Source organism: Sinocyclocheilus grahami, unplaced genomic scaffold (assembly GCF_001515645.1).
Source record: "Sinocyclocheilus grahami isolate Dianchi unplaced genomic scaffold, SAMN03320097.WGS_v1.1 scaffold419.1, whole genome shotgun sequence".
NCBI lineage: Eukaryota > Metazoa > Chordata > Actinopteri > Cypriniformes > Cyprinidae > Sinocyclocheilus > Sinocyclocheilus grahami.
Genome location: NW_015505598.1, coordinates 2,108,188 through 2,171,850, shown reverse-complemented (window position 1 = coordinate 2,171,850; position 63,663 = coordinate 2,108,188). Strand labels below are relative to the sequence as shown.

The 63,663-nt window shown below is 38.7% G+C and overlaps 7 protein-coding genes and 1 pseudogene across 7 annotated transcripts; 5 read left to right on the top strand and 3 right to left on the bottom strand.

Moving 5' to 3' along the window:
* Positions 1-14,077: 14,077 nt before the first annotated feature.
* Positions 14,078-14,803, bottom strand: LOC107551269 (claudin-3-like). The gene has a single exon (XM_016232806.1). The coding sequence runs from the start codon at positions 14,801-14,803 to the stop codon at positions 14,156-14,158; it is 648 nt and encodes a 215-aa protein (XP_016088292.1). The 3' UTR covers positions 14,078-14,155.
* A 3,529-nt stretch (positions 14,804-18,332) lies between these two features.
* Positions 18,333-19,223, bottom strand: LOC107551268 (claudin-4-like). The gene has a single exon (XM_016232805.1). It carries the CDS (start codon positions 19,185-19,187, stop codon positions 18,531-18,533), a length of 657 nt encoding a protein of 218 aa, XP_016088291.1. The 5' UTR covers positions 19,188-19,223; the 3' UTR covers positions 18,333-18,530.
* Positions 19,224-21,613: 2,390 nt separating this feature from the next.
* LOC107551267 (claudin-4-like) lies at positions 21,614-22,267 on the bottom strand. Its single transcript, XM_016232804.1, has one exon. The coding sequence runs from the start codon at positions 22,265-22,267 to the stop codon at positions 21,614-21,616; it is 654 nt and encodes a 217-aa protein (XP_016088290.1).
* Positions 22,268-29,849: 7,582 nt separating this feature from the next.
* On the top strand, positions 29,850-30,894 carry LOC107551266 (claudin-4-like). The gene has a single exon (XM_016232803.1). It carries the CDS (start codon positions 29,897-29,899, stop codon positions 30,515-30,517), a length of 621 nt encoding a protein of 206 aa, XP_016088289.1. The 5' UTR covers positions 29,850-29,896; the 3' UTR covers positions 30,518-30,894.
* A 1,468-nt stretch (positions 30,895-32,362) lies between these two features.
* On the top strand, positions 32,363-33,051 carry LOC107551265 (claudin-4-like). The gene has a single exon (XM_016232802.1). It carries the CDS (start codon positions 32,363-32,365, stop codon positions 32,993-32,995), a length of 633 nt encoding a protein of 210 aa, XP_016088288.1. The 3' UTR covers positions 32,996-33,051.
* Positions 33,052-35,621: 2,570 nt separating this feature from the next.
* On the top strand, positions 35,622-36,306 carry LOC107551264 (claudin-4-like; annotated as a pseudogene).
* Positions 36,307-37,828: 1,522 nt separating this feature from the next.
* On the top strand, positions 37,829-39,181 carry LOC107551262 (claudin-4-like). Its single transcript, XM_016232801.1, has one exon. It carries the CDS (start codon positions 37,873-37,875, stop codon positions 38,500-38,502), a length of 630 nt encoding a protein of 209 aa, XP_016088287.1. The 5' UTR covers positions 37,829-37,872; the 3' UTR covers positions 38,503-39,181.
* A 1,726-nt stretch (positions 39,182-40,907) lies between these two features.
* Positions 40,908-41,540, top strand: cldnj (claudin j). The gene has a single exon (XM_016232799.1). The coding sequence runs from the start codon at positions 40,908-40,910 to the stop codon at positions 41,538-41,540; it is 633 nt and encodes a 210-aa protein (XP_016088285.1).
* Positions 41,541-63,663: the final 22,123 nt, after the last annotated feature.

Below are 63,663 nucleotides of genomic sequence, written 5' to 3'. Positions count from 1 at the left end.
ACTTTGCCACATTCTTCATTAATAAAATTAAAACCATCAGTGCACAATTTGCCACACCACAATCTGTCAAGCACATCTTACCAGCAAACATACACTCGTTTTCATCCTTCTCTCCACTCTCTGAGGCAGAAGTCTCCAAATTCATCCTTTCTAATCATCCTACTATTTGTCCGCTTGATCCTATTCCATCTCAACTCCTTCAAGCCATTTCTCCTGCAGTTGTACCTGCACTCACTCACATCAACACATCCCTTCACACTGGTGTTTTTCCCTCAACATTTAGACAGGCTCGTATAACCCCATTACTGAAGAACCCCACCCATAACCCATCTCTTTTAGAGAACTACAGACCAGTTTCCCTTCTTCCTTTCATTGCAAAAACACTTGAACGAGTTGTGTTCAACCAAGTCTCTGCCTTTCTCACACAGAAAGACCTCCTGGACAGCAACCAGTCTGGTTTCAGAAGTGGACATTCAATGAAGACTGCCTTGCTCTCAGTTGGTGAAGCCCTAAGACTGGCAAGAGCGGATTCCAAATCTTCAATACTTATCTTGTTGGATCTGTCCACTGCTTTTTACACAGTTAACCACCAGATTCTCCTGTCAAACCTATTTGCAAAGGGCATCTCAGGAACTGCAATCCAGTGGTTTGAGTCTTACCTCTCAGAAAGGTCCTTAAAGGTATCTTGGAGAGGTGAGGTGTCCAAGTTGCAACATATAACTACTGGGGTGCCTCAGAGCTCAGTTCTTGGACCACTTCTCTTTTCTGTTTACATGGCATCACTAGGCTCTGTCATTCAGAAACATGGCTTTTCATATCACTGCTATGCTGATGACACTCAACTCTACCTCTCATTCCATCCTGATTATCCAGCGATAGCTACTTGCATCTCAGCTTGTTTAACAGACATATCTTGCTGGATGAAGGACCATCACCTTCAACTCAACCTTGCCAAGACAGAACTGCTTGTGGTTCCATCAAATCCATCGTTTCATCACAATTTCATCGTCCAGTTAGGCACATCAACCATAACTCCTTCAAAAACAACCAGAAACCTTGGAGTTATGATTGATGATGAGATAACTTTCTCAGACCACATTGCTAAAACTGTCCGGTCCTGCAGATTTGCTTTATTCAACATCAAGAAGATCAGGCCCATTCTTTCGGAACATGTTGCACAACTCCTTGTTCAAGCTCTTGTTCTGTCCAGACTGGACTACTGCAATTCTCTCTTGGCAGGTCTTCCAGCCAGTTTTATCAAACCTTTACAATTAATCCAAAACGCGGCAGCAAGATTAATGAGCCGAAAAGAATGCACGTCACACCTCTGTTTATCAATTTGCACTGGCTACCAATAGCTGCTCACATAAAATTCAAGGCATTAATGTTTGCCTACAAAACCATCACTGGCTCTGCACCCCTTTACCTAAATTCATTACTTCAGAGGTATGTGCCCTTTAGAAGCTTGCATTCTGCAAGTGAACCGGGCATTATTGTGCCATCCCAAAGAGGCACAAAATCACTTTCATGAACTTTTACATTAAATGTTTCCTCCTGGTGAAATTACTTGCCCAACTCAATCCGAACAGCTGAGTCCTTAGCCATCTTCAAGAATCAGCAAAAAACACATATCTTCCATCTTTATTTGACCCTCTAACTCTAGTACTCTGTATTCTAATTCTATTATATTCTAAAAAAAACTTGCCCCTTTTAGACGTGCACTCTATTCATTTACTAACTGCTTGTTTTCTTAAAAAAAAAAAAAAACTAACACTAGCTTCTCTATACTTTTTGTATTCTATCTATTTGTTTTCTTTTTATTTACTATACAATTAACAAAAAGCAAAAAAGGCCTCTAACACTAGCTTGCTCTATTCTTTTTCTATTCTATCTGTTTCTTTTTATCTATTACATAATAATAATAAAAAAAACTTGCTACCTGTACTGCGTTTAGACTAACTGAGACTTGTCATAGCACTTGCTTATCAATTTGAATTGCTTCCATTGTCCTCATTTGTAAGTCGCTTTGCATAAAAGCGTCTGCTAAATGACAATGTAAATGATGGTTGAGACTAAATATATTTACTATTTCAAAAATATATTTCATTGAGCTTCACTGCTTGCAACATATATTTTAAATATATTTTAAATATATTTTCGCCACAAAAAGTTATGATCAAACTCACCTGATACTGTCAGTGTAACTTTATCACTCATTTGTGACCAGCGTGATCCTTCTGTGTCTGATCTTTCACAGGAGTATTTACCTGCGTCAGACTCAGTAACAGACCAGAATGTGTGTTCCTGTAGTTCACTGAAAACACTGGTTGAACCTTCTTTATACCAGATGTAGCGCCAGCTAGTGACTCCTTCACCATATATGTCACATCTGAGAGTGACTTTCTCTCCTCTGAATACATGTTGAGCAGGTTTAATGATCACTCTGGGTTTTGGTCTTTCTGTACAATGACAACAATTCACAATGAAAATAATGTAATGAATTATTTAATAAATAAAAATAAAAAGTGTTTATTCTGTATGAACACTTAATTGTAAAACACACACCAAATCAAGTTAGAATGAAGTGTTCTTCGATTTAATCAGTATCTTGCTAAATCATTTTTATTGTGTTCTCAGCGAAAAGGGAGATACTTGCCGTGTATTATCACTACTACTGGCGCACTGTAATCTGTGTGATATTCTCTTCTTCGTGCTCTGCACCTGTACTCTCCTCCATCAGAGACTTTCACACTTTTGATTATTTTAGTTGCAGCTTCAGTAGATTCAGTTTTTGAGTCTTTTCTCCAGAGAAACTCCCATCCATTCTGTGTCTGAATCCCTTCACATCTCAGAGTAACTGAGTCTCCAGTGAACACTGAACTCTGAGGCTTCACAGTCAGAGCTGGTTTAGGAAAACCTGTCAATATAAAGTTAGTGGGAGCATGAGTTATTAATGTTTTTCAGCTGAAGATTGTGTCCTCTTACTAGTAAATCATTATTGCATCTTGAGTTTAAAGGAAAAGTAAGAAATAAATCTGTAAGAATCAATCAAAGGATAAACCTTATAAAACAAAAAATATATGGAAATATGCTGCAAAGTATAATGTGATATAATACATAATACATAATACATTTGACCATGCCGTTACATTAATGCATTGACCATGTATGGCTATATATTGACACAAATTAAAATATTTAGAAATTAAGACAAAAATAACATTATATGTAATATTCGTTAAGTTTTATATTTTTGTATTGTGTAAATATATTGCATATACATGTTCCCATATGTACACACATACATTCACGGAATGAATTACAGTGAATTTTGCTAGTTCCCAGCATGCCTTGCTTCTGACTGTTAAAGGAGAGTAAATATTAAAATGAAATGTTATTTCATGAGTTTCTGCTCAACATTAACATGGGGGGGGGGGGTCTGGTAGTGTTTAATGTATTATTATTATTATTATTTTATTTAAAAGGGTTTTTGGTATGTTTGAGGTTTTGGGGCTACTGTTGTGCTGAAGTGTAGAGCCTGTGATTAGGATGATGATTAAGAAGTAATGGCTGTGCACTTTTTAGCATGCATGTGTGGTTTTGCTATTGTTGACTAGTTATATATGAAATATATGCAGTGTGTATATATACACTGAACAAAATTATAAATGCAACACTTTTGTTTTTGCCCCCATTTTTCATGAGCTGAACTCAAAGATCTAAGACTTTTTCTATGTACACAAAAGGCCTATTTCTCTCAAATATTGTTCACAAATCTGTCTAAATCTGTGTTAGTGAGCACTTCTCCTTTGCCGAGATAATCCATCCACCTCACAGGTGTGGCATATCAAGATGCTGATTAGACAGCATGATTATTGCACAGGTGTGCCTTAGGCTGGCCACAATAAAAGGCCACTCTAAAATGTGCAGTTTCACATACACATACATTCAAAATGCCATCAATAAAATGTACCTGTGTTCGTTGTCCATAACATATGCCTGCCCATACCATAACCCCACCGCTACCATGGGCCACTCGATCCACAACGTTGACATCAGCAAACCGAGTCTTAGATCTTTGAGTTCAGCTCATGACAAATGGGGGCAAAAACAAAAGTGTTGCGTTTATAATTTCGTTCAGTGTATATATATATATATACATATACTGTATATACACATATATATATACAGCCACACAGCGGCACATTGATTCAGTGAGGTGGCAATATGTCTCCTGGGGTATCTGGTATGATATTTTCAATAGCAGGTCCTCCTGTTCCTGTACATTGCAGGGTGGTGGTAATAAAGGGCAAACCCGCTTTTTTGCTCCATTTCATGTGTCGTTGACGTGAAGTTAGCATGGGGACCCGGCTGGGCGCTGACACATTGCCCTGATCACCACTGTTTAGCTGATGATGATTTGCCACACTGTGGCCCTGCAGTTGCTGTGAACAATGTTCGACAGTCTCAGCTGGACGATGGTTTGATGTTAGGATATCTGTGCACCACTTTTGATACGTAGCCTACTCACTTCAGCGGCACGTGAACAAACCACAAGGCCTGCTGTTTACCATCTCTTATTACATGTACAACAAAAAATTCAAGGACACAAAGGTGCAAAAACCAACTTAGACAGGGTTCAAACCCACAACCTTTAGGTTAACAGTCCAGAGCTTGAACTACTGTGCCACACCACCTACATCTGTAGCAGCAGCCAAAGACACACATCTTACCAGAGTTTTGTGCAGATACAGCAGTTTACAATAAAATCCTAAATGGCAAAGAGGTCAACAAAGGAAAAAATTTCCAAAAAAAGTCTCATTTCTGACCACTATGTGGAACTGTTACCAAATACAAGACCATGCCTAAAAAGCTTATTTAAACAGAGATGTGTTGCAGAGAAACATCAGAACTATTTTCATAGGGTGTCATTCGGTATTAGTTGAACAATCAAACCTTGTTTAAAATTTAAACCTTGTTTGACAATCATATGAGCCAATTTCGTTTAAAAAAAGAAAGAAAAAGAGATACAACAACAGATGACAATATATTTTACAATGTCTGAATATCAAGACTTCAAAAACTGAAATCATCTTCATTTTGAGATCAGGATAAGAATCCTGTTTTTAGCCAAAGATTCAAAGTTATAAAAAGGGCAACACAAATTTGGTCCTCGGCAACCAAAAATCTGATCACTTTTTAACATTTAAGAAAACTGCTCTGGGAGCTGACATTGAGAAATCACTCATTAATAACACATTAAACGTGTGTTTGTGTGTTTATGAAGAGATGATCACACTCACCTGATACTGTCAGTGTAACTTTATCACTCATTTGTGACCAGCGTGATCCTTCTGTGTCTGATCTTTCACAGGAGTATTTACCTGCGTCAGACTCAGTAACAGACCAGAATGTGTGTTCCTGTAGTTCACTGAAAACACTGGTTGAACCTTCTTTATACCAGATGTAGCGCCAGCTAGTGACTCCTTCACCATATATGTCACATCTGAGAGTGACTTTCTCTCCTCTGAATACGTGTTGAGCAGGTTTAATGATCACTCTGGGTTTTGTTTTTTCTGTACAACGACAACAATTCACAATAAAAAATAATGTGAATAATAAAATAATAAAACGAGCTGTTTTACTGTATATACAGTTTATTGCAAAACACACATGCTATATCGGGCTAGACTGTATTGTTCTCTATAGCTGTTACAGTCACTTAGTTACTGTCTTATGAAACATTTTCACTAATTTCTCAGAGCAGTTCATTATGTGAAGAAAGATATTCGCCGTGTATCGTCACTGCTATTGGCTCACTGGAATTTCTTCGTCTAGTTACAACACAGAATAACTTAAGGTGTATTTATAATCATTTATAATCATAACACTCTTTTTACATCATTTGATTTAATAACCCAATTTGAAGCAAAAACAGAATGTTCTGACTAGCTTTGTGAAATTATACTACATGCCTGAACGAAGCAAACAGCGAAGCTCTGTATGGGACGCAGATTCTCTCTCTGACAGCAGGAGGCGCTGATACAGCATTTCCTTGGTTATCGCAGTAAACAAAGCAGAGCTGGGCTGAAACACTGCTTTAATGTGAATTATACGAGATGAAAAATGATAAGCATTGAAACGCAGTTTGTGCAAGTCCAGAACAGAGATCGGCTGCAATAAAACAATAAACGGCCGGTTGCCGATCGCGTAAGTTCCAGAGGAAGCTCCTTCGGCCGTCATATACACACATGACTGATCACTCGCACCAACAGGAGGACGATTGTGTTACTTTCTACAGTGCACTCAACCTGAAAGATTCCTACACTTTCAGTCATTGAGGATACATGAAAAACAGCGCATACCGCAGGAACGGTATAACGGAAAATATTAGCGGTTTTGAAACCGTGAAATTTTCAAATCGCGGTATACCTTGAAACCGGTAATCGGCCCATGCCTAGTTCTGACACATCCCACTTCCACTGATTACCTTTCGCTACTGTCTTGATAACTTTGGGTATGTAAAATCTTTGAAGTGTATCCCGTCAGTGCGGAATTATGACGAATGTCAATCTAGAGTGACGTAAATGCCGCATGAAATCCGACATGACCGTACACACTGCGGTCACATTGCAAAACATCTGACATGGATCGGATTTAGTACCACATATAGAAGGGGCACAAATCAGAATTGAAAAGATCAGATTCTGTGCTGTTCACACTGTCATGACAAAAACAGATCTGAGTCACATGTGAGCAAAAAAATCAGATTTGGGCCACATTTGCCTGCAGTGTGAACGTACATGTAAGTTTTGGACAGAAATTTTGCCATGATTCAGTATCAATGTAACGACATGAAGATTGGGGATACAAATGCAGTTTATTAGGATAATCCATACACAGGGTAGTCCAAAGGGTAGCAAACGGGTCAGAAAACTGAGACAAAACCAGGAAACAAGGCAAAATCCAAACAAGACACATGGACCAGGAGCCGCAGACTCAGAGAAGCAGTGTGACAACAACCAAGACTAAGCAACGAATGAGTGAAAAACCAGGCTTTAAATACAGTGAGACTAATGAGGTAACAAGACACAGGTGAATGCAATCAATGATCAAGAGTCCAGACAAAGGATTATGGGGAATGTAGTTTTGAGGGAATGACAACAGTGTGAGGTGCACTCTTAAAAATAAAGGTGCTTCACGATGCCATAGAAGAACCTTTTTGTCTAAATGGTTCCATAAAGAACCTTCAACATCAGAAGAACCCTTCTGTTTCACAAAAGGTTCTTCGTGGCGAAAGAAGGTTCTTCAGATTATAAAAAGGTAAGAAAGAGATGGTTCTTTAAAGAACCTTTGACTGAATGCTTCTTTGTGGAACCAAAAATGGTTCTTCTATGGCATCGCTTGAAGAACCTTTTGAAGCACCTTTATTTTTAAGAGTGTGGAGTGCCCTCTGGAAGAGCTCATGGGCAATCCAGCCGGTGACCATAACAATCAAACTGAACAGCATTAATTTTCCATTAAGTAATATTCCAGTATGAACAAGGAACATGAAACAACACTTTGATGGATATTTATTGTAATTATGGTATTATCTGTATTTATAACTCTATTGAAGTAAATAAGCAGAAACTAGTGATCAGCTGCTACTTTCACACTGGTTAATGCCACCGAGCTCAAACTGAACAAACCAAACCACAACTAAGAGCTGACCTCTATCTGATTCTCTTCTCTGACACAGATGGTGTTGAGTTTGGCTCTGATATTTTTCTACCTGTGAACACATTTTAATATTCATACAACAAGACAAGGGATATAAATCAAGGGATTTAACGGTTTTTATGCTTTTTCTTAATCAATCTTAATCGGTTTATCTTAATTAATCTGGCTGCTTAATGATTCAAATAACAATTATTTTAGTACTTTTGAAGAAACTAAATTTAATCTTCCTCAGAAGTCTGTTCGGTTCTTTAAAAAGGTCATAGGTGTCATTTACAGTTGTAAACAGTTGCACATATTATTAGCTCATACACACACACACACAGACACACACACACACACACACACACACATTTCCTCTGACACACAAAAGGGTTAATTATGAAAAAAATTTATATATATGGCAAACAGTTCTTTATCATCAGTGGACAGTCACACGGTAGAGTCATGTCGAATGTAACTTATTGATGGGTAACATTGACAATTTAAAATCATTTCTTTTAGACTCATTTCAAAGAACTTTTTTTATTGATTTAAATTGTATAAATACATTTAAGATAGATAATGTTGACTTGGTGTGACTTGAAACATTGGGTGCGCAAAGTATTTGTCTGAGATTATAATATACCTTAACGGGTAAAATATAATTTTTGTGAAGTGTGTCCCATCAGGTAATGAAAAGTTCTACACACACTTGTGGTCTTCATCCTTATTTGAACACTTGGGCCAAATACAAGAAATACGTCATATAAGTAGTCAAGTGATCAAGTGCAAAGACCACAAATGTAGGTATTTGGACAAGGGGTGAGTGTGAAATGAAGTACTACAGAAAAATAAAAGAGTGTGAAGAGAAGCTCACATCAGAGTTTTTCAGATCTTGTTTTATTCTTGCTTCATGCAGAATGACACTCAACACATAAGACCACTTTTGCTTTCATAAATATGTAACCTTATTACAGTGTCTATTCCATTGCTTTAGACAAAAAAAAGCATTATATTAGCCACTTATCATTGACCTCAGACCATAGTCTAAAAGATTTCCCAAAACTATTAACACTGTTCACTGTTTCACTGTTCACTGTTTCACTTGTGTTTCAACTCTAAACACACATTCAGTTCTTAACACCTTCACAATGTCACCACAACCGGCAGTTCTCACCATGTGAACAATAGTGTGCAACATTTGTACACACCTGTCAGAACCACAGTATGTGTAAAAATAAGCATGTGTGAATTTGTGCGGTGGGTTAAAAAAAAAACCTGCACGTTCAGAAATTTTTTCAAACTTGATAGTATTCTTTTTTTCTGGATATTAACTGTAAGCATGTCTGTAAATTACAGTAATATTATGCTGCAAATAATACCAAAATAGACATTTAGAGATTAAATATTATTCATTAAAGTAAATGGTGGCCTTTATTCTGCCTTTATTGACACTGCAAGACTTTTTTTTTAACAAAGCATCAGCTGCAGAAATAGTTTCTTTATTTAAAGGGGTCCTATTATGCTCTTTTACAAACTCTGGATTTTGTTTTGGGGGTGTACTAGAACAGGCTCTCATACTAGTTTGTTCGAAAAACATTATTTTTCCACATATTTTACATTATTACAACTCTCTCCCCAGCCTGGCATGAACGGCTCGAATAGTTCCTGTATCAAATGAAGGCCTGCCTTCTGAAATACGAAATGTGCTGTGATTGGTTAGCTGGGCCAGTGTGTACTGTGATTGGTTAGCTGGGCCAGTGTGTGCTGTGATTGGTTAGCTGGGCCAGTGTGTGCCGTGATTGGTTAGCTGGGCCAGTGTGTGCCGTGATTGGTTAGCTGGGCCAGTGTGTGTTGTGATTGGTTAGCTGGGCCAGTGTGTGCCGTGATTGGTTAGCTGGGCCAGTGTGTGCAGTGATTGGTTAGCTGGGCCAGTGTGTGCAGTGATTGGTTAGCTGGGCCAGTGTGTGCAGTGATTGGTTAGCTGGGCCAGTGTGTGCCGTGATTGGTTAGCTGGGCCAGTGTGTGCCGTGATTGGTTAGCTGGGCCAGTGTGTGCCGTGATTACCATAGCCGCCTGCGAGCTTCAGTGTAAATATTGCGTCAATTTAAATCAATTTAAGCGCGATTTAAACCCGGATGATTGTAATCACTCTAAGTTCGTCTGCCTTGGGAAAGCTAGCGTGTCTCCGACATAGTGATAACACTCGTTGCCTTCTCTAGTGCAGCTCAACCAGGTCTCGTCCCATTCGTCAGTATTTGTGATATCACAAATCCCGGAAAATATGAGTTGTAGTCCAAACGAGTCGTTCGTTGTAGTTTTTGAATAAAATATTTCCTTTTGAAGTGGGCTTTGAGCTTTGTAACTTTGCAGATCTTTTTTATGCTCAAACAGCAACATTACACATTACATCAAAGTTGAAAAAGTGAAAAAGCATAACAGGACCCCTTTAAAAAGGAAACAAACATACAAAAGCACAAAATACTGTTGCAGAATATTTCGTTACAAAGGTCTGGAGAGGGCAGAGGCGTTTGTTCCATATTACCAATAATACATTATTGGTAAAAAAGAGCAACAATCAAACTGGTTAAACAGGTTAACATCCATGTTTCTTGTTAAAGTTCTATGAAATCAAAATTGACACTTTCTATGTAGACATAAAAATAGACATAAAAACTGGTCAAATGTATGGCAGCACAGGCTGACAAATATTTACTATTAATGGAAATAATGGTTAAAGATTGTTAAAAAAGAAAAAAATTATGTCAATGACTAGAAGAAGTGGCTTCCAAACAAAAACAGTCAAATTAAGGAAAAATTGTCATAGAATCACACTGAAAACTTTGTAGAAGATGATCCAAGAGCAACTTTAATAGAAAAAAAAAACAATAATCCACACAAGGCAAAGGTAAGAAGCACCAGCATAAGAATACCCAGAAAACAGGATTCAGCAAAAACACAGAAGAACAGAGTGACAAATCAATACTTCAGCAACAAAGGTATGAGAACATGGTGTATTATATGGAGAGCTAAATGGGTAAATTACAAACAGCAGAAAGCAATGAAATGTGATAGTTGAGGCAAAGAGTGATGGGAATTGAAGTCCACAAGCAATAAACTATGATCCAGGAGGAGTGCCCTCTGGCGGCTGTCACTCCAGGAGATGGCTGTGACAAAAAATATGCGAATTTTTCTTGAATGTTTTAGAAAAAAAAACACTGTTACTTTACAGATATTTTCTAGATAATTATTGTGAAACGTTGTCTGTAAAATGTAAATCTATTGCAACTAAACATTAGCTAGCAACAGTACACATGAGCTAACTATCACAACATCAACAACTACACAGTTACTGCCTTTAAATAAAGCAACATGCAGCATAACATCAGTGTTTCTTGGTCTTCTGCTGGACTGAAGCACACACTCTACTCTTCAGCACAATGATAACCCACAAAACTCAGACAACAGAGACCATTTCAATCCCAACAGAACATTAAACACTAACACATCTCTCTAGATTTCAGCATCTTGACTTGTGTGGACTTTTGCCTTGTGGGTTATTAAAGACTACTACCTTGTGCGTGTATAACTCATACTTCACAACGTGTTGTGACAATGTGATCAATAACATCCAGTTTCCTCCCTTCAAACACAATGTTCCTGTGTTTTAAGAAAGCAAGGATCTTTCCTCCAATGACTCTGGTTGTCTAGCAGCCCTCGTTCCTTACCTTCTCCAGTATCGGCCATGTGACCTCAGTTTCAGAGGAATCACTGTTGTGAACAGAGTTGAGTTTCCCCGGGAACAGTCGAGATTGAACAAAGAGAACTCTGTGAAGCACTTCGAGATTTGGATCACTTACAGAGAGCACCGGTACACCAGCATTTCAGCTCAAGCCACTGGGCCTAATGAGTTATTTGTTAGGAAAGTGCGCACTGTAAAAGTTTAATGTGAAATTACAGTATATTCCAGGTTAATCATTGCATTACTTCCACAGTAATTTCACAGTGGGACTTCTCTTGTATCTAACTGCATCATACTGTGTTTCTACAGTGTATGTGTACTATGAAGGCACCCAGCATACAATGCAGAATGAATCGATCATGTTGTAGTTTTTTATATATATATTTATATATTCTTGTTGGTTTTATTTGTGCTATTGAACTTGTTTTTGGTTCACTTTTAGCAGTTTGTGTTGTTAGTTTATTGTGTAATGCTGGATCCATACAAACAGTTGTGAATACGAAATACACTATTGATTAATTTTCCTGCTTAAAGCTCAAATAAAACTTCATGTTCATGATAAGAATAGTGCGACTATCTTGAAGTCAGAAAGCTAGCTTATTTCATGTTTCCAGCTTATCATTTCGACAAATGTTTTCAATTGTCACACCTCTGACATAAATAGATCAGAAATTTGAATATGAATGAGTTAAGTCCAAGATTCCAAACAAGTAATAGTCACTAATCACCATTATGGTGACTTCAAAACAATTAACAAATATAACAACTAAATTTCTCACAGTGGCACAGTTAAAGACAACTATAATGTGAATTCACGGTAAAACAAGAGCAGTAAATGACTGTGATGTTAACATCATTCTGCTGTCCATTCACAGTTATTGGTAAGAAAATGACCCAGCATGCACTCTTCACAGTAAATGTCTGACTGCAGTAATTAATTGTAAAATAATACTCTTTAATCCTGTGAATTCCTGGCCATTTTTTTCCAGCGTACATATGAAAGGTGAAAACCGAAAAGGTTTAATAGCTTCTCTTGGAAATGCTATTTCCAATTTTGCGCAGCACATGCATACAGTCGACATGACGATTTGCAAAATGATGACCATATACTTTTACAGTGCTTTCAACCATGTCACATTGACAAACATATTAAAGATTTTGTGCATTCAGCCAAATGTATATATTGTATTGTATTGCCTTTGATAGTTTGTCTCCATGTATGCAAGTAGATCTAAAACAAATCTTGTGGTTTTTATAGTTCGTACAATAGAGTAATAAATAGATTCTGTCACCACTAGCATCTAGATTTTTATTTGATCAAAAGAAAAAAAAATCTATTAATGGTGTTAATATTATCAAGGTAGGTAATTTAGCCTGCATGCTGTCCTTAATTGAGCTGACACTGATCCTGTGTTTATAGAAACAGGTGACATACCCTGGTAAAGTGATATGCTGATGTATGTGTCACCCATATGAGGCCCTCTTCAATATTTTACGCTGACACTGTTAGAAGCTTCCAGAATTGGTTCTCCATCATGTAATTCAATTGTAACACATTTCACAACAGAATTAATAAAAGTGGTTTCTGACTAAGAATTTTCCTTTTTATTTATTTGTTGATTTATTTTTTCATAATGAAGCTAATGCTTCAGCTAAATAATTAACCTCTGAAAATTGCATTTGTGTAACTCTGCTATTTCTCTGTTGTTACGTGCCACCGTTTGCCACCTGCTCTTGTTAGGTGATCTGCTGATGATTACTGGTGTGTATTTGGCTTTGCTGCTAACTGCAGGTAACATGGCCCCATGGCTTGAGTTTCAAGTTTTCTCTAGTCATCATTACGTCCTCATAATATAAAGGAAGAGACACAGAGATGATTTCAAGCATCCATACTTGATGTGTTCATTTATTGTTGTACTAGCTACACAGACTACAATATGAACACTATAGGGCAAAATTACCCTTTACAGAAACCTGTACTCCTCAGCTGTTCTTTCCAGCTCAGTGCTCACAAATAAAGTACTCGAACTCCCACCATACTAACCCTCCTCCCACAATCCTGGACCACACTTAAATGATCCCTGGGTCAGCTTTTAGTTCAGTTTGTTTACTTATTTTAAAAGTTAGCTTACAAATTTGTGGCAGGAAGTGTTTATGAACCAAAGATACATGTACAAGAAAATGTACGTGTTTCTCAAATTCCATTTGTACAAACAGATGAGAAAAATCATATAAATAATAAAGAAATCCAAATCACAATTTAAATCAGACACGGTTTTGATGGTTTAAAAAAAGATGATATTTTAAATTCTACAACATATAGTGAACACATAGTCAACTTGTTTGTGTTAAAATACATTGAAATCAAACATAAAATCTTAGTGCAACTAGTCCAAAAAACTAAAGGAATTGACCAATAAATGTAAAATCAGCTTTATACACCTCAGTTAGCTAAAAATGATGCTTCGTTGAGATTTCAGCTGAACGTGACAGACCTAGTTTGCATTTTCATAGCAATTACAAAAAGTCATTTCTCACTGTCAGTGTCATTACATTTTGAACAGCCAACATCGCACTTACACAGAGACCAAAGGCATCAAACATGTTTCTCCACGATGGAGAATGTGTGGCATATTTTCACTTTTTTTCCAGAAAATGATGCCTGTGCATTGAGCACTGCAACACTGAGTTCAGAGTTGTCCTTTGTTTGTTTCACACATAGTCTCTTCTGTCATAGCCTCCCCCACCGTTCGAGCGAGACGCAGGATACGGCATCCTAGACGGGTTATGTTTTTTCTCCTGTGGAGGGCAGGAGCAACAAAGCAACGATCCCCCCAAAATCAGGAGCACAGCTGCTGCCCAGCCGGTGTAGAGCGCCGCTCCCATCTCCCGTCTCCGGGCGTCAGGCAGCAAAGGGTTGTAAAAGTCCCTGATGATGCTGTTTGCAGACCAGGACACGGGAATCAGCTGCATAAGCCCAGCTACAATGAACAGCACACCTCCTAGGATCATGACTTTAGCTTTGGACGACTCTTCTTCAATGCAGTTAGTGCACTTCGCTCCTCCGATGGACACCAGTACAGCCAAGACGGTCAGAAGGATGGATATGACAGTCAGGGCTCGAGCTGCTTGAAGATCCTGAGAGAGAGCCAGCATGGAGTCATAGACTTTACACTGCATCTGTCCGGTGCTCTGAACCACGCAGGACATCCACAGGCCGTCCCAGATAATCTGAGCCGTCACAATGTTGGAGCCGATGAAGGCTGTGACCCTCCACATGGGGAGAGCACAAGCCACGATGGCCAAAAGCCACCCCAGCACACATGATACGATACCTATGAGCTCCAGGCCTAAAGACATGTCTTCTTAAAGGATCTGTGGCAGCTATGCAATGCCAGAGATGCTGGTAAAATAACTGGACAGCTGTGAGGGAACCTGCAGTATAAGCCTAATTTCAGCCAATGCATCGGAGCAAACAGAGCGCATCTGTGACAAAACAAGTGTCCTTTATACCCCAGATCAGGTAGAGAGGAGGAGTCTTTCAGGATGGAGACATTACACAAAGAAAGGGCTAGTCACACCAGAACAAAACCTGCCCTCCATTACTGGAAAGTTTTGGGAATTAAGAACAAAACATAGCTTCTTTGCACATCAATAGAGGCTGTCAATGCTTGTGCACAATGACATGAATTTATTTTATAAAGGTAGACAAAACACACAATTGTAAGATATTCTTTTGAATGGATGAGTCATTTTTCTGTATAGACACTGTGTCATGAAATTTCAGGATTTTCAAACACTCTCATTTATTATAATAAATGATATTCGCTTAAATTCTGATTCTGGCAAAATATCAGTGCTGGTACTGCTAGATCTCAGTGCTGCGTTTGACCCTGTTGATCATAACATACTTCTAGAGAGAATGGAAAACTGGGTCGGGCTTTCTGGGATGGTAATCAAATGGTCATACTTAGAAGGGAGAGGTTATTATGTGAGTATAGGAGAGCATAAGTCTAAGTGGACGATAATAAAATGCGGAGTCCCACAAGGATCAATTTGTGCACCGCTCTTGTTTAGCCTGTACATGCTCCCACTAAGTCAAATAATGAGAAAGAACCAAATTGCCTATCACAGCTAAGACACCCAGACTTATCTAGCCTTATTGCCAAATGACTACAGCCCCATTGACTCCCTTTGCCAATGCATTTATGAAATAAACTGCTGGATGTGCCAAAACTTTCTTCAGTTAAACAAGGAGAAAACTGAAGTCATTACATTTGGAAACAAAGATGAAGTTCTCAAGGTGAATGCATACCTTGACTCTAGGGGTTTGACAACTAAAAATCAAATCAGGAATCTTGGTATGATTCTGGAGACAGACCTTAGTTTCAGTGGTCATGTCAAAGCTGTAACTAAATCAGCATACTATCATCTCAAAAACATTGCAAGAATGAGAGGTTTTGTTTCCAGTCAAGACTTGGAGAAACTTGTTCATGCCTTTATCACCAGCAGGGTGGACTATTGTAATGATCTCCTCACCGGCCTTCCCAAGAAGACCATTAGACAGCTGCAGCTCATCCAGAACGCTGCTGCCAGAATTCTGACTAGAACCAGAAAATCTGAGCATATCACACCAGTCCTCAGGTCCTTACACTGGCTTCCAGTTATATTTAGTATTGATTTCAAAGTACTTTTACTCGTTTATAAATCACTCAATGACCTAGGACCTAAATACATAGCAGATATGCTCACTGAATATAAACCTAACAGAGCACTCAGATCATTAGGATCGAGTCAGTTAGAAATACCAAGGGTTCACACAAAACAAGGGGAATCCGCTTTTAGTTATTATGCCGCCCGCAGCTGGAATCAGCTTCCAGAAGAGATCAGATGTGCTAAAACGTTAGCCACAATTAAATCCAGACTCAAAACTCATATGTTTAGCTGTGCATTTAGTGAATGAGCACTGTGCTACGTCCGAACTGATTGCACTGTATTTTATGTATAACCTTTTTTCTATTCTTAACTGTTTTAATTCATTTAAAATCAATTTTTTATTTTAAAAGTTTTTAATTTCCTTGGTTTATTGTTGTGATTATTTTTTATGATTATTTTAATTCCTTTTATGTAAAGCACTTTGAATTACCATTGTGTATGAAATGTGCTATATAAATAAACTTGCCTTGCCTTGCCTTGCCAATTTCATAAAATACTTCTTTTAGAGAATGTTATTAATTTACTGTGTCTCAGACATCTGTTGCATTAGGCGATGCACAGCATGTTGCTATGGTAAATTCACAAGGAGAATTCACAGCATGACGTTAATTGCTGGATAATTAAAAACAGTGCAAACAGTTTCATAGATATTCATTCTTGCATTTCAGATCATTTTAGAAACTATCTGATTTTAAATGTGTTTATAGCTACACAGTAACGTGTCACGCGGTTACGCTTTGATTTGAACGAAAACAACGTATCCGTGTGACGCAGCTGACACAGAATAGCATATGCTGTTTACGTTCATTTTGGATATTCTCCAAAATGGCACCAGTATGACACGGAAAAGACGAATTGTTGAATAAAGTCATTATTTTTGTTATCTTTGCGTACAAAATGTATTCTTGTAGCTTCATAAAATTACGGTTGAACCCCTGATGTCACATGGATTATTTTACCGATCTCCTTGCTACGTTTCTGGACCTTGATCGCGGTAATTGCATTGCTGTCTATGGGAGGGTCAGAGAGCTCTCAGAATTCATCAAAAATATCTTAATTTGTGTTTAGAATGACATGAGGGTGAGTAATTAATGACAGAATTTCCATTTTTGGGTAAACTATCCCTTTAATTAAGTTGAAAATGCAAACTTTTGAGCATGTGTTTCAAAGTGCGCATTTTTATAAATGATGCCATTATCTTATCAGTGAATTTGTGAAAACGGCGATGTCATGCACGTGTGTATTACGTGTTCAGTCTGTAGGTTTGTGCGTATGAGTGTAGTGTTTCTTTACAAAGTGACATCACCAACTACTAGCCTGACATGAATAATACAGCATTTTCGGTAACACTTTAGATTGGGTAACACTATTCACCATTAGTTTCTTATGAGCATGCATATTACTTCCCATATTGACTGTTTATTAGTAGTACTTATAGAGCATATACTGTAATAATGCCTTATTCTGCATGACTATATTATACAGTAGATACCTAAACATAACTTTATATTTCCTTATTCACTAGACCTTTTATAGTATATGCCATATTGTCCACTATACACTGTGTATAACGTGAAGAACTCCAAAAGTTCTAGATTCTTTTAATTTTTACACAGACTTTACTATTGTGCACCAGAGATTACGCTGTTTTTGTTGATGGAAGCGATCTACTCCATCTATGTTTTGATCATCATTCTAAATCTGATCCGGATGTAGACTTTAATAAAAGCGTGATTTTCTCAGCTTTTTGTTCAAAATGTTGCTTTTACTTAATGAAAATTACTCACATTCAAATATTGATTAAAAAATGCAGGAAGGTAGGTTTTTTCTTTCATTTTACATTGTTCATATATTCATACAATAAAATATTCTGGGTGCCACTAAATGTTTTTGAAAATGATCACAAATGCTGAAAATAGCTTGCAACTTAAAAAAAAAAGTGTGGAAAGAGTTAATAAATTAAGTTAATTAGGACCCAAAAATCATGGAACATAGAAACAAATTAATTTGTATTTTTTTAATGAACGTGTTTTAAAGTTAATGTGGCACACATCATATAGATGCATGTAACGAAAAGTTTACAAAAACATGCTAAAACACTGAAATTTTAGTTGTTGGTAACACAATACTAAAAAGGACAACCTCGATATCAATATACACATGGCTATGAACATACTTTTGCATGTGCTTATTTTTAGTAATAATATAATACTTGCAATTCTTCTAAACTGCTTGCATGAACTTGGTAACAAAAGAAATGGCAAAACAGCAGAACTCACTGTCCAGAAACACACTGTCTTGTGCTGTATCATCACGTTCTCTGTTCAGGACACATATGAACAGAGTTGCAACACAAAAAGAGTACGTTTGTTCACACATAGTCTCGTTTGTCAAAGCCAGCGGGCGGTATAGACCGTGCAGCGGAGTAAACCATCCTGCTGGGTGGACCGTACCTATTCTTCTCCTGCGGGGGGCAGCTGCAGCAGAGAATCCCGCCTCCAATCAGCAGAAGGGCGCTACATGCCCACCCCAGGTAAAGAGACGCACCTATCTCCCTCTTTTGTGCCTCAATGATTACGGGGTTGTAGAAGGATCTGATGATACTGTGAGCAGACCAGCACACAGGGATCAAGTGCATGACCGCAGAGCAGATGAAGGTGACTCCAGCGGCGATCATGACTCTGGCTTTGGCCCGCTCCTCCTCTAGGCATTTAGTGCACTTGGCTCCTATAATGGAGAGTAGGAGTCCCAGTACTCCCATCACAATGGCAATCACACACAGAGCCCTGGCCGCCTGCAGGTCTGAGCTGAGAGCCAGCATGGAGTCGTAGACTTTGCACTGCATCTGGCCAGTGCTTTGCACTACACAGTTCATCCAGATTCCCTCCCATATGGTCTGCGCCGTCACGATGTTCACCCCGATGAAAGCCGTGACCTTCCACATGGGCAAAGCGCAAGACACGATGCCTACTATCCAACCGAACACAGCTAAGGTGACCCCTAATATCTCCAACCCCAGAGCTGCCATTCTGTTTTATACAAGAATGTGCTATGAAATGAATTCCATTCGCCAAGGAAAGGCTTTCGGCACAATGGCCCATGCTTTATAATGCAACGATGAGGAAGGTGGTTCTGGAAAAAGTCTCAGGGGATTGGCTAAACTTTGAGTGAGCTTAACCTTGGAGTGGAAACGAGTTAGTTTAATGATTTAGCTCTCTTCGTCTGGTATTTCCCACTCAGAGACCAAACAGCGGATAGATAACAAAAGCCCAGAGGAAACTGGTTAAAGGATAACTGCATGACAACAGCAAGTCTAGACTTTTGAGGAAAACTTTCAGTGGTTTAAAATTAAAATGCATGCTTCAGAACAGGTTTACCACAAGAGCAAACTTAAAGGGGTCATATGATGCTGCTAAAAATAACTTTATTTTATGTATTTGGTTTAATGAAATGTGTTTATGCGGTTTAAGGTTCAAAAAACACATTATTTTCCATATACTGTACATTATTGTTTCTCCTCTATGTCCCGCCTTTCTGAAACGTGTCGATTTTTACAAAGCTCATCGGTCTGAAAACCGAGGTGTGCTGTGATTGGCCAGCTATCCAGTGCGTTGTGATTGGCCGAATACCTCAAGCGTGAGATGGAAATGTTGGGTTGAAGTGTTCTGGAACAGTGTTGTAAATACAACTTAACCACTGATTTCTAGTCATGTCCTCTTTTGGAAGACCAAACAAAGTAGTTTCGCTTTCACAACGAAACACACAGCGCCTTCACGACATGGCGGCGGCTGCAACAATACTACAGCGAGAATAAAAGTTACGCCTTCTTTCTTTGTGTGAAGATTTGGGCGGCGTTATGCAAATCTTCCCACATCGTGACGTAGACATGTGGGGGTGTGTTAGAACGAGCCGTTTTAGGTAGGTGTGGCTGACTCTTAACTTTTATAAAGAATATCTCTTTGGATTTGAGACTTTAGTCTTTGCAACTTTACAGACCTTCTTTATGCACCAAGAGCTTTTAACACTCCAAAGAGAAAGGAACAATTGAAATCGTATCATATGACCCCTTTAATTTGTTTGGATTCTATGAGCAGAGATTGATTTGAAAGGGATAATTGAACTGATTCGTCACCTGAGAAGGAGCAGTAAAGTCACTGAGGGCTGAGAGACAACAAAGACAGAATCAGTGATGCCTGACAGCGTGACTTTAGCTGCTATCAGCAGTCCACGATTCCTCAACTCTAAACTAAACAGCATCAGGCTTTATTAACTCTCTCACACACACACACATTATACACACACTTACTCTGTAATCAGTCATGCATAGGTATGTGAAGCCTGGTGACCTTGCGTCAGTCTTTGCAGTGTTGTTGGAGCATGTGGAACAAGTGGAATGAGCATCTTCTACTTCTTTTTACATCAAATGTATGTTTTCTTTCAGATACATTTGTTGTATATCGTCAGTATTTTTAACTTACATGAACAGTAAACAAAATATCGGTATAGCACCTTTAAGGATAATGTTTAATGACTTCAAGACAAAAGTAGGTTAGCATATTAACCTACCAGAGCTTTACATATTTTCCTAATTATTGAACACTTTGAGAAAGAGTTGCAGTAAGTAATTATAGAGGCATCTACTCTGCAATAAAGCAGGTGCTTTTATCTGCACCCGTGCAAGTCTCAGTTACGCTCTCTTGACTAAAGCATTGGGCACAAAGAGGTTTAGAGATTTACTAGAACAACCAGCGCATTGTCTCTATTCACGTCTGGGCTGACATGGAGAGTATCATTAGTATTTGTGGTTGACTTTTAAGAGCAGGATTGATTTCAAATAATGATAACGGGCACTCTTTTGCTAGCATTTTTTTTGTTGCTTTACTCTAGTTTCTGAGTCTCACGGGGGGGGGGGATTTTATTTTTTATTTATTTAATGTTTTAATGTTATTTAATGTCTGTCTAAATAAATTCAGGTATGTTTGTCTATTAATGAAACTGGCTTTATTTTGATAGTCCACTTTAGACATTGCAATAACTAAAGTTAACTATATGTAACTGCATGTCAACTAGCAGTCATTAGAGTATTAGTGACTGTCTGCGTAATATCTGCTAACACTTTATTTTGATGGACATTCTACTGACTCTAAGTAACTCTGCAAGTACTTGTCAGCTTATTCTACTAACCCTAACCTTATTATGGTTACTAATAAGTTATTAGGGTCTACTAATACTCTAATGAGAGTTAGTTGACATGCAGTTGCAAAGTTACTTATAGTTAGTAGAATGTCTAAAATGGACTCAAAATGAACTCTAACCATTCATTTTGCAATTTTAGTGGAAAAAAATCTTATATATGCCATGTTGGTAATCAAATTTAGCATCAGTCATTCATTTGTTATTGACATTTACATGGCTTTTCTCTCAAAGTATTTCATGTGCAAAGAGTCAGACCTCTCAGACATAGTCTCTCCTGTTATATTCATTCACAGACATAGATTTGACCCCTGAGTAGTCCACTCTTGTCGGCACAGCATTGTTCTGCGCTTTCGAGGAGCAGGAACAAGACAAAATGACTCCACCTAGGATCAGCAGGCAGGAGGCGCCCCATCCGAAGTACAGCGAGTTCCCAAACTCCCTCTTCTGCGTCTCCTCTAGAAGCGGGTTGTGGAAATCCAGGATGATGCCATTAGCTGTCCAACAGACGGCCACTAGCAGCTGCAGCCCACACGTTATAAACGTCACCCCGGCTGCCAGCATAATGCGCGGCTTGTTAGCAGCATCTGATGTGCAGTTGGTGCACTTCGCCCCAGCCACAGCCAGAGCCATGCCTACCACACCGAGCAGCGTACTCACGACTGTCAGAGCACGCGCAGCCTGCAGATCGTCGGGAAGCCCCAGCATGGAGTCGTAGACGCGGCAGTGCATCTGTCCTGTGCTCTGCACCACGCAGCTCATCCACAAACCTTCCCACACGATCTGCGTGATGACGATGTTCTGGCCTATGTATGCCGCCACTTTCCACATGGGCAGACAGCAGGCCACCATCCCGCCAAGCCACCCGGCCACGGTCAGGATCATCCCCAGGATCTCCAGGCCGGCTGAAGCCATCGCGCTTCGCTCCTCACCACAGACTGTGGTGCTCAGGATCCAGGATTAGCTCTGATATTAGAGCTGTCCTCAGACTTGAAGACTTGCTTAAATGAAGAAATGGTGAAAGAAAGGGAGAGAGGGAGGGAGAGAGAGATACAGTTTCTACCTTCTTTATACTGCTAAGAGAAGATGGAAGGTGGAGTCTTAGATCGCATCGTGTTTTGTGTGGTACAAGAGAGACTGGGGCTTTTTGTAGCGCTTTGCTTGTAACAGATGAAAATGATCCACTCAAATGCTTCATATCTGAATTGTTTATTTTTATCCACACCACAACGAGGAAGAATAGCAGCATGTATCATACTTGTCCTTATTGAAATAAAAAATGTGTCCTAAGAAGGAAGCTTATTCGATTTTAGTTCAAAACAATGCACTAAAAAGAACAAACATAGCATTTCTTTCTCCCTTACTTGTTCATCCCCAGTAATTATATGGTTCAAATTTCAGATTTCGGCTCCTGCCTGCCTTGGCATCATATAAAAGTGTAAATTTTTGTCCCACGTTAAAATGAAACTCCTCTAGTGTCTCATGTGTCCTTGAGAAAATCTGCTGAATCACTCCTCTTCGAGTAGAGACAATTCACCTCTTTGTTTTCAGGAGTAAGACATATAATCCAGTGGGAGTAATCATAGGTATCCATACTGTACACACTTAAAGTTTCCATTTGTTTGCATAGACATGGAAACATACATTATTAACATAGACTTCATTAAATTAATAAGCTCACTTTGCACAGTTACATAATTTGCTTTAGCCATTTACCTGGAATGACATATAACGGTTTCATTCTGTTCTGTGTGATTCTGGTCATTTCAATGAATTCCATCATTACCCAAGACTAAACCTTAAAATATTAAAATTATTTATTGAATTGGGGTATTGAATACCTTGCTCAAAACACAGGTGAAGTATAAAATTCTGCTGCTTTGCTTCCAAAACCATAATTTTTTTTTTCTTTGAATGATTAATTATCTTAAAGCTACAAAAATCATTAATTGAGGTAATGACATATACGTATAGGCCTATGTGCGGCACTGGATTAGGGTTAAAAATGACAATATTTTCTAACATTTCTAACAGTGCATTTTGAAAATATATATTCAGATCCCTTCATTATTTTACTGGGCAATCATAGTAGACAGGCTTTGGTAAGAGAGGTGAACAAGCACCTGATGGTCATCGTTGTTGGGGTCTAGAGATCAGGTTTGGAGATGTGAGAAACAAAAGAGAAGTCTCTGCCGATCTCAAAATATGAGACAAATGAAATACTCTGAATACTATCTGATTGCACTGTATCATGATGTAAAGACCACAAAACAGCCAGGGCTGGGGAATGTTACTTCTAAAAGTAATGCATTACAATATAGTGTTACTCCCTAAAAAAAAGTAACTAATTACATTACTTTTTATGGAAAGTAATGTGTTACGCTATACTTTTACATAACGTTTTAAATCTAGGCTGGCCTTGCTTGTCTGTTTTTTTATATAAAATGTTCTGTTTTTGGCAAATGTGAAAGCCCTTTCACATTAAAAGTGAAATGAATAAATCTCAAGCTGAAGGAACTGTAAATTCACATCTGTACAGTAGAGGGTGCAGCTCAAACAAACCTTTCAGCTGTGCCGCTATTCTGGATTGCATGAAGAATAGGATGCAGAAGAAGAAAGTTCAACACATTCTTCAGCAATAAAAAAGAAAAACATTTTTATCATTGAATTGGATCATTGAAGATCAGCAGCAAAAACATTGGTTAATAAAATTGGATTAAATACATTAAGGATACTGTGAGGAAAATGTGTACTACTACACATTTTGTGCTATTTAACATATGTAATTATTGCAGGTTTGCATCATATTCTAAGTCTGCATGTCACTGTTTTTATTCATATAGAGGAATACTGAATGTGTTTTTGTGCAGTGAGATGAGTAAGTTCATAGTCTAGAACTACAGTAACACCATGTTCACACAGCGCACACAACGCCCTGCACTTACTCCCCATTTCTCTCAACATGATGACAGGAGAGCTGACGATCAATAAATGGAAAAACAATGTAACTGGCATTACTTATTTGACAAAATAACTTTTGGGAATTAAAAAGTAATGCATTACTTTACTAGTTACTTGAAAGAAAAGTAATCTGATTACGTAACTTGCATTACTTGTAATATGTTACCCCCCAACACTGAAAAGAGAAAACAGCAATGTTTTAATGAGTCATATTTATGATTATTGACCTTTCCCAAGAAGGTTTACATTTAAAGAATGTTAAAGGACACTTTCAACCCAGTGTCTAGATGTTATCCACTAAGGCATAGTGTTGTGATCTTCCTGCAGTGCATCTGTCGGGTTACATAAGAAATATAATCAGGAAAACATCAATAAACAGTTTCATAGCTCCATATGGTGCAAACATTTCTTCAAAAGACAATGCTCCATTCTCATTATTAAGAACATTCGAATTTGATTTCATGAAATCAAATGACTTTCCAGATCTCAGGATCGTGGGCTATGGAAAGTTCTGGACTAGTATGTTTGATTCCCTTTCGTGGAACTTCGAACTGCGTCCTCTAGGGGTCGCTATGGGGAACGCCTCGCCGTGACCCGTGTCTGAAGCCTACATTGAAAAAACACCAACTTGTTTGGCCGGCGACAGCCATGACGTCACTACCGTCGCAACTAGTACAAAATAGGCGCCGGTAGCGCACATCATCACTTTCTTCGTCTTCACTGACCGTTCTGTTTGAAGCGTGCATTCCAAAAGCAAAGTAAGACTATTTCTTTTCCTACTATGGCGAGCACTAGCGGAGCGTTTAGAAAGTCGCAGCACTGAATTACAGCAATTAAAGATCTAATTAATGATTCCACTACACACAGGTCAGGTATTATATAACAGCAGTTCAAAAAGGAACCGCTACTGGAGAAGTGAATCCACAAGCTAAAACTAAAGACTATCGAGAGATTTAATACTGTAGACAGGTTTTGGATAGTCTTAGTTCTCCCAGTGCATCCATTTATATGTGAAAAAAAAAATCACTTTTCTTACCTAGGCTAAAACAGTGTGCACTTTAAGATATCTCTCAATTTTAGAGTAAAATCAAACTGATAAACAGCAAATATATTTTCATTGTTCACCACTGTTTTTGATTTAATTCTGTTGGGATCTGTTTACATGCAAATGGTACAGCATGTATTGTGTGTTTAAGTTCTTGCATTTCACTGATAGAGGGAGCCATTAGATAACTACTGTTTGCTTGTTTATTTGATGGATGTTTTGCTTGTCTTAGAGTTTAAGAATGTAAATAAATATTTTTTTAAATATGGTGTCACTATAATTTCACTCACTCACTCACACACACACACACACACACACACTCACTCACTCACTCACTCACTCACTCACTCACTCACTCACTCACTCACTCACTCACTCACTCACTCACTCACTCACTCACTCACTCACTCACTCACTCACTCACTCACTCACTCACTCACTCACTCACTCACACACACACACACACACACTCGCACGCACGCACACACACACACACACACACTCACTCACTCAATCACTCTCTCACACACACATACACACACACACACTCACTCACTCACACACACACACTCACTCACACACACACACACACACTCACTCACTCACACACACACACACACACACATACACACTCACTCATTCACACACACACACACACATGTTGTGTTTCCTTGTTTTATGGGGACATTACATAGGCGTAATGGTTTTCATACTGTACAAACTGTATTTTCTATCGCCCTACACCTAAATAGAAATTCTACCCCTCATAGAAAACTTTCTGCATTTTTAGATTTTCAAAAAAATCTCATTCTGTATGATTTATAAGCTTGTTTCCTCATGGGGACCTCAAAACTGTCCCCACAAGGTCAACATTTACTAGTATTACTATCCTTGTGGGGACATTTGGTCCCCATAATGTGATAAATACCAGGTACACACACGTGTACAACTTTCAGGACCACGCGGGTATCAAAAGTGCAGGGATATGAAAGTAGTGTGTAATGTAAAATGTGGGAATATACTCTTAAACACCAACAGAATAATTCAACAGGTGAGCATTGACCTTTGGAACCTGAATGTATGCCTGTCACAACCTGTTATAAAAATATATATATATAAATAAATAAATATAAGAGTGACATGAGGTTTTCTCTCTCTCTCTTCAGGTTGTTATGTTTACAATATTACACTGCCTTATACTTATATATACTTGCCTTTAAGTTAAGTGCAGCATTGTTGTGACTTGGTGTGGGAGTGTGAACCTGTTCCACTATAGGTTCTCATGATCAGTACAGATCATTAATCAGGCACTATCAGGCATATGCCTTTAAAGCTTGCAGCCTCAGACTGGGAGGGAAACAGGTGCAATGGATATTTTTGCTCAGTACCTATTAGTATTTCCTTTTCCTTTCTTTAACAGTAGACCACCTACTGTAGCTATATTGGTTTTCATAATATATAATGTTCTGATTTTTTTTACGCATTTAATTTTGAAATTAAAATTTGTTTAGTGTAGGTTAATAATACATATAATTTCAAACACGATAGAGAAGGCTATTAACCTTTTGGTGCCACCAAAAGTGAACTCACTGTTTATCGCTTAAGTGCCAGTCAATGAACACTTCACTATGAAAGTGGCGTGAGACATAGTATATATACCCACAGGTACTTTTCTTCATGAAACTGGACTGTTGATATTGTTTATAGCGCATAATGTGGATGCGTCACCAGAAAAGTGCTGTGAAATGTAAATGGATCAGCGTATTTAATATTTTACAGAAATGTAGGCAGAATCACATATTTTTAATGAGTCTGTGTTACAGTCGTATGGGGATTTGTTGTGATATGTGGGAAAGGTGATAATAGTAACAGCACACCGTTATGGAATTAGAAAGATGTTTATTTTCTTAGAAAGATTTTCTAGAAATATTCATGAGAGAATACCTCAGGACAACACTTGTCTTCCTGTCATTTCCTGAGACCAGAGTGTTTTAACATTTCAACACTTTAGGCCTCCCAAAGACGTATCTGATAGAATTAACAGGATACTGAACTATCTTTTAAAAAGTCTGTTTAGTCTTAAAAAAAAAAAAACTTGAGCTAAACTTGTCTCAAAGTAGGCTAGTTCAACTCTGTTATGGGAAAATGCTTTACAGAAAAAATAAGTACATTTAATTTCATTTTAAATTATTAATTTATTGGCTTTCCATTTACCCCCATTTGCACTATATCAAACGTGTCCATTGATTATTCGTTTTTGTACTTTATTTGAATTTAAACATTTCCGTTCTTCTGTTCGTTAGATTTATATTTTAGATATGCCTTCGGAAAGTGGAGAAGATTCACTTCCTAAAGTCTTCTTATCTAAGAAAAATCGAAGCTTTTGTTTTCTGATGTGTAGTCCACTGTTCTTCTTCTCTTCTGATATGTTGCTTGTTTAGAAACTCAGCGGTGTGTAATTAGCTGACCGGGTCAAGCATCAGGTGCTCTCAGTGTTGTGCGGTCGTGCTTGATCATTAGAAAGCACAGTTGAGTCATCAGTCTTTTCATTCTTCGAGATCGCTATCACAGTGTTGATCATCCACAGAAACTCTGTCTACCATCCCAACAGCCCAGGGGTGAAACTCTCTGACGTCACGCACGCTGCCTCTCCCCCGTCAGCCCTATTAACAGTTTCATTAGTAATCACACCAGAGTCAACAGAGTGTGGGACAGATGACTCACTGCTGGAAGCAGAAGTATATATTTTTAGAAGAAATAAGAGTCAAAGGTCAAAATTTTTTTGAAACTGTTCTTCTGGTGATATTATAAAACTCATAATGTATGAGCTGCTCGTGTTTGTGTAAAAGTTCACATCTTTTCATATGTGTAATATTTCCCATGCACTCATTTTCCTAAGAACTTGACGAGCCAGTTCTCCACGTAACTAAATGTTTAGATGGGTTTTTTTACTGACTTTGAAAGCTTTAAGCATGTAGAAACTTCTAACTCATGTGTTCAGATACACATGTTAGTACAAACCCAATTAAATGAACTAAGGGTGCGCTTGGATGTTTGAACAATCTACAAAGAATGATTCACTATATTACCCACATTATATTCATGTGATTATGACTACTGTGCATAATCTTTTAATGTCAAATTAACTATTTAAAAAAAATTTTACTTGAAAGTAGTTGTCTTTGTACTTTAATTGAATTAATCCCATCCCATGTTTGCATTGAAAAGTTGGATTCTATTAGAGCCTCAGATATGCTTTTAAAGAATTCAAAACGACCCTCTGAGAAGGTAATCTTTGGCAAACCATCTTTCCTCGGATCCTTAATTGCAGACATTCCTTACCTGTGTACGTGTGTGAGGAACCATATCCTCTTTCTCCTGTCCAAGGGGATTTTAATGCGCTGCCATGTAAAACAGAGCCATTATTGTACTTCTGGCCACCAAACAGAGCCTTCTTTCATTTATGAAACAATCCGTATCCCTTACTCTGTCCCTCTTTTTTTCTATTTTCTACGCAGCAAACACCTGGGATTGACTTTCATCCCTCCACCATGTGCCTCTAAATGTCTGCAAACCCTTGGACAGTGAACACTTTTTACTTCTTTTAACTATATAGTGCTGCAGTGGCTTTAGGAAAGATTGCACCTCTCTCTTTCTCTGGACACTGGAAACCAGGTCAGCAACTGCATGTTTTTTTTTCTCTCGTTTGTCTCTTTAGAAGTGCTTCTGATTAGAAAAAACATGAAATATGAAAAGAAAGGACGTTTCCAGTCTTATTCAAGCAACTGTTGAAGTCTTTTTGTGAGAGTAAAATGTATGTGTAACACAAGTGTTAGCGAGAGGGTGGCATGTGATATGTTTTGCTCAAAATGACTTATTTACTAAAACCCATAATTAAAACGGTACAGTTGTCACATAATTGTCTCTAAGTAGAGATGAAGTGCGTTATGTAAAATCCTCCTTCTAAGCTAAAGCTTTATCTGCAATTAAAAGAAAAGACAGTGAATCAATATCCAGTGTGTATTATTAGAGGGAAAATCCCTATTTTAAAATTCTATAATTTTTATTTATTTTATTTTAACACACTGCCCAGAGTCAGTTATGTAACTTCATCTTTCAAAACCCTTCACGTGCCTAGAGACGCCCATTTTCGGTATTGCTTCTAGTTTATTTATGGATTACTCCTATGCTCTGTTTTTCTTAGGGATTTTTTTTAACGTTGAACCATGAGTCACACTAATGTTACTTTCCACAAAAACTATGAATATCTATAAGAATTGTGATTCATAAAATGTCCCGTTCAGCAAAAACAAATCCACCCTAATGCAATTAGAGCTGAGGCTCGTCACCATGATTTGCTTGATTAATGACACCACAGCCAGGGGGCAAATCATGGTGACGGTGCACCTGAGAGTGATTCGTGCGGCCCCTCCTTGTTTCACTTCACATAAAAGGGCCCACTTTACTCCCATGTTCACCGAAACAGCTCTAGAGTCCGAAGACTTTTCTTTTACACACAAGCGAAGCAGCGTGCTAGCATGGTATCAGCAGGGTTGCAGATGCTGGGCATAGCCCTGGCTATCATCGGCTGGATCGGGGTGATCGTGGTTTGCGCTCTCCCTATGTGGCATGTTACGGCTTTCATTGGACAGAATATAGTCACTGCGCAAATAACCTGGGAGGGGATCTGGATGAGCTGTGTGGTGCAGAGCACCGGACAGATGCAGTGTAAGGTGTATGACTCCATGCTGGCTCTCGGCTCAGATCTCCAGGCGGCTCGTGCCCTGACTGTCATCTCCATCCTGGTGGGTGTCGTTGGCATCCTGCTAGCGGCTGCTGGAGGGAAATGCACCAACTGCATCGAGGACGAGCGCGCCAAGGCCAAAGTCGGCATCATTTCAGGAGCCATCTTCATCGTGGCTGGAGTTCTGTGTTTGATTCCCGTCTGCTGGACAGCCAATACAATTATAAGGGACTTCTACAACCCTATGACCATCAGCGCACAGAAGAAAGAGTTGGGAGCTTCGTTGTTTATTGGATGGGCTGCTTCGGCGCTGTTGATTATCGGCGGGTCTTTGCTTTGTGCAAACTGCCCTCCTAAAGATCAGTACACTGCTAAGTACACTGCTCGGCCTGGAGGAAACAAAGGCTATGTATGAAGAGGAACCGAAGAGGACTGCGAATAGTGACTTTAATTTGCTTATTTGGTCCTTTTTGACTTGTTGTGTCGACCATGTGAATGGGTTTTCACTGGTTGAATTAGCTGTCAGCTGCCAAACATTTGATAGTAATGGTGAAACACAAAGAAAGTCTCAGGTCACAGCGCTGAACAGAACAGTACTGCCAAAAATTGTGTGGGAACTGTAAATACCTCCTTTTATTTTTTTGCTTGCTGGATTCACGCTCTGTGGCGTCCCTCTTCTGATATGCTTAAAGTGTTAAGGATTTATACAAAATGTAAATTTAACCTTGTTGTGCTTTGTGACAGATATTTGTGCTATGCTACAAAACATTTCAATATGTGCATTTCAATAAATAAATTATTTACAAACACTTATTATTCGTTCTTGTGCGTTATTACACACATATAAAAATGGATATGTGATAAAAGTCAGGACCTAGCCAACACAGTTAAGTTTGTACTCACTTTGTGTAGAAAGACAGTTGGGTTCCTGATAATTATCTGATAAACTGGGAGGTGTCACAACTCATGGGTAATACTAACTACATGATGAGTGCAAAAGATTCACACACACCCACACTTAGAGTAGTAAGCGTGAAATGAGTAGTGTATGACTGTAAGCATTCTTGAAAAAATATACTTCAAAGTTATAAAAATATATATAATATTTATTTATTTAAAACTTTGACAAATAATAGTTGAGTAATGTCTACATAAATATCCAAATGTTCTTAGTATAAAATCTTGCATTCATGTGCTGTGGGTGGATGCATAGTTTACTTCACCCATCTACTGGCCATTATTGCCATTACATGATTTTTACTTGAACATGAAGTCATGTTATTTTTCTTTGTATCACCAGATGGCAGCATTCTGGCCCCCAAACGTAAATTTTCCTATTTTCTTCACGCTTCACATTTTAGAAGTGTAGGTTTTTACTACACTGAAGCTCGAAGAGTTTCAACACATGTTTGTACCTGTGAGTAAACTATGAAAATGTCCAGTAGAGTTTTGAAGCCATTAATCTATGTGTCTACACACACACAAATCCACCTTGAGAGGTAACTGCAGTAAAGTTATTTTGATGTATTGATGAATAATTATGATTCACCATTATGTTTCCCTGTTGATGTACAGTTTACTGTGTGCTATTAAAAAATAAAAAAAATGCAACAAATAAATTCATAATTTTAACAATTCATTATATTATTATCAATATTTTATCTGTGACAGACTATTTTGGAAGGGCCCATGATATTGACATTTTTTCATTTATCTACTGTAACAAATGTTCTTGCAATTGTGCGCCCATGATGTAAAGATGGTTGCCTCGAGGTCACATAATTCTGGGTGAAGAATGTGAGCAACTGCCAATGAGATGAATGAGAACACTAACAGAAATCTCCCTCCAGTTATTACAGATCACAACTGATCAGAAAAAAGTTTTTAATGATCCTTTTGTGTGGTTTCAAATGAGAAAATTACTATCATAAACATGTGAAGACAGCATACACAAAATATTTCCAACCATAATCATCCATATTCAGACCATATCTTTTCACGGTGCCTTTTATGTCAGTGCAAGGTCATTTTGAAAAGCTACTTGTTAACTGACCTTGAAGGACCTTGAAGTGTTGCTGTGCTTCTGAAAGCCATTAGTTTTGTGTTTATAGTGTAAATGAGCAATCATAGGGGCTCTGCGTAGAAATCATCAGCTCATGAGAACCAAACTCCACCTTCTCCAGTCTTTCCTATAAATAGCAAAAGTCTCTGCTTTGCACACTTTTGGCTACTTTATCACTGTAAAGTCTGTGGTTTAAAAATGGCCTCCCAAGGACTCCAGATTATGGGCATATCCACAGCCATGCTGGGTTGGCTGGGGGTCATTATCGTGTGTGCTTTACCCCAGTGGAAGGTGTCTGCATTCATCGGGGCCAATATCGTCACAGCACAGGTCATCTGGGAGGGCATGTGGATGAACTGCGTGGTGCAGAGCACTGGACAAATGCAGTGTAAAGTCTACGACTCCATGTTGGCGCTCAGCTCCGATCTCCAAGCGGGCCGGGCCATGATCATCGTCTCCATTTTGACTGGACTCTGTGGAATCGTAATTTCTCTGGCTGGTGGGAAGTGCACCAACTGCATTGAGGACCAAGGGTCCAAAGCAAAGGCGTGCATCGTTGCAGGCATTCTCCTAATTATCTCTGGACTTCTCTGTCTGATCCCAGTGTCGTGGGCGGCACACACGACCATACAGAACTTCTACAACCCGATGATGGTGGAGGCCCAGCGGAGGGAGTTGGGCGCAGCTATGTATGTCGGCTGGGGATCGGCTGGCTTGCTTTTACTGGGAGGAGGAATACTTTGCTGGAACTGCCCGCCGAAGCAAGAACGCATCTACAACCCCAAGTTCTCCGCTGTGAGGTCCAATTCTGCTCCGAGAGAGTTTGTCTGAGATTCAGAACACATACGACCGGCCTTAAAATGCACACTCAAGTGACTGATTGATCTAATTCATCGCTGTATGTCAGCAATTCATCCGTAGAATTACTGGAGAGACCATTTTTAAAAATGTAATAGCAGAACATTTTCATTCTTCCTCTTCACAAAAACACAAAGAATTATGAATACATATCTTCTAAATAGAGATTGTAGAGTTAAAAAAACATCATGGGTTTGATTCTCTAGGGATGCTTGAACTGATGTATTCCTTCAGTGCAATGCAAATTGCTTTGTATAAAAGAGTCATGTATTTATTACAGCTTTTATGGTGGGATTCTAAATATTGATTGTGTATTTATTTTAAATTGTGTACAAAATTACCTTTTTATTATTTGTCATGTGTATTATGTATGTTTGTGCCATCAGCACAACAGGGCCATCAACAAAACAATAATAAAGTATCCCAAGTTCTGGTTTTCTAGTTAGTTTCCTTGGTTGTTAATTAGTTACCCACATCTGTTCTGCTTTTCCTTGTTGCACTCTTGTAGTATTTAAGCTCCTGTTCCTTGTCTGGCATTGGTTATGTTTGACCTTGCATTTAAGTGGTTGTGTTATATTTCCATTAATCTCCAGAGTTTCCTAGTGGATTTAAATATAAAACTGTAAGGTATAGCATATCAATCCAATATTATTTCAAATAAATAAATAAGACATGTGGTTTAAATGTTATGGCAAAAATCTGATCCCTAATAATCAAAACATCAGAATATTTCTCTCTTGGGTCAGTGCAACTATATAGAGCATTAGCCTCTTTAATATACATTCTCAATTCCAGTCCTCACGTACCACCGCTCTGCACATTTTGTATGTTCCTCTTATCACTTCAGACATCTGTTCTATACAACCGTAAGTGCCCTGAGAAGGATATTCCACCATGATTCCAGTTCAAAGTGAGCTTATATGTTCCATTCAAAGGGCATTAAAGTGTGTGAGATGTGAATTTAAAACCTATTTATTTACAGAGGTATATGTCACACTTCACACTTCTCTTGTAGGTTTCGTCTGTGTGTAAAGATGCTGCAGGCCGTGGCGTAGCACAAATCCGCGAATGAATGTTCCGAAGTGAAGTAAACATCGACGGATTTCACAATCTCAGGGAGTAGGGAGCAAAGAACACTGGGCATCATTCACTAAGCATGCATACTCACAAATGTGTGCTTGGAATGTGCGTACGAATGATTTTAGGAACAAATCACGATTCAGCAAAACATTCGTAATAAAATGTATTCTAAATTTTCGAAAATATAGGAACAACTGAAACCACAAATACACAAAAAGCACATCTGTATGGTCTTATAATCGTATTAAAGGATAAGTTCACTTTCAGAATAAAAAATGATCTAGCGAAACGGGTGGTCATTTTCTTAAAACAATACGAGTTTATATACTCTTTAACCACAAATGCTCGTCTTGCACCAGCCCGACCTCATGCATTACATTATCATGTTGGAAAGGTCACGCGTGACGTAGGCAGAAGTACTGACCCAGTGTTTACAAAGCGAGCATGCAAAGAAAGTCAAATGCCCATTACAAAAAAAGGTAAAACAGCGATGTCGGATGATTTTGAAGCTGGAGTAGAAAATGTGATGGAGTTTTTCTCCCTACCCTACCTTTTTGAACCGAAGTATACAGATGAAAAACTAACCGCGCATGACCTTTCCAACATGATTACGCAATGCATGAACAAGAGCTAGTGCAAGATAAGCATTTGTGCTTAAAAGCATAAAAATTTATATTTAAATTATTATTTTTTTTTTAGGAAATGACCGATCGTTTCGCTAGATAAGAACCATATTCCTCAGCTGGGATCGTGTAGAGCCCTTTGAAGCTGCATTGAAACTACAATTTGGACCTGTTGATACCCACTGAAGTCCACTATACTGAGAAAAATACTGGAATGTTTTCTTCAAAAACCTTAATTTCTTGCAAAATATGCAGAACAGCGTTACGCGAGGACTGGAATGTTAAGGTTCTTTGAAGGCACTTAAAAGAAGTCTTGCTCTGTAACATTATAACCCAAAATAAAGCCTAAACATTCTAAAAACTCGCTGCTATCTTGTCTATAAAACATCTTGAGCTCAAGATATTTCTACATTGAGCAATTTTTAAAAGTACTACATTTCTGCTACTGCATCTGGTAACATAAATCATATATGTACTTAATAATGTATATATATTTTTTTAGCATTTCACCTCTTTGAAATATTGATTTCATTTCGAATCTTGTAAAACACCAGTGTTCATTAACATTTTCCACTCATCTGAGAGAATCTTCAAATCTTTGTTCACAAATGACATCATCTTTGACAAAGTTAAGAGAGACAAGACAGCAGCTGTATGCAGTCAAAACCAGATCTGTCACATCTTCATGGAAGGTACTGAGCAGGCAGCATATATGAAGAATCTTTCTTTGGAATCTTGTTCAACAGGATTAACCAACCAGATACGCAAAACACCTCCCAGTGAGGATCTGTGTCTAAATCAAACAGGCCATCACTTCCTGCTTGTTTCTCAGACACCTATGGGTTAAGACCAGACCAACAGCTGTGTTTGAGTTTGACAACACCAGCGGTTTCAACATGGGGAGGATTGCTAAAGAGGTTTCCGGGTCCTGTGCTTCATTGGATTCGTTGGCATATGTGTCTGCTGTGGCATTCCCATATGGCGCGTCACTTCATACATTGGTGCCAACATCGTCACAGGCCAGATCGTCTGGGACGGCTTGTGGATGAACTGTGTGGTGCAGAGCACAGGACAGATGCAGTGTAAAGTCCAAGACTCAATCATGCGACTGACCCAAGACTTGCAAGCGGCACGTGCGCTGACCGTCATCGCAATAGTGATCAGCTTCATTGGGATGCTCTTGACGTTTGTGGGAGGCCAGTGCAGCAGCATACACCATCTCAGATTTCCAGAGTGTTCTCACAATCGAGACCCAAAAGAGGGAGCTTGGGGCATCCATATACATTGGCTGGGGCGCCTCAGGGTTTCTTCTGTTTGGAGGGATCATTCTGTGTACTTCCTGCCCACCGACAGAAGATATGTATCCAAAATACCCAGGCATGTACCCCTACCAAGGACCTATGTATGGGCCTCCTGGATCTTATATGCCTGCCAAAACATACACACCGAGTGCTGTATATACTGGAGCTTATGTTCCTAACAAACCTTATCCGGCCCCAACTTACTCACCTGTTCCGGCACAATATCTTTAGCTAATGGACAATAATTTTAACTGACACTTTCTGAAACATTTTTGAATGAAATCTCTACTTAATTCAGTGTTTGGTTAAATAAAATGTGTAAATGTATGTATGACTTGCTTGCAGTGTCTTATTATTTGCTAGTCTTTGAATAGAGAAGATTTGGAAAATCTTGTTTGTACTCTTTCTCCTCTCATTGCAGTTTTTCTACTGGTAGAGATGATGTAATGCTAATGAAGTATGTATATATTAGGGGTTGAACGACTTCACATTTTTTAAAGTCGACTTTTATGTGATGAAAGTCGAGTCAAAGTCGACTAGTCGCTGATGACGTCATTAATGAACAAATAAGTCTGGAGCAGTGACAAACACCTTGACGCAGCGCTGCACACATGGTTATTGCTCCTATAACAGCTCATTTTTACCACTTCTTTTGTCTTTGGGTCGTTATGTTTCTCACAGATTTCTGCTCGTTCTAAATCAGATACAGATAAAGCAGCACAGTAAAGATTACATTCATATGAATGCATTAGTGAGAGCGATTGCGTGTGTGAAATAATTCTACCTGGCAGCGTCTCTCTACTAGTAGTGAAGCTGTGGGATTTAGTTATTAAGAAATATATGCTTGAACTTTTCCGTTTCTAAGCTATTTTATTGAGAAATCACAGAACAGTGTTGACAATACATTTCCTCGCTGAATGATTCTGTGCGCATGATGTACGAGTTACTGTCTGTAATGTGTGTGCGTTACAGTGCAGCAGCGCATTAGATTAGAACGGCGATTAACTTATCGGTACAATAAACTGTTTAAAATGTGCATTCTCTTGTTCAATTTCGAGCACCCAGTAATATAATCACACACGTCTTGTGGAGCGCTTTCAGAGTATGCATTTATTTGCCATTTTAACTGTTTGGAAACAGAGCGTAAATGTGGAAGTCCTTCAAAGATTGCTTATCCTGCTGCACCCTCTATAGGACCAGCTACTAGTCGACGTCAAGCTTAAAGCGTCATGGCAGAGCATTGAAGTCGACTAGTCGGTGCAACCCCTAGTATATATGTATGTTTCAACAGAGTAGGTGAAATTTGCAAGTACTATGTCAAATAAATATACTTCTGAATTATTATAAATGATCTCAGAATTTAATTTATATATTTATCCTTCACTAACTGAAAATTGAGCATTAAACTTTTATTGCCTATAGCTGTCAAATAGACAAAAATGATTAAATATAAAAACACAAAATAAAAATGACTAAAAATGAAAATATTATATCGCTCAGCTTCATTTTTAGCTTATTTTTTTTTGCTTTGAGTCTCAACAAGTTTGTGTGTGATATCTGCCCAATCCTTTTGGTTGATGACTTGGTTCCTTTGTGTTTGTGTGACACTTTATTGTTCCTCGTTGATGCGCATCTCACCGAAACCAGCTGCTGTATCGCCATTCCTTGTTGGGGAATCTGGTCAGGCTTGAAAATTCACCTTAACCCGGTTTCAGGTCCATCCGACATGGACTCCTCCCTTCTGAGACAATCTTAAAACTCTGAAAGCTAGGATCAGAAGTCATTACTACGATTAACAGAGGAGCAAACACTTCCAAGTCAACGAAGCTGAGCAAACGAGAGAAAAATGGTGTCTATGTGTCGACAGATCCTAGGCCTGTCCCTGGCCATTATTGGTTTCTTGGGAGCGATTATTATTTGCGCCCTTCCCATGTGGAAGATGTCTGCGTTCATTGGAGCCAACATCGTGACAGCACAGATCATCTGGGAGGGCTTGTGGATGAACTGTGTGGTCCAGAGCACAGGACAGATGCAGTGCAAAATCTACGACTCGCTCCTGGCTTTACCTCAGGACCTGCAGGCTGCTCGGGCGCTTGTGATCATCGCCATCATTATCTGCCTCTTTGGGCTCATCCTGGGGATTGCTGGTGGAAAATGCACCAACTTTGTTGAGAGAGAAGAATCCAAAGTAAAGGTGGCTATCGCCAGTGGTGTGATCTTCATCGTGGCTGGAGTGCTGGTCCTGGTCCCCGTCTGCTGGTCAACTAACACCATCGTCAGGGATTTCTACAATCCCATTCTCACTGACGCCCAAAGGAGGGAGCTCGGGCCTTCTATCTATATCGGATTCGGTGCGGCTGCGCTGCTGATCCTGGGAGGAGGTATTCTGTGCAGCTCCTGCCCACCTAAAGAGGACAATTACAACATCAAGTACTCTCAGCCACGGTCCATTGCCAACAGCAGAGCCTACGTCTGACAGTAATCAAGCATGCAAAGACTTTTTACTTACAAAGACCCTTTTTTCGTAAAAACCTCTTTATTCCCATCTCTGGATTTTTTCCCCAAGGAGAAACGAAGGAAGGACAGTGTCTGATATGGCATAGTTTATTTACTGAGATTTTGTGCTGTGATTCCACAGATCACTGAAAGAGAAAGTGTACATTTATGATGAGAGGAATCAAACTCAGGGAAGCGACGGAGATCTGAAATGTTAACTGTGTTTTTTGTTTTTTTTTAGAAACAAGCTGTTCTTGTAATTGATGTTTAATATGACAATATGAATAGTTCCATTAATCATTTAGGTATCTGACTGTTAATAAATTACAAAGGCCATGGTTTTATAAAATGTACATTAACCTTCTACATTTTTTCCAAATATAAATTAGCATTTTTGCACAAAGATGCCTTAATCGGTACATTTGTCTTACCGTTTGTTTATTAAAATAAACGCTTCTGTAAAACAATTTATTAATACTGCATTGACTTCATTTCATAATAATAGTTTGACAGTACTGAATATTCTCACATCAAAGAAAACATTACAGATCGTGCTGAAACTGTTGAAAACAGCGACAGAGGTGTTGGAGGAGACCTCCTGTAAACCCGGTTTTTAGCAATGCTGTTAAAAAAAAATCTCTATTTTGCTGTAAAAAAAACTATTAATAAACAACTATCAGACATGTTTAGTCTGTCTCCACTTCATTCAAAGAAATTTAGTGAAAATTAGAGCTACTAGGCAAAAACAATTGTTTCTTCAGTAATATTTGCTCATTGACAGTGCTTTTTTTTTCAAATGGGTGAACAGATACTCTATAACTTTTTTGAAACAACTGCCAAAAATTAAAATGATGCTGCTCAGTGGTGAAAGACCAGCCAGTGGTGGATTAAAATGATTTCTTAGCCAGCAAGCTTTAAAAAAAAAAAAAAAGGATAATTCAACATAAATAAAATGAATGTAAATTCACTAGATCTATGAAGAGGCTGAAAAGAGGAGGAAGGAGAAACTGATTTTTTAAAAGTCTCAACCACACCTTTCAGCCTTTCTGGAAAAGGCAATGGCCGTGTTTACAGTGCATGTAGAAGAATACTATGTTATTAATCAGAATTTGGTCAGAAGCAGATTATGTGTCTGTGGCAATACTCTATGATGGGTCATACAGGTATAAACAGTTGAATGTGTTGCTGATGGGCCTTTTTGAAATATCTATGCTGAGGGCATGCCAACATCAAATCCATCCCTGAGATTCATGTGCATGCATTTCAGGTTAGCACAGAATTTAAATATTTAATATGCAGGATGCTTGAACAATTTTAACATTTAGACGGAATTAAAAAAACACACAGAATCTCTATTCCAACCAAAACACTGTGAAGATGTTTAAATTGTTTCTATTTTATTTCACTTCATTTTATTGATATTTGTTTTTATTTTTATTATTCTGCTTTACTGTGTTCAGTCTAATTTGGTTTTCTGAGTCGGAGGATTGGAACACAGAGTGCACCGCACTAGGAAAACCTGCTGTTCAAGAACACCTACTGATAGCATTAGTCAGTCGAAGAAACCACGTGCACTTTCACAACAAGATGATGCACAGCTGGGGGTTTTTAACCATTTCTATTACACTACAGCCATTTTTACAGTGGGTTTAGGTTACAGTAGTTTATTAATTATGATGATATCATGACGTGTATTTCACCTGTATTGCGTGTTTCTTCTTCTTTCTGTACAAAAATTTATAAACATGAATGTGTAATGTGACATAAGTGCTTCTTTCTTTGTCTGACTCATTTGAATTCATAATTAATATAAACAAACTGAAAACCCAGTTCTTCCACCTAGCCTTCCTCACAGACTCATATTACACAGTTCTCAGGCTGCAACACACAAACAACCTGGCCTTACTTACAATGAAAGCATAATTTGTTAAAATGTTATCCTCAACAGTCTCGAGTCACAGAGTTTTTTCAGATAACCACTTCAAGTGCATTCTCAGAGATGTAAACAAATGATGTCAAAGACAGAAATAAAAGCATGACAGGCATCTCTCCAGCTCTCTGTTGAGTAATCTGCTCCTCAGTCAGTATCGGTTTCATTCACGCTCCAAACACAAATGTCTCAGTTGAACAAATTCCAGTTAAACGTCACCCGTAGTTTGATATACTGCCCCCTATCGAGAGAAAGTCATTCATATGCTAGCCCTTGCAGAACAAAAATATTTCCATATATTGGAAACTAGTGCTTATATTTTTCAATATAGAGCAATATATCACAACTAAATCTGCTGCAAATAAATCACATCTATGTCATTATTAAAAGCACTGTTGCTCTGAAATAAAACAACTATTTCCTAATGGTTGTTTTCTGTCCTCCCCAGCCCCTCCATGGCTCTGCAGGTCTTGGGAATCACTCTTTCAATGATGGGCTTTGCAGGAACCATCATCATCTGCGCTCTGCCCATGTGGAAGGTGACGGCCTTCATCGGCACGAACATTGTGGTGGCTCAGGTCTTCTGGGAGGGCCTGTGGATGACGTGTGTGTACGAGCGCATCGGTCAGATGCAGTGTAAACTCTACGACGCGCTGCTGGATTTGGATCCTTCCCTGCAGGCGGCGCGCGGGCTGATCGTGACCACCATGGCTCTGGCCTGCTTGGCTTTCCTCATCTTTCTGGTTGGGGCTGACTGCACGAACTGCCTCAGTAACCCACGAGCCAAAGCTCGGATCGTGGTGGTCTCTGGGATCACCTTCATGCTTTCTGGACTGACCGCTGTGGTGCCCGTGTCCTGGACGGCTGACTCCATCATCAGAGACTTTCACAATCCCATCGTGCATGAAGCCCTGAAGAGGGAGATGGGGGCGGCGCTGTATGTGGGCTGGGTCACTGCAGGCTTTCTGTTCGTCGGTGGGGCGGTTCTCTGCACCAGCTGCCCACCAGAGCAGCACAACTACTCACCGAGATACACTTTATCCAAGACGGACACCCACAGCGGCTATGCCATAAAGAACTATGTGTGATATACAACACATGACACGCTGATCAACTGCAAAAGTGATATTTACACAACTGATAAACAAGAAAAGTTCAAAGAATAAAAGAATATACTTGGCTTTTGAGGTTTCTGTGCTAAATAAGAAAAGTGGTATTTTTAATTGATTATCAAAAGAAAGAAAGAAAGAAAGAAAGAAAGAAAGAAAGGAATTTGTTCTTGTCAGTTGTGTGTACTAATCTCTGTATAGATAAAAAAAACTAAAAAACAATTAAAACCTTAGGTGACTCAGACTTAGATGACATCAGTATATTAATATTTGTGTGAGTGTGTGTGTGTGTGTGTGTGTGTGTGTGTGTACCTGGTATTTATCACGTTATGGGGACCAGATGTCCCCACAAGGATAGTAATACTAGTAAATTTTGACCTTGTGGGGACATTTTTGAGGTCCCCATGAGGAAACAAGATTATAAATCATACAGAATGAGTTTTTTTGAGAAAGTAAAAATTTACAAAGTTTCCTGTAAGGGGTAGGTTTAGGGGTAGGGTTGGTGTAGGGCAATAGCACATACAGTTTGTACAGTATAACAACCATTACGCCTGTGGAATGTCCCCATAAAACATGGAAACACAACGTGTGTGTGTGTGAGAGAGAGAGAGAGAGAGAGAGAGAGAGAGAGTTTATTAATGTGTTTAATAATGTGTTTTCTGTTTTGTAATGCTTTAAACAAATAATTTTGAGAAATAAAGATTAAAATAATGTTAAATATAATTCTCATTTGTCGCATTGTCCCCTTAAACTGTATATGCTCTATTTTTATTTGTGAGTAAAATGATTACTGATCAATATTAGTGAACAAGATTTAATGAAAAATATCCCATGGATTATTCCATTAAAATGAAGACAATGCATTCAACTATTTATCTCAAGCTTTGATGGGATATTAACATTATACATTTATGTACTAGAAATAAATTAAAGAGATAAACCACACACAAATTTAAATTCTGTCATCATTCAATCACTGTTATGTTATTCCTGCACAAAATATTTTTATAGATATGAACATGATTTTTTTTTTATGCATTGTATTAATTTACTTTTTAATTTAGGTTGCCTAGTCAGGGAATACAAATGAAAATAAGCCTTTAAGGAATTGTTTTGTTTCTTTAAATTAATGAGTGCTGTCCCCATCAAATAAATAAGTAAATAAATAAAGTTTTGATTACCATTGACTTCCATTGTCTAGAGAGAAAAAAGGAGAGATTAGCCTAATGGTGAATTTTCATTTTTGAGTGAATTGATCCTTAGTTTTAAACCCTGCAGCTTAGCCTAACTAGCCTATGTAAGTATTTCAAGTACATAGAGTGCTGTTGTGAACCAGAAAAATCAGTTAGTGTATTACTAAAAAAAACATTTATTAAAGAGTTCATAAGCCGTGTAATTGTACATGTTCTAGGTACTTTTTTGTCAAGAGAAAGTAAAATTGTATTCAAATAGTGTTTTATCTCTTGTTAAGGCCCGTTCACACCAAGCACGATAACTATAAAGATAACGATAAAGATATAGATATAGCCTCGGAGCAGCACCGGTTACCAGCACGGACTGGCACCCGGTTACTCGTGCACACCCTGGGGTGAGGTGCCAGCGCACGCTTGGGACTGGGTGCAAGGCTGGCGCTGAGGAGCCCCAGGCAAACACGGGAAACCGGTCCCATCCACAACATGTAGAATTTGGTGGAGGGAGGGAACATTTCTTTTTTGTAGGGGGCACACTTTTTATAATCTGACCAACAGATATTCACCAAAACAATACCAACCCGTATTATAAATGAGACTGAATTGGAATTTTGCACAATAATTATTGCACAAATATTATTTAATACTAAAAATCTCCTCAGAACAATAAATATTATTAAGCTGAAGTATAGTACATTTATTTAGTTGTGTGACCCAAGTAAAGACTACCTGTGGGTTAAACTCAAGAAAAACATATTAATGTTGTCTCTTCATCACTCCCCAGAATAAAATGCTACTGTAAAGCCTAGTCTAGGGGCCGTCAACCTTTTGGGCATGAAGTGCCATTTAAAAAAAATAAAAATCTACCGCAATGCCAATACCATCCCCACCAATCTGTATTTGATTATCATACAAATAGTGCAGAATCTTAAATATTTCTGAATCACTTTTTTCATTAGTTGTTTTTTTTTTTTTTTTTTCAAAATCCTAAAAGTTTCTTTATTTTAATGTTTAAATTAGACTTTGAGTAACAGATTTACATTGTGACCCTACTGAACACCACTGTGTGTGAGAGACAAGGCCAATTGTGCATTAAAACTATTTCGCTTAATCACCGTTCTATATTAATGTGCTGCTTTAATTCAGCATTTGTGGTTCAGGTTTTTTTTTATTTTATTTTATTTTTTTTATTACTGATCATTTAGTTAGTCTGTACTCTTATTTCTCCACTGGGATTGTGCTGAGCCCTTTAAAACTTTCAAATGGTTTGCTGGCGTCAAGTGCATGTGTAGACTAATGCAGGTTAATTCTCATGTATACTTTAAAGGGGTCCTATTATGCTTTTTCACTTTTTCAACTTTAGTTAGTCTGTAATGTTGCTGTTTGAGCATAAAAAAGATCTGCAAAGTTACAAAGCTCAAAGTCCACTTCAAAAGGAGATATTTTATTTAAAGCTGCAGTCCATAACTTTTGGCGCTCTAGCGGTTAATAAACCGAATTGCGTGCGTCTTGCGGAAGAACACTGTAGCCGCAGCTACTTCTCTCTGTTTATGTCTATGGCGAATCACGCAGGTACTGGGCTACTCCACAGCGGTACCTACCCCAACCAGCCTAAAATAGTCAGAATATAAACACTTATTATAGGTGTATCGTAGTGATTCAGAACAAGCCAAAAACACAGTTTGGAAAATGGATTCATGGTGTACTCGCTTATTATATACATTTTGTATATTTTGAACACAAAAAAGTTACAGACTGCAGCTTTAACAGAAATAATCTTTCAAAAACTACAACGAACGACTCGTTTGTACTACATCGCATATTTTCCGGGATTTGTGATATCACAAATACTGACGAATGGGACGAGACCTGGTTGAGCTGCACTAGAGAAGGCAACGAGTGTTATCACTTTGTCAGAGACACACTAGCTTTCCCAAGGCAGACGAACTTAGAGTGATTACAATCATCCGGGTTTAAATCGCGCTCAAATTGATTTGATTTTTAAGCAATATTTACACTGAAGCTCGCAGGAGAGGCATGACATTTCCCGACCAGGCTCCGAGTGCTGCCAATCACAACACACATTGGCCCAGCTAACCGATCACAGCGCACACTGGCCCAGCTAACCGATCACAACGCACACTGGCCCAGCTAACCGATCACAACGCACACTGGCCCAGCTAACCGATCACAACGCACACTGGCCCAGCTAACCGATCACAACGCACACTGGCCCAGCTAACCGATCACAACGCACACTGGCCCAGCTAACCGATCACAACGCACACTGGCCCAGCTAACCGATCACAACGCACACTGGCCCAGCTAACCGATCACAACGCACACTGGCCCAGCTAACCGATCACAACGCACACTGGCCCAGCTAACCGATCACAACGCACACTGGCCCAGCTAACCGATCACAACGCACACTGGCCCAGCTAACCGATCACAACGCACACTGGCCCAGCTAACCGATCACAACGCACACTGGCCCAGCTAACCGATCACAACGCACACTGGCCCAGCTAACCGATCACAACGCACACTGGCCCAGCTAACCGATCACAACGCACACTGGCCCAGCTAACCGATCACAACGCACACTGGCCCAGCTAACCGATCACAACGCACACTGGCCCAGCTAACCGATCACAACGCACACTGGCCCAGCTAACCGATCACAACGCACACTGGCCCAGCTAACCGATCACAACGCACACTGGCCCAGCTAACCGATCACAACGCACACTGGCCCAGCTAACCGATCACAACGCACACTGGCCCAGCTAACCGATCACAACACACACTGGCCCAGCTAACCAATCACAGCACACACTGGCCCAGCTAACCGATCACAATGCACACTGGCCCAACTAACCTATCACAGCGCACACTGGCCCAGCTAACCGATCACAGCACACACTGGCCCAGCTGACCAATCACAACGCACACTGGCCGAGCTGACCAATCACAGCAAACACCTGCGTATTTATAGCTTCTAACAGGCTGTGACTATGAGAAATGATTGCCTCTAATGGCTTGTTTCCACTGAGCGGTACGGTTCGATACAGTACAGTGCAGTGCAGTACGCAATTATGTCCGGTTCGACTGTCAGAAGTTGTGAATGGTACCAAAATAGCGAACGCTACCGTACCACTTTTTTGGTACCCTTCCGTTGGGGTACCTAGCAAAGCAAAGGGTACCAGAAGGGTGGAGCTAAACTGCAGAACGTTGATTGGTTGACTAGAATCGTCACTTTTGCGTGATACAAGGGGATAAAGCGTCCTTCACTCGTTCCGCTTTGCTGTCCATGAGTGTTGGGCTTATTTACATCAGAGTGCGCAAACACAAAAAATATAACCGTGTATTTTATCATTTTTATATATTCACACAGACAATAGCCATTTCTCAATATGCATTATTTTCTGTTGCTGTGGACTTGTGAAACGTCACTGCCCAAAAAAAAAGTTTTTTCAGGAGAGAATGTAATTGTTTAAAACTCAAATCTGCGGTTTATTTATAAAGATAGCGCCTATTTGAAAATTTGCTATGCTGATTTCGTAGCTCCAGGTGATCACCGGGCGCTCAGTGCTCATGTATCCACCTAGATCAGTCTTAGCTCGGCTAGTCCTTCTGACATTTGCCGCTGGCTCTGATGTCTCTGTAGTGATTAAACTTGAGATACAATTAGTTTTGGATAGGCTATATTAACAGGCATTCGTGGTCTCGTGAATCTATTATTTATTCCTGGTCATATAGATTTGGCTGAGCACAAAGTTATGTTTAACTTTATATATTTAATTTGAACTGTACTACAGTAAAGTTCAAATTAAATATATAAAGTTAAACATAACTTTATATATTTAATTTGAACTGTACTACAGTAAAGTTCAAATTAAATATATAAAGTTAAACATAACTTTATATATTTAATTTGAACTGTACTACAGTAAAGTTCAAATTAAATATATAAAGTTAAACATAACTTTATATATTTAATTTGAACTTTACTGTAGTACAGCGCTGACTTTGTAGCATACGTTTGACTGAATTGTTTTCTTTTGTCTTTATGTCCTCTTATATAAGCCTCTTATACTTTGTACTTATACTTTTATAATGGCTATTATTGTTCATTAAAACTGACATTTAATAAAAAGAGGCAAATTTGTGCTATTGTCGCAGTTCGTCGTCGATCACTACTTTCCGGCATACACCACGCCTATCAAGAAGGGTACTATTGGCTGTGGAAACGCAAGCTGGATCAGGGTTACCTGTACAGAATCGTACTGTACCGTACCGCTCAGTGGAAACCAGCCAAAAATGTACATCAGTATGCAGTTTTCCCTACTGCTCGCGTTTCAGTGATTATCCCTCTGCCAAGCTGGCCTGGTCAATCAATGCACAATGCACATTAAGCGTTAATATTTACCAGAGATTGCTGCAAATATGAAACTGCTGTCTATTCTTCCGCTTAAACCCATTCACACAGATTGATAGCGCAGAGTTGTTTGGAACTATTGAGAGCTACATGAACCACGTGACAGCGTGGCGGCATGTACTGGAAACTAGAGATCTGCATTATTTGAAATGTCACAAAGCGTGCACAAAAGTGGAAGCAGTCAATTGGTGGAGGATGATGATGATGTCATGGGTTTGAGGCACACAGAAACTGCATACTTTGAATGCTTCAATGATAGGATGGGGGAAGGGAACCTCATAAAACACCGAGGTTTTCCCCTGACTGTTCCGGGATAAGATTCAAAACTTTGAGAGCCTCACGAGAGCGAATGATTGAACGACATTTAATTAATTAAATGATGATAGTAGTAGAAGTAATAATAATAATAATAAAGTGTAAGAAACAGAGCAGGCAAAAGCCTGTGAAAGAAGCTCTGTCAAATGAAGCAGCCACCGCACTATACAATAGTTTCAAATTTATGAGCAAAAATAAATGTGGGAAGAGGCGCTGCGCAGACCGATCGCTGTTATGACATCAAAGTACCGCGAAAGCCGCCTGCTTTCTAATGGCTTTGGCGGCACTTTGATGTCATTGATACTTTGATACAGCGATCGGTCTGCGCAGCGCCTCTTCAAGTCTACACAGCTTGAGGCTTCGTTTGTCGTCAATCACGTGACTCTGTGAAAGCAGCTGTGAAGACGGTGCTGCGTGCTCGATACGTGCCTCCAGGCTTCTTCAGTGTCTTCAGTGGCATCATCACTACTTTAATATAAATTACTTAAATCTGTTATGGAGTGGTCTCCTCTGAGGTTCTTTCTTTCTTTCATTTTTTTCATCATTATTGTAACCATATGTCAGCCTGGTCCACACTGGAGAGAATAAAATTATCTTTTGGCGCCACTCAGTGGACATTTTACTTGTAATTTGTACCAGAAGTGAAGCATGTTATGTTTTCGCTGTTATGACATCAAAGTACCGCAAAAGCCGCCTGCTTTCTAATGGCTTTGGCGGCACTTTGATGTCATTGATACTTTGATACAGCGATCAGTCTGCGCAGCGCCTCTTCAAGTCTACACAGCTTGAGGCTTCGTTTGTCGTCAATCACGTGACTCTGTGAAAGCAGCTGTGAAGACGGTGCTGCGTGCTCGATACGTGCCTCCAGGCTTCTTCAGTGTCTTCAGTGGCATCATCACTACTTTAATATAAATTACTTAAATCTGTTATGGAGTGGTCTCCTCTGAGGTTCTTTCTTTCTTTCATTTTTTTCATCATTATTGTAACCATATGTCAGCCTGGTCCACACTGGAGAGAATAAAATTATCTTTTGGCGCCACTCAGTGGACATTTTACTTGTAATTTGTACCAGAAGTGAAGCATGTTATGTTTTTAAACAAACAATTACATATATTCATATTATAGGCCTACGTACATACATACATAAACATAATCTACGTAGTTTTTCTCAGCAAGCTGAATTTCGAACATTTAATCAACATATCATTAAATTGAGTCAAACGCTGATGGTGTCAGAGCTCTTTATCTGCACTTCTGGAGGGTCACTGGCCTGCTGTGTTTAGTTCAACAAGCTAATCACGATGACCAGAATTACTCGCAAATTCCAGAAGGTGGGAATAATTTACTGTTATTGCGATAGTAAATGCATAACATGTAACAGGGACACATTCAAATAAAGCATGAGTGTCCATTACTGCTCCTGCCCTTACCAAAAAGAAGTATACTTCAAGTTTATTTTATTAAGTATACTTAAAGGAGGGGTATGTATTTTTTTCAAAAACATCGGCCCGAGTACCAAAACAAACCTCAGCCAATCAGCAGTAAGGGGCGTGTCTACTCAGAGAGAGCGCTCAGTGCACAGGACGGACATTAGCCGAGCCGACCGATGACAGAAAGATAGAGATAGCGGATAAAAAACAAAAGAGGAAAACGTCTGCGGAACAAAAGAAGGCTTACGATAAGGCAAGAATTAGGACCCGTGTAAATATCGGATCAGCTTTCCAGCGCTGGAGAGAACTCAAGGAGCGGAGGCCTGCGATCGGACGCCGAGGTTGCTTTGTTTCTTCTCGATAGGTGAGTAACATTGGTTTTGCTTTGTTTCCCAGAACTAATATGTGCTGTACACATATATGCACGTTAAAACACACAGTACTACCAAAACACATTCGACCTGCATTACCATAGTAACTCAGAATTGCTTTCACTTATTGATAACATCATACCCTCGGCCGGCTGGCACAGCAGATTCCGCTATAATCGTTGCCTGGGTTGCGTACGCATGTGTGGGGCGGAGCTATCAAAATAGGGGCGAGACCCTTTTGGGGTAGGGGTGTGTTTGTTTTGGTGATTTGAAATATCAACATTGGCTACCAGAAATCACTTACCCCACCTTTAAGTAAAGTTCAAGTATATTTGTAAGTATACTTTATGTAGTAAGTATACAAACACCAGTGTACTAGTAGTATACTTGTAAGTGTACTATTTCAATACTCCTTGGGACTAAATTGGCCCACTTTCTATAAAAGTACAGTTCAGTAAAGTGTCATTAATAAATCCTTACATGTCAATTAAGATTACAGTATACAGACTTGAGAATAATTTTATGATATTTCAGCCATGTGTTTTTCTATCAGCTGTTTAGAATCAGAATGCAGATTTGCGAATAAATCACTCTTTGATCTAATTGGTCAAGCGGGTTTGAAAAAAATATTCTAAATATAATATTTAGAATATAAATATTATTCACATAATAGTAATAAATTATTTCTAATTTTTCGGATTCTCCCTAATTCTTCTTTTTCATCTTTTAATTTTCCTTTTTAAATAAACTTACCATTTTATAGATTTGAAATGCACTAATTGATTTTATTTATTATTTATATGTAATGCAGGGATTTCCAAACTTCATTGTCATCCGAACCTCGTTTATCTAATATATATATTTTTGAAGTTGAACATTTGCATGTTCGTGGTTGGTCAATGGTCACATGGCATGCTGCTAAACAAAATATTTCATCTTTTATAATAAATGTTTTTTTTTATAAAATTATACATATTTTTTTTATTTTGCATTTTCATGGTTTAATTGATTATATGCTTTCCATTAAACCCTCGGCAATTTCTTCACGAACCCCAGTTTGGGAAACCTTGATGTAATGTAATGTGTAATGCACTTCATAATGTTAATAACAATGAATGTAATATATTTTCTATCTCTTTGTATTTTTATATCAATATTGTACAATATTATCCTATTTAAATCAATTTGATAAGTGAATTGGGTCAAAAGCAATCTAAAAGTAGTCTGCTTATATTACCCAAAATGTGTAATGTAATGGATTATGTTACTAATTATTAGTTTTTCTCATGTAATTTGGAATCAGTAACGGACTACAATCTGTAAGTAATCTTCCCAGCTCTGGTAACGGCTTATTTTATAAGACTCTGGCTGAGGTGGATATTTGACTTGCAAATGTCTTCTATAGTTTGTTAATAACGAAGCAGCTTTTTATTGCCTATGCAGCTTGTGAACCACTCTGACTCTGTACTGCATGTAAAGATGATTCATGTATATCCATGGGTGTTTTTTGCTTCCCTGTACTGATGAAAGCTGGCTCCAATCTCAATTAAACCTGAATCAGCAAAACAAGGTCTTCTGGAAACTTCCAGGCAGATGTGTTGGAGTAAGTTACAACAAAACTCTGCAGGATATTGGCCCTCCAGAAGCAGAATTGTACACCACTGAAATAAAGTGCTACCTATTAAGAAGGAATCACTGGAATGTTGTCGAACCATCAAGTTCTTCTGTTTGACCTCTCAAGTTTTTTCCTCCTATACTGGTGGAATTTGTCGATTAGTGTGACCAAACAAAGACATCTTTGAGGAACAAGAACAAAAGAGCTGTAGCTAAGCAAGATCAGGCTCTCTTGCCACCGCTGGCTATGGACTTTTTATGGACGGCATTTTCCCAAAAAGAAAACAACACAAAATAAATAGTTTCAAAGACTGCTCAGTAAGGATCTAAACCTTGTCTTGCACATTCAGCTGCTCCCTATTCATGTCTCGTCGTGTGAGGAAACAGAGGGATTTGTTATGAAACCATGGCAAAAACACAAAGGGATCCTCCACGTTTCAACCGCAGCGTGTCTCTCCACCCACAGCTGGAATGCAGTAAAGTGAGTTTCCATGCTATGAGAAATAGTTCAGCTCGGCGCTGCTGAATAAACACAGACATGAATATTAGGGTAGAGTTCGCTGTTTTAGGGCTGGCCAGTACGGGCTGGTTTTGCTCTATCCTTACAAAATTTCTACCCATGTGGCATGTAACTGGAATGGTGGAAAACATCACAACAACACTTCCATTGTACTGGGATGGCGTTTGGCTGAACTGGCAACACCACACGACCGGCAGACTTCACTGTGCCTTCTATCAGTCTCTGCTGAATCTAACCGAGCACTTTAACACCTGGAAAATCCTCGTCATCACATCCATAGGATTGGGAGCTCTTGCCATTGCAGTTTACCCTCTTGGCTGGATACGATACCCTAAGAACGTATCGTTTAAAATAGCATCCGGGCCCATGTTTGTTGTGAGTGGACTGGTTTTACTGGTGGTGATTTCCTGGACTACACATTTAACTGCTTCGAAAGCTGGTGCTGTATTGGCACGGGAGTTCGGATCAGCGATCTACACTGGCTGGATAGGCACAGTGCTGCTTGTGGTGGGTGGTGTAGTGCTAACCATTATTTGCAGTATAGCACTCGGGGAGCAAAGACGGGATGAGAGAGCGGCGCAAACTTCCGAGCCAGGCGTTCAGATACCACTCCAGGCCACACACAGCACTGCGTTTACACAATATCCCTAAGCGGATAGTAGACTGTGAGTCTAAGAGTGACTGTTGTTGCTTCTAATTAAGTTGACATTTTAGAAGATCTGTTGGTCATTTTACATTTTTATTATTGTTAGATGAAGAAGTCAACTCTGCTCTGGTTCCTGATTCAACATTTGACAGCTGGCATATACATACATGCTTTTGTTTTTGGTCTCATTTTCATTTCATTGGACTCTTCATTTGTTTACCTGTCTTTTATTTTTTAGCTCTCGTATGCTAATTTGTTTGCATTGATTATGTTCATCACCTGTGTCTTGTTTGCTCCCTTGTTTACCTGTGTATTCAGTTTTCTCAGTTTAGTGTCCGGTATTGACTTAAACTTTGTGATGTTTGCAGAGCTGGCCTGTTTACCTTCTGTCAGATCTCTAGTTGTGATCTTTGTTAATTTGTTTAAATAAAGAAAAGCTAAGCTGCATGTAGATCCAAGCCTCACCTCTACCCTTTGGGGGTAACGCATTACAAGTAACACAGGTTGTGTAATCAGATTAACTAGTGAAATAACACATTACTTTTTAATTTACAGGGAAATATCTGAGTTACTTTTTCAAATATGAAATGCCGGTTACTTTGTTTTCCAATGTATGGACTGACAGCTCTCCTGAAGCACAGCTGAAAGGTTTGTTTGAACTTTTGAATTTGCAATTTTTTTTTTTGTGTGTGCTTTTGAATTTGCAGTTTGCAGCCTGAGGCATGTTCTTTTTTTCTTTTTTTTTCTTTTGATGTTAAAGGCCTTTTTCATTTGCAAAAAAATATGAGAAAAGGCAACACAAAAGTAACGCAATGCATTCAAGTGAAAAAGAAGTGTGCTTAATTGTATCGAAAGCCTCGTGTTTTGCTCAAGGGGAGAGAGCGAGGCTCAGAATTCATTGCTTAGGTCCTAACCCTAACAGTGGAAAAGCGTGTGGGTACAAAATTCTTCTCCCAAACAGCAATGTACTACATTTAAACCAAAGTGGCACAAAAGTGTAAATGTAACCGGCTGAGATTTGAAGTATTAAGAACAGCCTTTGGGTGAAGTTATGTTAGGTTAGTTATGATTGTAACAGTCTTTTTGAAACTATTTTTGCCGCCTTCATTGCAGTAATTTATTTCAATTGAAATGTGTTTATTTACTGAAGTAGTAGAGGGAAGATGTATTGTGGGATTCAGAGTGTGATCGCTAGTTGGCAGTAAAAGGAACCAGAGGGAGAAATTCAGTTGATGATGACCTGTTCTTCCACGCTTACTGACATTAAAGACTGTTGTTACTGGATTTAGTTTTGACTTTTACATCATAAAACACTACACCTCCATATTCAACAACTCTTGCGCAGATGTGAATAAATTGGGATCTGTATGTTCTGGTTGAGTCTCTCACCCTCTCCTATCCATATATTTTAATTTAAAACATTTTAAATTAAACACTGTATGGAGACACTGTATATGATTTACATTTTTAATAATTAAATTTATTAATTTTAGCTAGATAAGTTATGTAGTGCTTTCTAGTCTGTTTTCTAGTGTTTTCTGTCAAAAACCATCACTGGCATTCCACCCAAAACAGTTTTCCTGGAGCGAGAAAGAGCTGTGCTCTGTTCATTTCCTTCCCTTCTGCAGATACAACAGAAATTCTGAGCACAAATGACAGATCATGGCTGAGCTCTTCAGTCTCTGTAAAAGGTGCATGCATGTGAGGCGGCAATGTGTGATCACTGAATCAATCCGAGCCTTTAGGAAATGAGTAGACAACACGCTTTTGTCAAGATCCACTATAACACGCTATAGTCTAGCTTTATTCTTCATTAACGATCCCAGGTCCAGGTGATCTATGCTTAGGCTACTAAACCCTTAGAATTTGGTGTGGACGAAGTTCAGACACTTCTGAATAATTCTTAATGTCTAGCGATCATATTTGTGACTGAACACTGATTGAATACTGAAGTATTGAAAAAAAATGTTATAAATATTGTGTAGATAAAGTGTCATGTCATTCCTAAAACCATTACTATAATGTGCTTGAGGCCTCGGAGACCATGCATATGAATATGACTGTCACAATTTGATACCTAGCCCTCTATAAAATGCTATGTAACCTAGTTTTTGTCTTATGTATTGTGTTTTCACTTCCTGAAAGGAAAAGGGGCAGGTGTTGCTACAGTTTAGCAATATTTTCAGTGTTACTAAACTATCTAGTTTCAGGTATAATTACTTTTAGGTGATGGTCCTTGCATAGCTATATCTAATACAAACGTTAAATTCATTTTGACATTTTTACTGCATAAAGACCACATTGACTTTATCAAGGAATTTGCTGATGTTTTCTATCTGAATCAGTACGGATTGCCTATAAAGTGTTGGGGATTTTAACATCCCTGCTGATAATAATAATAATTAAAAAAAGATGCATCAGGATTGACATCTGCACACATCCTAACTTTTAGAAATTCTGGGGTTAGACAACGTGTCAAGATCCTCACATCATCGTAATCATACCTTAGATTTAATACTGTCAAATGGACATTGATGGCACTAAATCCTACAGCTTGCAGCATAATGTCAATGATCATTACCTAGTCTCTGGTATGCTCCGTTCAGCTAAAACTGTAAAATCAACTCCATGTTATAAATATGGTGGAACTATCATTTCTACTACTAAAGATTGCTTTATTAACAATCTTTCTGAAGCACTTGATGTTGCAACATAAACTATGGATTCTTTATTTTCTAGCACCCCAGATATTGTTGCTCCTTTGTGCTTAAAGAAATAAGCAGAGCAGTCTGACACCGTGGTATAACGAACACAATCACAGACAGCAGCATAGCTAGAACTAGAGGACTGTCACATTGCATGTAAGATACTGTTGCTCCCATCAGGTTAAAAAGGTTCGAGAGAAACACCCTGCGCCATGGTACAGCAGTCAAACTCACACTCTCAAGAGAGCAACTCATAACCTTGAGCACAAATGGCGGAAAAAATTAAAAGGTTTCTGAACCGCATGGAAGGACAGTATCTAGAGCTACTAGGGCCGAGCATCTCCGCAGACTCATTGAAAATATTCAATAACAAATAAACAGATGTTGCCCAAACTAAATATTCCAACACAGCTTAGTAGTAATGACTTTATGATTTTTTTTTTCAGTGATAAAATAGAAAAGTTTAGAAATACAACTGTTAAATGTACAACCAACAGCACCACAGTATTAAGCTTCAAATATCATCCCACAATAACGACCGCAGATCTTTATTACTATAGGAGAGCTTTCCAAGCTTACTGCTGCATCAAAGTCAATCACATGTTATACACACACCCACTAAACTACTGAAGGAACTGAGAGCCTCTTCTCAACACAGGTCACAACCCGAGAATGTGCAAGCTGGCGTTTATTAAGTCTCTCATTACAGTAGGAATCCACATCTACACCCAAGTGAATTATAACTACAGAACCTTCTCAAATCTTATGTTTATTTCAAAAATATTAGCAAATGTTGTGTCAGCTTATTTTATTTTTTTGTGCAAAATAATTATATCTATAAATAACTATAGTTGTAGAAATATTTTAATATTTCTAAAAATATATTTATTTATTATTTTTTAAACGTATTTAAAATATTATCATTTCTGTGTGGTTTGGTTTTATTGTGCTTTAAACTGCACAATAAAATTACAAAAGATAAAATGTCACTCTACAGATGGTGCAAGATTTAGTTTAGGACTCTGAAAATAATTTTGTTTTGAACGGTTGCTTCACAATAATCAGCGGTTGTCATGACGACCATGCACACATTTGAAGTCATGGATAGCAGTGTTTGGGTGATAAGGTTTCTCTCCCACACAGACAGCCTCATGCATGATTCAGAGTCTAGAGTGCACACTGGAGAATCAGATAGCTTTCGGTTAACAACATACAGACAATGTTTTGGTATTAAATAGCAAATATGCCTGTGGTTTTGGCACTATGACAATGAGGAAACAAAAACAAACAAAGATCATCATTTTCACATTGTCTTTTTTAAATCATTTTGTACGTGAATGTCATTTTGACCATGACGGTTAAAAAAAATATCATATTTTTACATTTCATTAATCTAATACAATATATTTGCTTATGTGCAAAAAGAACAGAGAAACAAGTACAGCATTTCTTGTTTGTCAAATATGGAAATGTTTAACCCACCCTATGTTGTCTTTGATTAAATTGTGATCACAGTAATGTGTAGAGAAGAAAAAATATTAAAGCAGCAACAACTGCATACTGAGCTTAGCCATTTTGTGCTTAGGGCAATTTTCTGTCATTTCCCCCATTGTATGTTCTGTTGTACACTTTTTATGTGATGTGTATTTGTTAGAATTAATTCTTTGTTAGACTCAAACACAGTATTCTTTATTCTTGTGTCTGTGCTATAACTACAGGGTAATATCCTTAACCTCTCTTTTATGCTGCCTTGCCAAATGCATATTCATTGGAGCTCATAATGACACTGGATAATGGTGTATGAATAACACAAACATTTCTTTAAGGGTGCTAATTACAGATAATTGCTCAATGATTGTGCTTGGTTTTCACTGATTGTCGCTTCCTCTTGTTTCTAAGGTGTAGCCTACAACGTGCTGACGTCTGTAATTTCTGTTTCTAAATATTCTTATTTACTTTGGTATGGACATTGGCAAAGTCTCCTAGAACTGAGAACAGAATGATTGCGAATGAACGTATTTATATGCCAACTGCTTTAGTTGCAATGAATATGCAACTACAGTCTTCATTCTGTTTGCACAATGCTGAAACCTTTAACAACAAATGGAAGACATTTTTTAGACATGATGTGAAAAAATCATATCTGATGACACCAAAACTGGTATATAAATAGTAGACCACCAAAATAGTTATTTGAATCCATTATCAAATAGCAATTGTCAGGAGGATGTGAAGGGGTCATGTAATAAGGACATGCTTATGGGGAACTTTTCCATCCTAGATTTGTTGCTGCTTGTTGACTGACCTGATGAATTTTTTAAGCTCCTGGGGAGGCGCATCGGTTACCACTGAATCTATCGCAGATCTTCATCTCCGTCTGATGACAACTTAATTGCATTTGTCCTCTCAGAGAAAGAAAATTAACCAAGATGTTCTTGCAGCTAAGTGTTCTATGTCTATTTTGTTTACTTTGTATGATTATTTTACCTCTATTTACTCCATTCTGGGCAAAGCTACCGAAGGAAACTCAACACTCTGGCTGTGATTAATAAAACATCGTCTCGAGGCCCAAAGGGCCAACCACCTGAATGCTTTCAGCTGTATAAGTGGTGAAAGGCGACATAATCTCCTCAGGACAAGATTTGGACTGAGATTGAAAGACGCTGTGAGAGAGGAACAATATAAGGGGTGGAAAGAGGACTCTTTATGCTGCACTCGAATGGACGGATAGTCTGGAAGCATGGAGAGCGGACGGAGCTTGGCGCAGGTCATGTCTGAAATGCAGAATGAGATCAGAAAGCTGGAGAGCGAAAACAAAGCACTCCGTGGGCAACTCGACCGGCCGGCTTCAGCCTTGGACCCAGTGAAGCAGAAAGACGGGTCACAGGACAGCTCGACCCTCGCCAGCCTGAGACGAAACGTGTCCGCACCGCAACTTGAAGCACAGTACAAAGGTAAATAAATATCTTGTGTTGCTCAAACTTTAATAAGCGTGTGTCACATCTTAATCCAGTGGAATGCAAATAAGCAGCCTGACTGTAAAAATGGTTACACTTTATTTTGATGTCTCCTTTAGAAATTCTGCTGACTATAAATAAATACGTCAACTAACTCTCTTTAGAGTATTAGTAGACTTTTAGGTTAGGATTAGTAGAATAAACTGACAAGTACTTGCAGAGTTACTTATAGTCAGTAGAATATCTGTTGGGAGACCATCGCAATAAAGAGTAGATATTAAGCACATTTTAATGACTGCTTGTTGTAGCTGCAAACTTACAGACAGTAGAATGTGGACTATCAGAATATAGTGTTACTGTTAAACATACAATTGCTATCAGGTAGGTTTATCTATTTTACCTGACTAAAAAGGCTTACTCAGTGGTGATGTTAAATAACAGTTTTGACTAATAATACAGTCATTTTAAAATAATTTGGATATTACCTGTTAAAGAATGTTTTAGAGGCAACCTGGCATTTTATATTTACATACATTGCTCTTTTTGTTGTTGTTTTATATTTTCACACTGTGCATATACAGTAATACCTATTGTTTAATTACGGTTCCATAGTAGGCCCTAAGGCAAGACTGGACAACTCTGGCATACGCTATGTCTACATTAATCCAGATACATCTGGAAATAGTGTTTTCAATTTCAAAACACTGTCCATCCACACTAGTCTTTTTGAGAATTTCCAAAAGTTTCTAGTTCACACTGAAACGCTAATATTATCTTACTGTGCATGCTTAAAACCTCATAAAAGCGCACTGAGATGGTACAGAGAGAACAGACATAGTTAAGTTCTCACACTATTCCTTTGCCACAATCATGTTATTCTCAAAATCTCACCATGTACTGGTGCACCCACTCAAACACCATTATAAGTTTGGTCTAAAATGCAACTGCCCACGTTTTGCTTCAGGCCAGCAAATGCGCAGTTCTTTACAAGAATGTCATATTAAGATTGTACAAAGTAACATATATATTTAGCAAAACTGTGAAAGTGAATAGCACATAACAGGCACATACTGAACAAAACAGATTTGAACAATATGTATCACGTGACTAAACATGCGTCATCATTTTTTAAATACCTCTATCTTCATGCTGTTTTCAAATTTATCCATTAAGAAGAGCATCTTCAAAAACCTCAATTTTTGCAGAACAAATACGCTATCTCGTCAGTTTGCAGGCCAAAGCTTTGAGGAAAAGAGACGATGTAGCCCTAGTTTAGCTCAAACACAAAGCCTGTCATTTTTAAGCAATTCTGAAGACTGTGGTTAGATTCTGTAGATTTAAAACTGTAGATAGGACCATGGACCTGGAAGGACAGAGTTGCCCACCCCTGCCCATTCATGATAAATGCACTGATGAAAATGATTCATTTATCTCTTTCCAAACCAGTAATGCCGTTCTTAGTCAAGTATTGGTTGTTATTCAAAAAGAGGTTATAGTACATGCCTTCTGCTTTATTTCTATAGAAAACATTATTATGACCGTGCGAAGATACTCCATATCGTCAAACTCCATGAACGGGAACTCTCGAAAGAATGAGATTTTGCACAAGCCGAGACGATACGAGGAGACTGTGAACAACAATAAATGGGCAAAACTACATGATGGTTCACACGGGCGTCCTTCTAGTGCCTATGCTAAACCAGACATAGAGAAGTTAACCAACAGACATTCCCTTCAGGAGTACGTCAACAAAAACAGGTGAGCTTGGCTTTAGTCGGTATGAAATATTAACTAGCACTTAGTAACTTTTATGCTAATTGTTATATCTGACATTTTAGAGCCAAAGTCAAGACGGTGACTTTCCTGTTGCCAGTGGATGACATTTACACCAATCGACCTGTACTGGCTGAACACCTGTCAGAAAGAACCTGTGAACTCCAAGCGATAGCGGAAACAGACTCGTGAAGCCCAAACTAATGGCGGGAGAAACAGAAACACCCACAAAACTGATGCTTGTGAAGCTGACCTAGAGGAAGTGCAGTAATGTGGTCAAACTCTATCCCAATGCGTTTTTAGTCCTGCGGTGAATTAATACCCACACCTGACCTCAATGCTTTGACTCCTGTTACAGATTTGGTTTCTCAAATTCATTCAGCTAAAGAAACTCAAGTCATCCCATGGTCTCGTCCGATGACCTGTCAGTCCCACTCTGGCGTTTGGATCGGGTGTCTGCTTGTGTGAAGAACCAGAGGAGACACGCGCTTCCCTCTCACTATACTGAGTTTGGTGAAATTGTTAGTTCATAGCGCTTTGAATCATGAACATTATTTACATCAGTTTGTTCTCCACAAAATCTCCCACTATTTTATTCAGCGTTAGCTTGCTCAACTTTAACATAACAGTTTACTTAAAAACATGTTTAAAGTGATAGTTCTCCCACAAATGAAAATCCTCTTAGAATTACTCATTCTTAAGTTGTTCCAAAGCAAAGGAAGATATTTTGAAGAATGTTGGTAACCAGACAGCTGACGGTAACATTGACTTCCACAGTATATACACTGTATATATATATTTTTTCAAACTATAGAAGTCAGTGGCTACCGTCAACTGTTTGATTACCAATATATTTCTAAAATATCTTCTTTTGTGTTCACCATGAGAAAGAAACTCATTGAGGTTGAGTAAATGATAGAATTTTCATTTTTGGGGTGAAAAATCCCTTTAAATAAAAACTGTTATTAAATCATGTTAAAATGTATTTAAGCAGTGACACTTTTGCTACAAGGAAGAGAAAGCCAAAGGAAGGTTTACACATTATTATTATTATTATTTAGTTAAGATAATGAGAGATCTGCACAAGGTATCAGGGATGACAGTCCAAAGGCTCCTTTTTTATATACTCCTGAAAACAATTATTGCTCAGGGGTTGACATTTCTTTAGGTTTCACTTCCCTGTTTAACCCAAAGGTAAAACAAAGCCCCTCATTTGTGAAATTAATAAAGTGAAAATAGTCACGTCTAAAGGCTAAAAACAGAAATATTTATCGCATAGACTATTTGAGGTGTAGAAAACACTTCAAAAACACTTTAGTACATGACCATTAACTTGTCTCTGACATACAATTTCCATATTAACAGCTTAGGTCATTATATTCAACTCTTTAGAGTTACAGTGCAACATACTGGATACATCTGGGCTCAAGAAACGGGTCAGAATAACAAGCAGAACCTAGTGTGAACATGTTTGCTGCGTTTATCAGCTGAAGGTTTCTTATTCTCCGTCTTGTTGGGTGTGCCGTCCTTTGTGAGCTCAGAGGGCTCGTCCTCACTGTAAAGACTCCCGTAACTCTCCGAAACTCGTAGCTTACCTATTAGTGAATAAAGCAGTCAGTGTGAATAAGCAATGTCAGTGCACCCTTTTGTTATCAATAAAACTTACTTTTTTTTTAAACAGTTGTATTAACAGTTTTTTTATTTCTACTGTACTGCAAGGTGATACCTGTTATAGTGCTGTGCTCAGGTTCAGTACATCGTGTGGGAGGTTTGCCCTCTGTTGGACTATCTCCATATTTCATTTCATATTATATGTGCTGTTATATGTTTATTTTATATTAAAGGGACAATTCACCAAAAAATTTAAATGAAAAGAAATTTTGAAGAATGTAGGTAACCAAACAGTTCCAGGTGCCCATTGACTTCCATTAGGAAATGAAATCATGTTTTGGAGGCAAAAAAATAAAAAAATATTTTCAGATCTGTCGTGTGTTCTAATAAGTTGGCCACCACTGTATAAGTAATCAAATATATTTAATACAATATAAAATAGTTTATCTAACATCTAAAGTTCTGCCACTAAATGATGGGATTTCTGGCCTCATTAAAGCCCAAAGTATATTTTGTTTTTGTTACACTTGTGTATGCGTGTCAAACATGCAGCTTTTCAAACTCCATTTGATAGCGTATGCAACGGTTGACACATGCACTCAAGATAGTTTTTTTTCTTTTCCCAGTTTTTTTGCTATTTTTCTCCAGAAGTTATGACTGATAAAATGATCTTTGTCTCTTTTAAACTAAAGTTGTGGCTATCTCATAATAACCCTGTTGTTGTTGCGGTCTCTGCTATTTTGTTGTTGTTGTTCCGTCTCTTCAGTTTCATTAATGCAACGGTTGACGCATGCACTCAAGAAAGTTTTTTTCTTTTCCCAGTGTCTGTGCTATTTTTCTCCAGAAGTTATGACCGATAAAATGATCTTTGTACTCTTTTAAACTAAAGTTGCGGCAATCTCATAAACCTCTCACACAAACATTCGTCAATGCAGCGGTCTGTTGTTGCTGCACATGCACTCAAGATAGTTTTTTTTCTTTTCCCAGTGTCTGTGCTATTTTTCTCCAGAAGTTATGACTGATAAAATGATCTTTGTACTCTTTTAAACTAAAGTTGTGGCAATCTCATAAACCTCTCACACAAACATTCGTCAATGCAGCGGTCTGTTGTTGCTGCAGTCTCCGCTATTTTGTTGTTGTTCCCTCTCTTTAGTTGAGTTTTGTACTGTGATAGAACAATTTGAGCCAGTGCTGCCACCTTGTGGAACAAGTGATTAGTGCAAAACCAAGTCAATGTGCATGTGCGACCTGTGCATACAAAGAATGCGTAGTTACAAAAATCGGGTGGTGCACGTACAATACGCACACAATAGTCTTGTGACAAAATTTGTGTGCACCCTCGCGCAAAAACTAAAGTATAATTTGGGCTTAAGAATGTATATTGGGACAACAATACATATGCCGTTGCTTATGACTGGTAATCAAATGATAAAGAGACATTCAACAGACCTTTTAATGCTGGCCTATAGTGAAGTAGCTGTGAAGCTTGTGTAGAATGATTCATCTTCCTGTCTGAGTCAGCGTTGGGCACCAAAAGCCCCATGATCTCACACTCTGTGACTTTTATGTTCCTCTGCAGGAAGTAGGTGCGCATTCTTCCTTTACCTTTTACCTCTATCTCTCCACGCTCCTCCATCTGATAGCCTTTATTTCTTAGAGCATTGAGGACTAGGAACTAGAGGACAAATATTTCAATCGATCGCTCAGGCATGGCAGCGAAATGAGGCACCGAAATCTGCGTTTGGATTTGGTTCTAGTACATACCGGTTACATAGGTACCAGGTTTCGGTACCGAACCCTAGTCATCTGTGGACCTGTTGTCCAACAAAAGAGAACATTATAACCTTTTTACTCAACACCAGTCAAATGCTTCCTTCTGTGATCTGATGAGGCTTCTTGTCACAGAATGAGGCAGAAAATATGTTCCATATGCTACTTTAAAAAGAATACATCGATTAGCAATAATTATACATTAGGGTGACCATACGTCCTCTTTTCCCCGGACATGTCCTCTTTTTGGACCTACAAAAATGCGTCCGGCCGGGATTTGTTAATTGCCCAAAATGTCCGGGATTCGGCTGTTTTCTTAATCCCGCTCCCGCTGAATCTCTGACCATTGCCGCCTGCTCCCGTGATCATGTGTTTGGCTCCCGCGATTTTCGTGTCCTCTCCTTTAACCATCCTAATATTGCATATAATTTTGGCGCATCAGGGAGCCGCTCTCAGGATGCCCTCTTTCAGCTGGTTGGCCACATGGTTGACAGCATGGCATACAATAGATTCTCCGTCTTCTGCTTTTCCTCCTCAAGGTGTTTTGAGAGCTGATGAAGCTCTTCTCTTCTTTTTCGTTCTAGCTGGTTGGAGAGCTCCATCTCCGCCAGTCGCTGCTGGTTGTGCAGGATCAGGTCACGTGTAGCATCATGTGGAGCAATATCAGAGAGGTGCATGGAGTGCTCCTCCAGCTCCTGCGAAGTAATGGTGACACTACGTACAGCATGCAATGCAATGGAGGCATCCATAACATTTGTC

Coding starts and splice junctions, on each gene's coding strand:
- LOC107551269 (XM_016232806.1), bottom strand. CDS start 14,803: ATGTCTTTAGGCCTGGAGCTCATAGGTATCGTATCATGTGTGCTGGGG.
- LOC107551268 (XM_016232805.1), bottom strand. CDS start 19,187: ATGGCAGCTCTGGGGTTGGAGATATTAGGGGTCACCTTAGCTGTGTTC.
- LOC107551267 (XM_016232804.1), bottom strand. CDS start 22,267: ATGGCTTCAGCCGGCCTGGAGATCCTGGGGATGATCCTGACCGTGGCC.
- LOC107551266 (XM_016232803.1), top strand. CDS start 29,897: ATGGTATCAGCAGGGTTGCAGATGCTGGGCATAGCCCTGGCTATCATC.
- LOC107551265 (XM_016232802.1), top strand. CDS start 32,363: ATGGCCTCCCAAGGACTCCAGATTATGGGCATATCCACAGCCATGCTG.
- LOC107551262 (XM_016232801.1), top strand. CDS start 37,873: ATGGTGTCTATGTGTCGACAGATCCTAGGCCTGTCCCTGGCCATTATT.
- cldnj (XM_016232799.1), top strand. CDS start 40,908: ATGGCTCTGCAGGTCTTGGGAATCACTCTTTCAATGATGGGCTTTGCA.